Source organism: Larus michahellis, chromosome Z (genome assembly GCF_964199755.1).
Source record: "Larus michahellis chromosome Z, bLarMic1.1, whole genome shotgun sequence".
Lineage (NCBI taxonomy): Eukaryota > Metazoa > Chordata > Aves > Charadriiformes > Laridae > Larus > Larus michahellis.
In genome coordinates, this window is record NC_133930.1 from 15,080,377 (window position 1) to 15,152,465 (window position 72,089).

Genomic DNA, 72,089 nt, shown 5'->3' on the forward strand with positions numbered 1-72,089 from the left:
ACCGATGTTCCACACATACAGTGAACAGTACAAAAACCCATTACAATCCCCAAATTGTCACATATGACAGGCATGGCTCAAAAATAAGAAGCAGCAGCACCGATCATTTGCTTTGGAAAGAAATTGCTTGGCATTAACACCCTACATCTCTGAACACTGATCCGACTGCAGGATTGAAGCACTGAGTTAGGAGTAAGAGTATTTTGGACACAGTCCCTTCTGGTCACATCCCTTCTGCAAGTTGGGGTGGGATTTTTGTTTGGTTGGTAGGTTTTGTCTTTTAAAAAAAGCTGAACTTCCTATGAAAAAAGCAAAAAGCCAAAAGAACTCAAACGAAGTAGATGTTCAATACAGTAATAAGATCTTTCAGAAAATGATTGTTAGGAAATGCATAACTTTAAGTTTTCTAAGACATTTTTCAGAAACAATTTGACTGAAGAGGCTCACCAGGAAGCCAGAAGGCACTAGTACAAGAAGTCTGATCCTCTCTGAAGCCCAAAGTTTTAGTCTTACAATTGTTACCAATGCATTTAGAGGCCAAAGACCACCATGCTTTGAAAGTTAATTTGGTATGAAGACATTCTTAAAGACGCTTCACTGACTTAAGGTGGCACTTGAGCTTAGAAAGCAAGTCCGGTCTGTGACAGTCCTTGTCACTCTTTCTTACTGCTCCATGCACCCAGGGGTGTCTTCACACGGTCACTAAAGTAGCACACAACCTCTCGCTAGCCATCTTGTATTTGGATTCGCTTTCTTTTTATTTAGGATAGGCATTTGAAAGGAGTCCTCACTGGCAGCACTGAACAGGCTCAAAAGACACCGCAGAGGTGAAGCAGCTGAGCTTTCAAGTGCTGGAATGAAAACTGCTTACTGGTTCATAATCATTAAGCAACAGTAGATGATGCTACATAAGCCTGTGTCTCTCCCCTGTTTGCCCCACTCTTCTGCTACTGATACGAGATGATGTGTATGGTAAGCCATTGCTATTAACAGGACTCTTCTGCCCTACATCCTGAAAGTCAGAACACCAGTCAAATAAAATATATAGTCAAAGTTTGGGGGAAAAAAAAAGTGATGGATAATTAGATGAGAGTGCTTTGATAACATCGAGGCAGACCCTGTATTTGTGGACCTTTACCCTACCTAATCACTAAGAAACGAAGCAATTTAAAATGCTGTTGCCTTTACTGAATAGCAAAAGCAGCACAAAGGAAAACCTGAGTATGGGATGCTTGTGTTTAAGTGATTCACCGTGGGAGCCCTGCGAAGGGTGTTAGGCTGCTCCCTGCGAGCTCTGTGTGTTCTCTGCAGCTGCCCTGGCTTCCAGACGGACAAATTAAAAATTGTTAGTACTCTCAAACTTTAATTTGGTTTTGTTTCCTGCAATACTCAGCCACACGAAAGCACAGTTCTTCTTCATCATCAGCTGTTCTACTACAGAGGGGTTTCTTTGTTTGGATCACTATACAATGCTGTATGCTCCTCTGCACTGAAAAACCGTTCCACAAAAAACCCAAACCACTATCCATACACACTATCCATGACATCTTCTGCTTTCAAATAAAAGCATATGACAGCGCAATCTAAAATTCGTCTTAGGACATAAACACATTAACCCAAATCTGCACTAGTGAAAAGGAATCTGCTCTAAAATAGATATTGTGAGAAAGGGTTGTTCCTATTAGGATTTAGCCACTTCCCAGCTATCAAGCACGAAGGGCAGAACTGTTTCCTTTTATGTATTACTGTAGTGTTCTGAATAATAAGCAGTAATAGATTAGGCATGAAACTTTCTCTTGCGATGATGGCTGGTGACAGACAGACACCAGCTCCTTGCACCGCCTGTCTGTCTCTTCACGCGCAGCTCTGCTAATTCCAAGATTCAACCTCAAAAGCAGAATCCTCTCTGCACTTTCTGTTCTTTCATACACATCTTGCACTCTGTCAGGTCTGCAGGCAGATCTATTTTTACTGTTGTCACAGTTCACTCTTTCAGGAGGCACAGACAGACATACTGATGACAATTTGGATGCTGTTTAGTGTTTTGCCTTTTTGTCAGTTTTGAAATCCCTCTGCATTTTTATTTTATGGAGAACTCAGAGACATACCGACATCTGACACTGCACCATCTGTCACGGCACTTAGGTTTAACCTAATGCTTGGTTTTATTTTGATGGCCAGATCACAATGTTTGGAGATCAAATGCCTGTCAAGCTAGCCATCCTCCTTGTCTGCTCTCACACCTTTACAATGAGCAGCTGAGCCAATTCAGCCTCCTTATCTGCTTTGGGATCCTGTTTAGAAAACCACTCCCTCAACCTATTTATTCAAAAAACCACAAAGTAGCTACAGAAACTGAAATCTAAAAACAAAAAAAGATTTGTTTAGGACTTTATGGAGACCCTTTTTGATCAAGCTCTTCAACATTTTACCTCTCACCACTGTGTTTTACAGTAAGGAACAGGTAAGTTAGAAAGCACTTTCTCCTGTAAGCTAGTGATATTCATGTGTGCCACAGTCTGAAGTTTACACAGTGCCTAGAGATGCATATATGAAAACAAGCATTTTCAAAGATGATTGTTCTGAACACTCCATTAAGCACACAAATGTACATCATTTAAGCTTTCTTTGCATCACATGTCAGGTAAAGGAGAGGTAGTATTAGCGGCACTAAAATCTCCTTGGGTTTCTCCCTGCAGCTACAGAAATCCCACCTTGTACTCCCAGGTAGGATTTGTACAGAAGGTCCTGTTGGGTCGACACTGGAGAACAGCCAGGCAGCAGGTGGTGAAGCTATTACAACAAAGACCATCCAAAGAGCAATTTGCTCTCAAGGAGCTAGTACTGCTACCTCTAATTTTGCGTGCCAAACTGCTTGGCCAGCTAATGCTAGTAGACAGAGATTTCCCCATGGCTTACATTACTGTATAGTGCAAAGACTGGTGAACACTGGTGCGAATGGAGCACTGTACCACTTTGAAGCAGGAGATCTGGAGCTGAAGCTATGAAATACAAAATGCATTAGTGCAATACATTAGGAAAGATTAACTCTTTAACCAAAGAATAGAAAAAATATAGAGCATTCTAAATTAAAAAAAAAAAAGTTTTAAACTTTATGCAGTTCTTGTTGAGGTTTAAATCAGTGTTACACTTTTTTCCCCAAGTTTGTACCCCTGAGTCAAACATTGAATAAACATTGTACAGTAGGTACAGAAACTAGTGTCTAGTTAAAACGCAAGAGATTTGAATTGCTTCAGAAGTGTTAAACAGTAACAAAACCCTTCTGAAGGGGGGAAGAAAAAAAAAATAGCACTCTCATTTGTTCTTAGTTTATAACAAGGTGAAAGATCTCAAGAGTTTCCAACCACATCGTTTCCATGTGTTAGGCTGACGTTTGTGATAAATGAAACCTTCAATAAGGAAACCTGTTGGGGCCGTATCATTTGAGTATGCACAGTTGAGAACAACTACAACAAAGCAAAGCAATCTTTCCAAGTTATAAGTTGCATGAGACCATATTAGTCTTGGAGCACTATGTGAAGGTAGGCAGAGTTCTTCGACTATGAGTATCAGGAGCTCTAAACTCAATACCCCTTATATCCAATATATTTTACTAGAGTAATAACTAAATTGCTATAACTTTGGCCTCTAGGCCTCTATTAAAATGGAACATTAACACTTTTTCTAACTTAAACATGGTAACATTCAGCTAACTAGAACCTCTGCTGACTGTCTCCAAGAATAATTCATGCCTTTTGCACTTTTCTTCTTCCTTTCTTTACAACATCAGGAATAAGAGCTTATTTAGAAGGCAGGTTCAGGTGCAACAAGGGCTCACTGTTAATCATTTGGTTTGTTCTGAAAAAAGTGTGTAAAGGACCACCCTATGTTACTGGGTTTGGGAGAGTCTTCTTCGTCTTTTGGGGGAAGGAGAAACTGTCGGGAATTAATGGAGCATGGGCTCCCAAAAGATGCGTTTTCATTGCTGCCTTCGACTGATCCAGGAGAGTCTGGAGTGTCCATGTTCCAGGCATTTGTGTTTGCTTGAGGTCTGTAACCTGCAGTTTTATCCAATTCTTCCTCTGCAGGTGGACGAGACTCCATCTTCAGAGCACTGATAGGCAGCTGCATTTGTGGCTTATAGCCTGCTGTAGTCACTAAGTCTATTTCTGGCTCCTCCTCTGGTTTAATTTGAGGCTGATACATTGATTGGATGTCAATGTAAACCACCTGAGATGACCCCACAGGTTCATCCATAGGGGGATTTGAGATCTCCTCTTCAATGATAGGGGGGCAGTAGGACACAACCACATGGTTCTCTGTTTCTGAGTCAGAGCCATCTTCAGGCACAGTGGTGTCTGCTGCCGGGGACATCATCTCTGTGTCTTCAATCTTGGGAGCTGCTGACCGTGTTTCCACCACTTCAACAGCGTTGGGGGTGCATGGGTTCATTTCCAGTGTTTTAAGTGTCTTATTCCCCTGAAGCGAGAAAAAGGAGAAGGGGGAGAGACTAAGCCTGGAAATCCTGAAAGCAACAACTTGCACAAATTAAACCAGTATGTTGACTTGTGGCTTGCATTCATCCCACTGCCATTAGCACAATATAAAAAAAGAATGTTTTAGTTCTCACTTTCTGGCTCATCACATATTCCTGTTGCTGTTAAAAGTATTTTAGCCAACTTAAAGAGACTGCAAATCTTGCAGTAAGTGTTTGAGAACTTTTTCACCAAATCTCGACTTTGTGTAAACCATTCCAGAAAGCTGTTTAAATGTTACGCCCAGTTACAGCTACTATATCTACCAGGAGTCTGCGGATACACTTCTCCACACTTTCCACTTCTCCTCACTTTCCACTTCTCCTAACGCCATGACAAAGACAGGTACATTACTCCCACATAGTTTTCATGTACTGACACTTCTCATTAGTGCGGGAGAAGAGAAATGCAGCAGTTCCTTCCTACTTCACACATTACAAGTAACTACATTAACAACAAGAAAGCTCTAGATAGCACCTGACAAAAGTTACTCAGCAGCTTGTCCTGTTCCTCCCTGCCACAGAGCTTTTCTACAACAGAAGCAGAAGACTCAAAGTTTAAAAAAGAGTTCTTTACTCGCAATATCTTTCAGAAATTTAAAATACTAGATTTAAAATGAGGGTTACCTCACAGATGTTCTTCTGAAACTGCAGTGCCTTACTGTTCTCAGGATTCGGGATCTCTGGATAAAATGTTTCTTTAATCCTTTAAAGAGGAAAAAACAAACTTTTAAAAGTTACCAAGCCCTGAAACAGATTGCTAATATACAAAAGGGATCAGGAGGTTTTCCTTTAATTCAGAATACTGAAGACATCTGGCACAAAGATTTAGTGTGTTACACTTTCACTGGAAATGGAAAAAACAGCAAAACTTTTGTTTTTAAACTGGGGAACTTGATCTGCCACGTTTACGAAAAGTTGAAGATGGGATGTCTACCTGAGTGTTTGTGGATGGCTCACAAATTATAGTTTGTCGCCAATTTATTTCCATTTGGGAACTATTTATAAACAGTGCTCACTGGGAGACAGGCTCCTGCAAAACCTTTTTTGCATTCCTCACTCTGACCTCTCTCCAACTCAATTTCACCCTCACCTTCTACAATGTCTTTTTGCCACCAATCTTTAAACAAAGCCCACTGACATCTTTGGATACTTGGAGAAAACAAAGTGTAACTAAAATAATAGAAAACTCTAGCCCTGGAGCAAACACATCCAGGAAAAGATCAGAATTGAATGCAGGCATTTACCATTCCCTCTTTCGGTAGCAGAAGATGCTGGCCACCACTCCAAGCAGCACAACCACTGCCACAGGGATGAGAATTGCAATGATTAATCCTACAGCTGGAAGATGAAAAAAGAACAGACAGTAAATATATATCCAAAGTTACCAGCAAGTTTTACGCCTTTTCTAACATTCCCACAGATTAGAGACAATTTCGTTAAACTCGTCTAACAGTGGTCTGCAGTGACCCATAACATACTCCTCCCCTTTGCTGGAAGGGAAAAAGTCCATCCACAAACAGAGCTGATTCAGTGATAACTATAGGAATCAGTAGATACTCCTCTCTGATTGCTTAATTGTGAAAGGCTTCGGGTGCAACACAAGACTGATAGCCACTGTAATTCTGTTCTCAGTAAGCACTGGAATTGCCCTTTCAGGTTACTTGAGCTGGCCAAATCTCTGGTAATGCCTCTCATAGTCCAGCAACTCATTGCACAAACTGCACTGCCTTTTTATGGTTTACAATGCTTCTGATCCCCAGGGTTTAGCTCCGATACATTCCCACCGCCTTGGGAGTTTGATCTTTCATGTATTTCAGTTGCACCCCAGTGTTTAGTCTTTCATATGAAATACTTTCTTCTTTTTTTTTTTCTCATTCCCCAAAGTCAATCTTTTTTTTTTTTTTTTCTAACTGTCTTTCTGGGTTTGTTTCCGTCAGGGGATCGATAAAACTAAATTCAAAGCAGAGAGGCATCTGTTTATAATTTTTATAATTCTGAAACTGGTAAATATTCCCAGTATGTCTTTCTTCCCACCATGTATTACCAGATATTCATCATGGGAAACCTGACAAAAACAACTAGCTGCTTGCGAAGGCTCCACCATATTTAGTAGCAGTTTAGAAGTTATTTTTCTTGCATACATTACCATGAACTACAAGGTAGCTTTAATAGGAAAAGATCTTTTCCTCACCCTGAACTGTACCAATTTTGGTATTTAAAAATAACCAACTAACTAATTTAAAAATTAGACTGTAGGCCCAAACTACCTAAGGGGACCTGAAAAAAAAAAAAAAAAAAAGAAAAGCTCAGCCTTATGTATGTTGTACAGCCCCTGTGCTGAAGACTATTAATGAAGAGGGATATTCAACTTACAGTCCTCCTTTGTCACCACATAGAGGCTGTTTGGGGGGCTCAACCCACCAGCAGTGTAGGCTTGTAGGTCCAGTTGGTAACTTGTCTTGCCTTGAAGATCAAGTATTTTCAAAGACTTCTTTGTTAAGTCAGTGATATTCTTGACTTTAAGTTCTGGATTCCCTGATTGTTTGGAAGCAGTAAGAAAAGCACACCTTTGTAAGAAAGGATTCACAAAGACAGCCTCAGCTTCAGCAAGACTTTCATGAAGTCAGCACAGGAAACCTGAAGAACAATCTGTGTAAAGGAAAACTGAAATAAAGAATCCTAGCAGTGCTGTTTCCTTACACAGCACCAAACAGCGCAGGAGCGTGTTGTTGCTGCAGACTGGCTTCAGTTTCTTACACTCCTGCTTGTTCCCTTACGTTAATGTGAGTCAGGCTCCAGTTCTGTACAGAGATGTCCTTACGAGATGGGTACTGGAAGAATATACCCAATTAAATACAGCCATGTAACCTCCCCCATGTCCCGTCTACCCAGGGTAACTGTACGCAGGGCAGTGTGTCACATTGCCACTTAGTCACTGCATTGCTTTACGGCCTCAGTGGGACAGGGCTTTCTCTGACTTTTGCCTTCTATTAAAAAACAACTGTGCTAACCACACATGGAGCTGATTATTGCAAGTACCTTTGTCACATATCAGCAGCCAATTATGCCAGTGAGCAATGCAACTGAATTATGATTAAAGCATCTTTTTTTAAAGTGAAACTAAATTATTAAAAAAAAAAAAACAACAAAGAAACGGTTGAGCAAGGAAGTTGCAATCTATAGATTTCATTTACCTGATTCAGAAAGCCTTGGCTTTAAAGCATCTTTTTCACCTTTTGCAAAGGAAAGCCGATATCCCTCTAAAAACCCCTGACAATCTTCAATAGGAATGTCTTCCCATTTTACCAATATAGAATCTGAAGAAGTTTCTTCTACAGTAAAATTTGGTGCACGTTTTGGAGCTGTAGGGAGAATAATGACGGAAAAAGCTAGTAAGAAAACACCTTATCATTAAATGCTGAATCCATGTGTTTCATCAGTTTTATTTCAGGGCTAGCATTTTCAACTTTTTCATGAATACTTTTCCCTCACTGTCAAAGAACATGTGAAAAGACTTACCAGGTGATACTACAAAAATACAAGTATGCCAATCTCGTTATGAATTACTGCAGTATTATCTACTAACAGAGGCAGAAAGAAAAATCTCTCCCTGAGCAGTCTCACAGACCCATACATGTAAATACCCTTCTTCCTGCAACAAACCCCACAAGATTGCATAAACATACAGAGCATACAAATTACTTAGCTTTTAAAGGCTTTAACTCTGTGCCTTCATTGCTTGTCTTCAAATTAAACAAACTCCACATTCCTATCATGGAAATCTATCTCGGCTTAGCAGAAGTACTCTTAACAGACATCCCAAGTCCTTACTCCAATACCTGTACCCCACTGAAAGTGTTACAGCAGCTATTGTGTAAGGTCACGCGCATCAGGGCTTAGTCTGACATCTAGCATTGATCTACCAGTGATGAACTCATGTTTAAGAATGCACCTGTTTTTGCCGTGGTGGTTATCTGTCCAAAGGCAAATCTGAAGTTTCAGAATGAATCTATGCTCTTGTGCAAAGTGAACACATTTCTCAGTTCCTAATAAATTTCTTCTTACTCTTCAACGCATTTGTAGTCCCCCCCAAGTCTTAATCCTTTCACCTTGAAAGCTTCCCATCTGTTGAGAACGCATATGGAAAAGCCCGGGAAACTGTTCACGATTTTTACAGAGATACAAATGGCTGAAAGTTGAGTTTCTGGTAAAACTGACTTAATCTCACCTTCAACCATAGCAATGAAATAAACAATGGCTTTTCCAAGGGCTCAGATTATGTCAGCAGCTCAGTTTTCCAAGCAAACTATTTTAGCAGAAAACACGTTAAACTTTAAGGCGAAATGGGTGCTGCAGTTACAATACAATACAGTTGCAACGTTAAAGGGTAAGGCCATGTTCAGATACCTGGGAACAGAAAGCATCCAGACACTAATGCATCTCCAGGCAAGCAAAGTTCAGCCCTGGAACAAACTGCTGTTACCCAGACAGGGTTGGTACCGGAGGGAATACAATTGCAATTCCCAAAGTGGCTTGTAATCTAGGATCTAGAAGTGCTTTTAAACAGAAATGTTGTAGATGCTTTTTATATTTGCCAGGCTGTACCAAATGTGCTCAGAAATTTACTTTGACTTGACAAATCAAAAAGTTGCGTCCTCTCCTGCAGAAGGGACCGCAGCCCTGTGGTTCAAATTATGCCTGTGCCTTCAACTCTGAAGACCACTGTCTTCAGAGTAAATGACTGTGACAGCCTATACCACCACACAAGCCATATTGTACGCATATGCAATCACCCACCACACAGGGTTATCGCATGCTGGGGACTGTAAGCGGCTGGAGAACTGTATTACAATTATACACAGAGAACAAGCAGAAGTCAGTAGCGCTGTATGGGGATTCTGGTCTCTATCTTCTTCTGCCAATACTGAGCTAAAAATAGACACAGTCTAAATTAACTTTGTAAAGATCCTGAGCGATAAAGTGCACTTACGCAGCTCCTTCATATACCCAGTTATGTTTTTCAATAACTGATATCCACTGGATTTGCAGCCATATAGCGAAAAGTTGTATCTCACGCCAGGTCTAAACAGAGCTGCAAGAGAAAACCATGGTAAGAATATTTTGCTTACAAAGAGCGATGCTTTTAGCTTTCACATGATGCAGACTTACATGAATACGTACTAAAAAATTACAAAGTCTTAGACCACAGTGTTAGGTATAAATACTGTTCCTACTTGTAATTCCTATAAAAGCTATGCCATCAGATGTGGTTCAGAAGCAGCAAGCACACCTAGCTCCTGGAGAAATTTTGGTTCTAAACAAATAGGATTCAAAACAAGCTACTCAAATTGCATAAATTGCCCTTTCCATGGGGAAACACAACCTGATGTTACCAGAAACAATCCCCTTCCTTTCCTCCCACGGCAGCCATGTAGATCTTGCCTCTTCCTCAGAAATACAAATGCATTTTGAAATACCCAGGCTTATTATAGCAACAGTACAAAAGAAATTCAGAGAACTCTCAAAAGTGATAGTGAAGCCCTTTAGTGATGAACTCCAGGCCTGAACTGACTCTACAGAACACAGATAGTCATCAAATTTCCACTTCGCATCTCTTTGGTGAAGGCATATATGTTTGAACGAGTAAATAATTCACCACTTCCTGGTATTTCCTCAAGTCAGGGGTGTAAGTTACTTTCAAGATATTTTCTAAACAAGATGCCACCTTGAAACTCTACAGAAGTCAAGTGGGTTTTGCAAGAGTTCAGGCCCAGCCTGAGAGATTCTCCTGGCAGGAATAAGCACAGTGGTGTGTTTGCCAGCTTGAGCCCAGCCCCAGCAGCCTGGTAAGTCCCACAACGTGCTGCAAGAAGCATCCCAGGGGAGAGCTCAGGACTACAGCAGTGCACTGTTGGACAGACATAGTATTGTCTGCTTAGAAAAAGCAAGCTCTAGTCCGCACAAACAAAAACAACATGGGCACAGTGGTGTAATTATAGGGAGGAAAACACTTTGCTCCCCCCTTCCCCCGCCAGGTCCCACTCCTCTCCAACTTTCCTATGTACAAAGCTCCAAGTTGTTTTCTCTAATGGAGACTATATATACACTAAACTCTTCTAAAAGGCAAATATGTACCCTTTTAGACAGCAGAGAAAAATCCTACATATTTCTTGGGTCCTCTCTTTCCTCTTCTGCTCCTACTGGTCCCACCACAGCTGAGTTTCATTTTCCTGATCTGCCCACCAGCATCTAGAGACCTGGAATGTGCCCTATTCCAGGAAATTTCAATTGCTGACAGCAAGCCAACACATGGAGGTCACTCTTAAAAAAATTTGCCTCATGTAAAAACAACGGATTAGTCTTCCCCCATCCTGAGCAGCGCTGTTTACGTTTAGAATACAAATAAAACCCCAAACCCTAGATTAACCGTTATGCCTTAGGCTGAGTTAGGAAGTTGTTGAGTGTAGCTTGAAGAGGTAATTTCAAAACAGTTAATAAACATTGGATGATAACAGTTAAGTCAAGACTGATACTTGGATTTGGCAAGGCTGTGTAGGAAATTAAAATAAACACAGTACCAAGAAGGGGTTCATTTATATACACAAGCACACAGCAATGCAACGATCTTCAACCTACAGCTCTGGTGCTGCTCTCATTCCACTCGCTGCTCAGGTTCTTAACCATAAAGACTCACAAAAAATTATTTCTGACTTACCAGACTTTATCACTGCATCTGTTGTATTTGAAGGAAATTTCTGCCAGTCGACACTACAGGGTTCAGACCCAGATGAATGACACCATTTTACTATGTAGCCACAGGTCATGTTGGGGTAAGAATTCCAAGAAATATAAATTCCATTCCCCATTGCCACAGCCCGATCTGTTTTGACATTGTCTGCAACAAAGACGACACGAAAATCCATCAGAGAGCAGACACTTATCTGTAGTCCAGGCTGGAAGAAAGCCTTCCAGCCACAGCACAAAGGTTTTACAAACTGCAGTCATTTCTAAGAACCAGAGGCGCACTCCTGGTGCTGTGAAATTCGAAGCGGTGCACTCGGCTATGCTTTCTGAAGTGCTGGAAATCAGACGTAGCCTGCAGCAAATCCCTCAGCCAGCCTTAAGTAGGATGACAAGAAGTGTTGCAGCTCATGACTGGCTTAAAAAGCACTTTTTCAAGGTAAGGATTTACAGCAGATGTCAGGTTCAAATCTGACTTGACACCAATTTGGCAGGAGCCTCCAGCTATAAATTCCTGCTGTCATTTCATCAGTTTGCTTTGTGTTCCTTTCAAAGTGACTTGCCGTCACTCGCCCAACAGCCAACCATTTTTCACCCAGAATCAACAGCAAAAGTCATGTCCCCGGTGAACTTTATGGGGCTCCAATCTACCAAGGGTAAATTAAAAAAAAAAAAAAAAAAAAAAAAAAGCTTTGCGTTTAGTCTATTTTTCTTGTTCTTGATTATCAAAGGTTTAGCTGCCCTTGAAGCGACCAGGTCTGGGAACGACTTCTGATTCCTGCAGTTTCCCTCCATGGTTGTCCATCAGATGGGACCCTGCTGAGCTAAGGGATGTTTTCCAAAGGCCACCACAACAGCGGTGGCCCCACAACAGATTTGCAAAAACAATCTCAGGGTTTCAGTTTTTCTTTTTTCAGCGTTCTCATTTATGCTCCCTATTGAGTCTATTATTTCATGTTATTAAAGCCATAAACTATGGGAGGCTGAAGGGCAAGGGCAGTTTTTAAGAACCAGTGCTGTGAAAACTTTAGTCTCACAGATGTGCTGTGAATGTTGAAGGACTGTCTATTTCTAAATAGTCTCACACACAGCTAAGTGTACAATCCTATTCTAGCTTGCTCATGGCAACAGACAGACATGATTAAAAAAAGCAAGTCAACCCCAGAAGGCTCTCAATACTATTCCCTAAAAAGCTACTGCACATCCAGTGAAGCTACCCTTCTATGATGCTGGGAGAGAGCATATTTCTAATTAGATTGCTTTAATTTTCCTATTTACAGGAAAGACTTTTTACTGACAGTGCGCACATACTCTCTGAAGAATGCTTAAATACACCACACTCAATTTTATTTCCGGAGCCAGATGACTAGAAATGCACCCAGGCCAGTACTGCTCATTTTGGTGTATTTATAGCTGCAACCTAGACTAGCAGAAATAACTACTAGCACTTCAGTAGTACTGTGGTAGTGGAGCCTGTAACAGCCAGATTCTATGCCCGGACTCTCTGCAGAGCACTTTTCAGAGACAGTGACAAATTAATTAAGGCAGAGTACCCTTTGTTTGTGTTTTCAGTTTTCACAAAACCTCAGCAGATCTCAAGCTTCAGAGCCACTGCTCTCTTACGGCCATTAAGAGCACTTACAGACTGTACACAGGAAGCAGCCAGAAAAGATGTTTGGGCAGAAATGTCATCCAGTTCAGCGAATGAGTCATCTTTCATGACTCCAGCCAGTGACTCAGATAATTCCTATACCAACTTGGGAGCAAATTTTCAACGAGTACAAGATGGGTAACACCAAAGGGAACCTCAGACATCCAAGAGAAAGCTATAAATGAACGCAAAGCTCCAGCTGCCATCAGCTGTCCCACACCACAAACCTATTACAGAGACCTCCCCGACTCCCACTCTCATTCGTCCACTGCTGAAGGAGAGCTGGAAAGGCATGTTTGTTCACTCAACTGTCCCATACAATTACTTTTCCCTCCAAAGCGCAGACTGAGAATATACTTTTAGGTACTGGTGTTTCGGAGAAGCACAAGAAACACTAAAAGCAATGGTTTTCCTTCACACAGAAACAAAATTGATATTTCTCTCACTGTGAATCTCAGCCAAAGCACATTTGTTCCGATGTGAGATGGCACTGTCTTACCAGAACCTGAGTTGCAAGCGGGGAAACTGTGATACCTGTTCTCTGGGTGGGGAAGGAGAAGTAGCACCATATACGCTCCTGGCAAAGAAGCAGAGAGGGGCCTCGCTGTGTAAATCTGTCCTCCTTGTATGCACTGGCCAGATCTGCAGCTAAACATTTGGGCTTTGGGAGATCACACTCTTCCTGGTGTGCAGGGAAGCATGGACTCTCAATATCCACACACAATATTATCTTCTCCCCAAGCTCTGTGTTAGGAGCAGAAAATCATTATCTGGCTCGGCTATTTCCCTTTACAAAAGCCCACAGCGAGAGTGGCAGTGCTTTAATTGGGAAGCGAAAGTCCTACCTCCTTTTCAAACTGGCTTCTAGCACAGGGATGCCAACACTTCACCAACCAGCCCAATTAATATTCTCCTGCAGAGCTCACAGGAATTGAACTGACAATTCTCCCCTTAAAAAGCCACACACCTCCAAAACTTTGTTCTGATTCTGTTTAACATATAACACTTTTCAGCGTCTCAACAAGAACACAAGTTCCCTAAACATCACAGATCAAAACTAACACTACGGAGCCTCATCCTTGTTGTTCCTGGGAGGGCCTCAGAAAAGTCTAAATAGCTGCAGAGACTGCACGCTATCACCCTCCTTTTATGCAGAGCGCACAATTAATTGGTGAGACACTACCCTAAAAGCAAAGCAGAAATTTTTTTCTTCCCCCACCCAGGAGATTTGGGTGGGGAAACAAACCAGAAAACAAACACAAACAAAAAAAAGCAAGTATCTTATTTTTCCATAAACAAACTCGCCCAAGTATTCCTCAAGGTGATTAGCTCTCTGCTGTAAGCACTCACCGCTTGGAAGTTCCACACTCGTTATCCTTGAAGGAGGAGAGGAGCCTGCGTGATTTTTGGCTACAACGCTAATGACACAGTCATTTTTTCCAAGTTTTATCTCAGTACTGTTTGAGGGCTCAGTGACTTCTTTATACTCCAGCGGTGTCTCCAGCAGGTAACAGGACACTTCATGAGACACTATTTTTCCATTGGCTTCAGACAGGGACAAAGGCTATGAATGGACAAAGAGCACATTAAAACCCAAATGACATAAACAAAAGAAGACATAGGATAATACGACTTTAATGTCCTGATCTAGTCTGATGACTGTATAGAACTACGAGGCAGAAAAGAGAGTTACTCAAGTATTACTTTGAGAATTAACATGAGTTCTTAGGTTTTTAATTTTCAGCTGAGATGTATTAAAACTTTAATTCCTCATGTGAAATGTTTCTCAATGTAATGTTCATATTATAAAACTTTAATAATATTGTCATTTGGAGCAAAGTATTTGTCTCAATGGATGGTTCTATAAAAAGTTAAGCAGTTGGATGTATCGACTATACACTTCACTCACTTATAAATGTGTAAGGAAATAGTTTTCACAGAGTTACATTACTTAATATTTTAAAACTTTAAGTGTCCTACCTACCTTCCAGAAGATTTTTACACTTTTTCCAGAAGGACTTCTCTCTCTCCAGATATCTGGTCCTCTTGCAGGAGCTAAGAAAAATAAAAAAAGAGGTGTGGGGTTTTTTTTCCAAGTTGCACAGTAGACAATTTACCACCTACTAAAATGTTAGGTTTTCTGGATGCCTAATTTAAAAATATGTGGCTTCACAAGTTCAACATTTTATCATCAAAGAATTAAGTAAACTTACGGGCTTCCAGTGTTGTGTGCTCCTGTGTCCTGCTCCAGTCACTCCACCTCCAGAAGTGGTCAGCAGCCGAGCAGCGCACCCTGAACTGGTATTTGGTGTACGGGTGCAATGTGTGCAGCTGAGCCATGTAAGTTGAGAATTTTCCACCAGGCATGGAGACATTGTGCTGTTAAAAATTTACAGAAATGGACATGATACATACATATTTTTTGCTGCTAGATTATACTGAAAGTCAACGCCTAAAAAGGTGATATTTTTCCCCAAGAATACCAACAGCGTGAAAAAAAGCTGCAGTCAAACCCTACAAAGAAATTAATGGAAAAGAAAAATATTTCCTATGCAGTCACCCTAAACAAAAGACAGTTTTTCAGAGCTCTGCCAAAATAAAGTCATACACAGCACAGAAACTGAAATATGACAGTAGGTAGCACCTTCGAGATGTAAAGGACAAAAAGGAGAGAGAACACCGCTGAGCCTTCAACAGGATGAGCTCTGCACACAATGGCAGACTGCAGCTTCCCCTCTATCCTACCCAGTCCCCCTCTCTGCCACATGCCGCAAAACTTCTCCTCACGTGAGGCAAGCCAGGATTTCACCTCTGGTATTGAGAACCTGCACTTCCACTGTGCACGTGAACGTCACACTGGGTGGACAGAGGCCTTTTTACCTAAGACACGTGCACAGAAGCACGCTGAAGACTGTCTGTCTGAGCAAGATGTTTATCATGCTGTCTTCTTCCTAGGCAGTCCTTTCTCCTTCAAAAGACAGTATCCAAGTCTGACCCAGGTGATCCCTGTTCACAGCTCTTACGACAGGGCTAGTCTCTCCTATTATCCTTAAAATGGTGCAAGTCTAGGGAGTATTTCAGTTTCATGACTACTTAAAGAAACCCTAAGCCTGGGAATATTTTTTTACTGAATCTAATTATAACACATGTGCATCACAGCTGCCAAAAACTGGACTCCAAGTGACTTTAAGATGCAACTAATTGTGCATTTCTAAAGCCAAATGACAACTTGAAAAATATAAAAAGGGCCAACAATCTCTCACACGGATAGAAAAGCTTCTGAAAACATCCTCAAAATGCCATGTAAAACCCCATAACAATTTCACAGCTACTTTTGTTTATTACAGAGAACTCTTGGAGGTTTTTTATTAAGCAACCAGAGACAACATAACAAGGCTGCAAAAAAAAGCTTCTACCAAGCCGTCTGCTTGTTTCAAAATATCTGTAGCTGCAGGCTCTGACACAGGTGCCGTGAACCAAACGGCTGTGGCAGCGTAAGGCTGTCTCCCACTGCCCCTGATGACTGGCCTGGTAGCAGAGTTCCCGAGAAAGTGTGCGCCCCAGGCTTCAAGCAGCGTAACTCTGGGGACACAGAACTGTGCAAACCTACTTTTTCTTTTTAGCAGTTTAAACTAACTGAGCTGGGGGTGGGTGACACTCAGGTGTTTGTTTCCCCCGCTGACTGCTCCAGAAGCAGTAACTGCTGGGAGCAAAGACATGCAGACACCTGTGGGTGATGGTATCTCGGACTGTACACCAAAATTTAACACAGCTCATCTGTCAGAGCTGTTATGTACAGCTAAAAGCCAGTTCCTTCTCCTGTTAATTCTAAAGATACCTATGACTTTCATTGCAATACCTAATCTTTCTCTGGGTACTACTTAACACATGTCACTACAGAGAAAATATAAAAGCTTAAGGCTTCATCATTAAGTGCTTTGAAAGTATTTTAAAAATACTCTTACAGACCATGCGTTAACTACTACCCTATTATTTTAGAGGCAATGTATATAATGATTATCTTCATCCTTAGCAGCATCACTTCTGTGGCTTCAGTGGCTTTATTCAAGGCTGTGCCCAACAGGCAACTAAATGCAGTGGGTAAGAGAATACTGCTAAAAATCAAATAAGTGTTGTAAAAAGCAGCCTCTGGGGTTAATGTGTTCAAATTACAAATTCAAGCTCTTTGCAGCAAGACCTAGTAATTCAGCGTGTGCCTACCCAAGCTGGTCAGAGACATCCAAATGCCCAAACACAGGATTTGGGGGTAAATCTCAGGCCAAGCGAACATGCAGTTCTGCCATCAGGCTTCCCCAGTGACACAGATCACCCCACACTAAGTTAGGCAATACGGAAGAAGAGGATATATTCCTACCACCTACACTCAGTATCTGATGCTAGTGTCTAAATTAGTATCTTAAGCTCCTCTGACAGTCAGCAGAGTAAATATGCAGCTCCAGCCAGTGACGCAGAGCGCCAAAGCCAGGCAGCAGCTGGAAGCCCGAATGCTGGAAAATCTGAACCCCACCCAGAAATACCACCTTCTCCCCAGCTGCAAAAGTCTCCTCTGGGGGACTACCTACAGATACACCCAGTGAGAGAATCCATCACGGACATACAAGCAGGTTTAGTAGCTCTCTATTACAGCCACATGCATGTCAACTGCTGACAGCAAGTAAATGAACTGTTCTCCCAGGGGAAAAAAAAAAAAAGAAATTCAACTACAGACTGCAACGGGCAATCTGAAACAAACTCTGTAGAAGCCTGCAGGGCAGCAGCACATCCTGCAACAAACGTGTTAACACAGTTCGCACCAGGAAAGACAAAGCACAAGGACTGTCACCTAAACAGTCATCACAAAGCACTATGCACCCTCCCCAAGTACCAAATAAAATGCTGTGTAATTTGACTTTCCTCTAAATTGTTTAAAAGCAACCAAAAAAAAAGAAAGCAGGCAACAAAGGAGACGAGCAGAACTTTTTTTTGATTTTAGTAAATGAACTTCCAGTCATCACTACATCAATCATTTAATAAGATGATCAGAATGAAGCTCTAGGAGAAAAAAGGATTTGAAACATGATCAATTCAGTGAAAAATATTAACATTTGAGCAAAAAAAATATTCCGTTAAAAGCAACACTTACCATTTTTCGCTCAGAGTGACCACTGCTAATTTCAATTTGACACAGAAGCCTGATCTCAGCAAAGCTGCCATTTACAAACCAACGCAGATGGACGCTTGAGGAGCTGTTCCCAGAAACAGTTAACTTTTCTGGAGTTTTTGGATGAACTTAAAAAAATAAAGAAAAAAACCGTCACTTCTAGGAAAAAAGCTGTCGATTTTAGTTCAGAAAAATCTGATTTTAAAAGATCAAAGAGAATCAGAATGATAAATAAGTGATCCCATCTGCAGCGAGGACAGCCGGTGCCGGGAAGGCACCCACAGACAGTCTAATTCCTGACACTCTTCTCAGCTATCAAACACGGAAGCAGATTTACTTAAGACTGAGCATACTGACATGTGTGGTAACGAGTTGGAGACACAGAAAAACATTTTCCCTCCTATTCCCTACTTTATCAAAAAGCAAAACGCAAGCTATTTCAGAGGACCACTGTAACAGATGAAATTCACTCAACTTTGTTCACCTTCTGGGAACTTTTTAAGTTAGAACTTAGCCTGCAGAATAGGACAGGGTAGGGTAGGACTCCTGAACAACCCCTCTCCCCCCAAAACTCCCTTCATGGAATTTTGCAATAATATTTAGTACTACTATACATAGCTATCAGAGAAAAAAAAAACCTCTACTGTTGGAATCTATCCAGTTACCCTTAAAGAAATATGTACTCTATGTTGGGAATTAAGTGGACACTGAGGGAAAGAAAGGAAAGGAAACAAATAGGAAATAGCAGTCATACTGACTGGGTGCAAAACAGCCCAGTTTATAATTAACAGAAACAAATGATGCGTTTCTAGGACCTGCCAATTTATTCTGACAGTTCTAATCTCAGGTTAGTTGAACCGGGACATGGACAAAAATCATACACCATCTTCATGTTTAAATTAAGTTTTTCAGAGAGAATGGCAGAATCCTCTAACCATTAGGAACCCCTGAATCCTCAGCTGTGGTTGTGGAGGCAGATGGAAAAGGACGGGGAAGACAGCACTAGAAAGGCAGTCATCTTCACTCTGTCCTTGTTTAAACTGAAGGTCTGATTAAGTAAGTTATTTTTTTATGGTCCAAATCCCACTGTTGTAAAACCATATCATATTTTGCCCTATAAGGCAAACCCTGAAATACAGGATCACTTACAGTTCATAAAGTTACACTTAAATTTTAATTATAGATGTCTAATATATAAGTAATACATAAACAGCAGGTGGCTAATTATTAGATCGCAAGTAGCATTTATCCACACAGCGGTGTATCTGACCTGGTAGCACTGCTGTCAAGAACTGGCATCTCCCTGTACATCAAACTGTTGCCTCAGGGCATGTCCTAAGCTATTTTCTTTTCAAGTTCAAATTATCGGACATGGCAAAACACTGTCAACAATAAAGCAAAATAATGACAAACATACCATGTCAAAGTTCTTAAAACCCAAACCAAACAAATGGTTAGCATGCAGTAGCCATATCTTTTTGCTTTTCTAATTCTTAAGTCTTACCTCTTTGAGTTAAATCAACCAAAAGCGATGACTGTGTTTGCCCGATAGGATTGGAGACACCTAATATGAAATCGTAGTTGTTTTGATCAGCCAGTACTGGAAAACCACAGACACGCTCTCTGTTCATTTCATCAACTTCGCATGAAACATTTTTACCAGATACTCTACAAAGTGAAAAACAGAGGGGGAACAACTAAATTTTTGAGTAAGATAATTTCTAGCAACAGTCAGAAGTCTAGACTGAAAACACAGCAGAGAACGATGGGTTCACTGACATGTGGCTTACAGAATGATTTGATTGCAGAGGCATATCTAACACTACCACGCAGGTTAAAGTGGCATCAGTCATGACTTGCCCTGGTCTCACGTGAAACCCTCCTCTTCCACTAGCATAACATTTCCATCCTCTCACTTCTCAAAAGCCTGGAAAACAGGTAGGTCCTGTAAAACCACCTCACAAGTCACAACTAAGATTCTGATTTAAAGTATCTTTGTTCAGATCAGCATACATTTGCATTTAAAGAATGTTCTTAATTGCTTTCTGAACTAGGGAGATGCGCATACATTAGATCAGCCCTGCCAAATCTAAAGTAAAGTTTGTCACCTCGGATACACCCACTACTCCTAACTGTTTTTAAATCAAAAGCAAGAGAGGCAGTCTGGTAACAGCCAAGACCAGGTTACATCTTGAGGGGTAAAATCTAAAGTGTGTAACTGTATGTATGTACGTATACAGAACTTGCTTTAATTACAATCTCTGTAAACCTCTCATCCATCATTAAAGCACAAGTTTAATTTCTTCCTTCAGGCATTTTTATTGTTCCAGCTGAGCTCTGAGCTCTCTCCACAGCATACTCTCCATTTGAATACTTCAATGTGGGCCGGGAACAAGGATGAGAGTATGTACCCTGAAATGCATCACCTTAATCTCCTCACAGCTTTGGGCTCCGTGAAACAAGTCTGAACTATGTCCTTGTTTATGAGCTGCGTATGGGCAGCCAGTGACTGGAGCTCCTTTCCTCTGAATACCTGCTGTGGTTTGTCCACCTCTTCACACCCTACCCAATGACTTTTTTAGCACTAGCATCCTGGACGACATCTGTGACTGTAACTCAATCCTCATTGCCTCTGACTTGCTTCAAAGACACCATGAGACTCCATTTCCCATCAGTTTGTGTGACTCAGGCCTCTCCTGGCTCCTTTCCCTGACTGCTCCTTTGGCATTACAGGGAGCCTCCTCACCACGGGAATTTTGTTAACTCCTCACTAACTTCTAATCACAACCACCAAGGAATCCCATTTGCAAGTTCTATTCCAAAGCAACAATTCTTCACTTTTAAGGCTTTACATGGCCTATGATGTAAGACAAACTAGCAGGACACCAGTCTTCACTTTTCAGTCTTCACTCTTTACACTGTGTCCCGTAACATCCTCATAGGTATGCTTAGGAAGTGTACCCTCAGCAAGTTTGCTGATGACACAAAACCGGGAGGGGTGGCTGACACACCAGAAGGCTGTGCTGCCATGCAGTGAGACACAGACAGGCTGGAGAGTTGAGTGGAGAAGAACCAAATGAAGTTCAACAAGGGCAAGTGTAGAGTCCTGCATCTGGGGAGGAATAACCCCATGCACCAGTACAGGTTAGGGGTTGGCCTGCTGGAGAGCAGCTCTGCAGAGAGGGACATGGGAGTCCTGGTGGACAAGTTGACCATGAGCCAGCAATGTGTCCTTGTGGACGAGGCCAATGGTATCCTGGGGTGCGTTAAAAAAGTGTGGACAGCAGGTCGAGGGAGGTCATCCTCCCCCTCTACTCTGCCCTGGTGAGGCCACATCTGGGAGTACTGTGTCCAGTTCTGGGATTCCCAGTTCAAGAAAGGCAGGGAACTACTGGAGAGACTCCAGTGGAGGACTATGAAGATGATGAAGGGACTGGAGCACCTCTCTTATGAGGAAAGGCTGAGAGACCTGGGTTTGTTTAGCCTGGAGAAGAGAAGACTGAGAGGGGATCTCATCAATGCTTATAAATATCTAAAGGGCAGTTGTCAAAAGGATGGGGCCAGACTCTTTTCAGTGGTGCCCAGCGATAGGACAAGTGGCAACAGGCACAAACTGGAACAAAGGAAATTCCGTCTGAACATGACAAAAAACTTCTTTACTTTGAGGGTGGCAGAGCACTGGAACAGGCTGCCCAGAGAGGTGGTGGAGTCTCCTTCCCTGGAGATATTCAGAACCCGCCTGGTTGCGTTCCTGTCCAGCTTTTGCTTTGGCAGGGGGGTTTGACTAGATGATCTCCGAAGGTCCCTTCCAACCCCTACCATTCTGTGATTCTGTGATTCGCTTCTTTCTGTGGATTTGTTATTTGTCCTTTTCAATGCTTTCCAGGTAACATGCATTTTGCCTGTTCTACACTATCTACCTCTCAGTGCTGGGAGGAGAACCACGTACTGCTATATTCCTGAGTAGCATTTGGGTGATGCCCCATGGCCTGCTTTACAATTGTTCCTCAGTGACTTTCTGTTATCCTGCATAGCAGAAACTCAGTAAATGTTTGATAGTTGATCTGACACAGGTTGCATTTCGCATTTAGAAAAAAATATTAAAAATTAGTGAATGATTCTCACTATCTTCCTGTATTTTCATATTAGTCTTATCTACACGTTGGCAGCAGCCTGACACACTACATGCTTTATTTTCTCATGAGTTCATAACGACACAAGTTTTTGGAAAAAGTCATCCTTAATTCCCATTGCAATTTTGCAGAGCTAGACAAGAGTTCTCCGAGTTCAGTTTAGTTTCTACTTCCACAAACTCTTGAAAAGTATTTTAGGCTCTAAACAATGGAGACTATCTCAATTAAAAAACGCATTGTGCAGTAAGTCACAGGCAGCAATGGATACATTCCACTTCTACCTTTTTAATCCTTTTAGTGCTGAATTGTTTTACCTTTCAAATAAACTGTAATTCGTTCCTCGTTTTCCATATAGTCCGCTGGGTCTGCCTGGTTTCCAGGTGCATTTTATTATCAGGAAGTTGGATGTTTCACAGCTGAGGTTTTGGGGAACATCAGGGGCATCTGTACCATGAAAGGAAACCAGAACAGTTAGCCGATGTTTTGCCATCCTAGTGTGACGGTTGGTGTGCTAGCTTCCTGAGAGCATCACCATTTGTTTTTGCTGGGTATAGATTGCGTGCCTAACAAATACACGTTAACAGTTATGCTCCAACCATATAAATAATATGCTTTAAAATATCCCAATAAAAGAGATGGATAATTATTATCGGCCCCGTCTGACTAACACTTGACTCTAGGCTTCTAAGTGGGTGGGTAATCTGCTAAATCACATGCAAATATGTTCACAAGCTCCAGGCTCTGACCTGGAAGCACTTCACTGAAACTCTGCCAAGACTTTTCCAAAATTCTGAGCAGCAGTTTAGCCGCTGAGCAATGCAGGAATGCTGTTGGCTGTGCGTCACATTTTCTTACATGCCAGCCCCACCGCTGCTTTGAATTCTCCAAGCAAGTCATGTCAAGGAGATGTTCCCATTAGCATGAATTCCGCACTGAATTTGAAATTAAAGCAAGCCCTGAATGACTTGTCCTCTTCACCGTTGCTTTAGTAGTGCCCATCTTTTTCTTTTAAACCTTGTTCTTTGCTCCCATACTAGAGCAGTGTTAAACGCCTTCCTGGGGAAGACAGACAGTGCTCCCAACAGAGAGGGTAACCACGCTAATGCGAGACTATGCAGAGCGCTTATTTCAAGTCTCATACACTTTTCTCCAAAAGGCAGCACAATAATATCCACATAGCTGCCCCAGAGAATGGGCACTAACACAAGGGGCAACCACAGCAGGCTTAGTTCAGATTATGAGCAGTAGGCCAAAAGGAACACTAATTTTGCCAGGCCTAGGCTTAACCAAGGTTGGGTGCATGCACATTCACTTCCTCTACTTTTTATTCCCCAAATGTGTCTTATCAGCAAGAGCATCATGACAAGTCCTCTCCCTTCCAACTAAGCAGGTACCACAAGAAGAAACACTGGCAGGAAACAGACTTCACCACGTTCCAGCTCTTCAAAAACCACTGTATGGGAAAAACTTGTGGGATTATCACAGCCTCTGTTCATGAACAACTGACTTGTTTACCTGGAAGATTCTCCTACAGAAGCAAATACTACACAAATAATAAAAAACTACATCTCACTGAGAAGTCATAAAAGGTTGGATTCTGTTTGCCATTTGCTATCACACACTTAATACACAACATTAACGACAAGAGGCACAGGCTGGAGTTGGGAACACACTTTCAAAATAAGCCCAGTCTCCCCTCTCCGCTCCCTCAACCCCAAGGACCCTAAGTTCAAAGGCAGGCATTTCTAATGGGGAACAGAATTCTTATGGGCAGCTAGTGGAAGATGACAACTCTCAAAAGCCCTGTAGGGAAACACACAACGCTCTGAAGCGACCAATTAGGGGAAAGAAGAACCAAGTACTTTCAGTAGTTTGTTTTAAGAGGTATCTGTATCTGGAAGAGACTTCTGAGGCTGGCATGGTTACACAGAGAAGCTACACAGTGATACAGTATCTTTAAAGAAAATACTAAAAGAATGTTTAGATTTTCCAGGAAAGAGGAACTGTCAGCTGGGTTCTTTTGCTGGAATTAGCTCCCAGGGAGCTACTGCCCTGGATGAGCATCTGCTGCTGTTGCAAGTCTAACTGTTTCATTGTTTTCATTTGACGGGTTGGCAAATGAATGTTTTCCCTTTCAATTCCTTCTCTTACTCTTGCCTTGTAACAGACCAAACCAGAACAGATGTAAAACTAAAGTGATAGAGACTGAGGATGAATTTACATATGGCAATAAACTACTAAGTGTTCCAGATCATGAAGAAGTGCCTTAGAAAAAGAGACCAAGGAGAGAAGCAGTGGGCCAGGTTCTAAGAGAAGAGGGCTTACATGGGTACTTCCTCATCCTCCCAGCCTTGGTGTTTTCTCCAAGGGCTGGAGTTTCCGTAATGAAATCAAACAAGCACAATCCCAGTTCATCCTCAGAAACCAAAGGCCAGTGGAAAAAATGACAGAATAGCACTTGTTTCTTAGCAGAACCCTAAGAGTCTCAAAATTATTTTGATTTTCCTAGGGTTAGTAAACATAATGATACATACATCCTACAAACAAGACAGTTCCATCTATCAAGACAGTTCCATCTATCGCTGCTTCGGACCGTGAGCACACTACATTTGTCCCACTGGTATCTGAAGCACTGGCATTTAGGACTCTGATTGCACTGCTCCGACTGCTCAGATGTATCATTGGGTATACTTGTGATCCATAAGTCATCTGTATCTGCTGTCCTTCTTCATGGACACAACAAATTGTCACATCTGAGCCTACTGCCACCACGGTGTCCTGAGGAAACACTCCGCTCCCATTGGGATCAGTATCTTTTCCTAGCAGAGAAGGAAGAATGGAAAACACAAGCAAAAAGAAATTACATGAACAGTTTGCTATAAACATGGTGCTGATCAGCTAAATCATGTCTTAGGAGCACTCCAATGCATACAAATCAATGTTTACTAGGTTTCATTAACTAATGATTGCATTATTTCTCTCATCAAAACACCCCAAAAACAGCAGCCCATCACTGCCTAATGCTTTTCCTCTGATTTTGGCTTATTTTTCACAAAGCAATCAAAATCCACATGGTGGCAAGAGAACAAACATACCAGGGACCTCTTTTACTGGGCTCCAGTCGCTCCAATCCTTGGGGCCAACAAACTGTGTTACATTAATATAACAGCGAATCTTCACATAATGCGATGTACACTCCAAAGGCATATCTGATGTCCAGTTCCAAGAAAGAATGATGTCTTCATGAGTCAGTTTTGAATAGTAAGTTATCTACAATTCCCCCAAAAAAACAACCAAGAGAGAGTTTATGAACACCTGTTAGCAATGACCCATAATCTCCCAGGCACCAACACAATGGCAAATTAAGTGAAGTAAAACACAAAGTCCTGATAGATGGTTGGAGTATCCCACCTAATTTTCAGTTCAGTTGTGAATTTACTTGGACAAAAGCCTAAGATGCTAAACAGCCCACCAGACAGGTAGATTGCCAGCCAGAAATACCAGAGGGTAGACATCTGAGGGAGAGCAGAAGCTCACCAAGCATTTCTAGAGGTATCTATTGCATCCCAGTATCCTGGGCCTCTCGAGGCAGGGAAATGTTCCAACTTTTCCAAATGAAACTCTTCTAATATTAGTCCCAGGCTGCACATTTTATCTTTTCTCCATTCCTAAATATTATAGAACCGAGCTATAAATTGGCCTGGAATAACTGTGGGTGCAAAAAGAAAAAAGCAAACTGAACATTCAAAGACCACCAAGACTTGAGACACTGCTGGAGAAATAAAACAGAGAATGGTGTAAAATACCTGCCAAACTCATAAGCAAGTTCTAATAAAAAAACGCCCTGCATTAGATTTAAAAAGAAAAGAAAAAAGCTGTGACTGTGAATAAGTACTGACAGTATAGAGTCCAGTGTCCTCATAACTTTGAAACTTAACGAGAAGTTACCTACCAGAAGCATGACTATACTTAGGTTCTGCAAAGATCTACAACCTTCATTATTGTTAGCTTTCTTCAAATGACCTCCCAGAATATTACCAAAGTCAAAATTTGTATATTTTTTATAAATATATGTGTGTATATATATATAAAATTGTATATATTTATATATATATGGATATATAAAAATTGTATATATATTTTTTTATATATATGTTGGGTTTTTTTCATAAACAAAGTGAAGCACTTACTTGTGTGACTTTTTCCGCTGCTTCTTTACGAAGTACCTGAATCTGCCAAAAGGCATCCAGTCCATATGGGAAGACTGATCCATTATCACTCCACTTCAGATTTAATACGGAAGTTGAAAAGTCAGGTGTTAAACTAAGAATGTGTGGAGCGAGAGGAACGAATGCTTGAAAAAGAGAGAGGGGAAAAAAAGCCGTATTAAAGTCATCAGTCAGCAATACCAGCCCTACAGGTGTTTTAACAGCCACATCTCTGCTCTCAATTGGCTAGTTGCCATACAAACATGTAACTACCTCTGTAATTAGAAGAAGATGGGCTCTGTCATTACTTGAGCATGAAAGTTCCCAGGAAAGCACAGGTGCTGGTGAATCACCAGGTAGCATTTTCTTCTAACATATCAACATGCAGATGTGTGAGTAACTGTTCATGAATATGACTCTTCATAATGCATACTAAGGAAGACATCTAGGGAGGATGATGGAAAATCTCCCAAAGGAGGAAGTGGGTTTTAGAGACCAGCAGGGAAGAGGGGACTTGCAACAAAAGCTAGGGTAGGGAGAAACGAAAGCATAAGCACAAGGTGGAAGAAGCTCACATGAGGTTCTGAAGAGGATCATGGAAGCTACAAGAAATATTACAGGCATGACATGGTGACGGGGACAGGACAGGGAGATTAAGCAGAAGCATCTCTTCTATGAATGGCTGATGGTGAAGCAAGAGGCTGAGAAGCAGGCAAGGGTTATGGCAGTTCAAGCGTTATGGCAGTTCACTGGGCCTGGTGCAGGATGAATCATGTTTTTAAAACGTGTGATTTATCCAACTTCAGTCTTGGCCAAGGTTCTGAGAGTCTCCAAAGTGTTCATCACAGTCAGTGCGCCACCCGGGATAACGTGTGACAAGCCTGAGGGACCTGCCAGTGGTCAGCAAGATGCTGACCCAGTGGGAGATGGGAGATGGGAGAACCCAGTGTGTTGCCCGCATATTTTTGAGTTGTGTTTGTTAAAGTTCTTGAGCTGCTCTTAGCTGAAAACTGAGCCATGGATAAGAAGTGCTACTGACTTTAGATTTTGACTGCACTAAAGGAATAAGCAGGCAAACCAAAATCAAAGACTAAATTATGAGCAAGTGTAGCAGATGGTGTCAATGCTATCTTCAGCTTACAACTTCCTCCTAATTTATCTATGACTCCCATATGACGCAGCCTACCTCCTGAGCATAAAGGTATTTACTCAGTTTCATATATATTTAAACAGATTGGGTAAATATGATCTTGGCACTTTATGCCCCATGCAGGTACTTCAGTATGTAGATTAGAAACTTGTTTACAGCTCCTTCCTAATTTGCAATTACAGAAAAAAAAGGGCAAAGTATGATTAGGGGGATATAACAGTGTTGTACTTCATTCTCCTCCTCACATTCTGCCCTTGATTTCTCTGCTATGATCTATTGATAAGAGGGGTCTTCTTTCCCCTGAAGGGGGAGAGAAAGCAACCTATTACGTATGGTAGATTCATATGGACTCAGCACGTCAACGTTTTACATACAGAAACACTGCCAAAGAAAACTGCAAGCATATACACTTATGGGGCATTGTTAATCATAGTATAAAGGCCTTATGTACACACATAAAACCTGATACTTACAGATGTCTGTCTTGTGAATTTCAAACTGTTTGGTAGTAAAAGCAGTTCCAGAAATGCTGTTTGTGGTTATTGTCACCGTGGTGGAGCTCTCTGGGACTGGAATCTCGACCCTTTTCTCCTTAGTTTTAAAACACACTGGAGGGGGGAGGTCACTGAAAAGACAGAGAGGATTAAGCAGGTATTTCAGCTGATAGGAAGCTAAGGCACATTAAGTCCTTTTCCTAGGACACTAATAAAACAAAAATTCCCTGTAATATAACAGAGAATTCCATATCAAGCCTGCGAAGGAGTAAGACTTGCATGGGCTTTGGTTAGTATCAGATTTAACAGGCATTCCCTGTGCACTAGTTGTATAATGCAGCTACCTAGTCGTTAAGAGAACGCCTCAAAGTGAAAACCTGACTTTTTAACCAAAAGGCACATTTCTGAAACCTGCAGTCACCTGTATTAGCAAATTAGTACTTCAAAATAAGCAAAATAAAATCCCCCCAAACCCAACAGTACCACCCCCTCCCTTTAGGTTTCCTGACTCCCTCTCCCATTTCTTCTCAAATTGATGGTATATGGGTGCAAAAAGCAGTTTTACCCATCCGTGTCCCCATCTCAGAACAAGTATTTTAGCTGCCTTCTGCTGCTCAGCTTGTAATGAAAGAGCAGAGGGCAGGGGAGAGGACTGCTAGGATGCCAGATGGAAATACAGTCTGTGCGTAATACTTGTGCAGTGCTCAGCACAATGTGATCTAGCCTTTGCCTGGAGGTCATAGATACATACAGGAAACAATAATGGATGGGTCAAGTCCCTCTGCTCATTATCATGGATATGCAACTAGAGAGGCAAAAAGTTTGGAAAAATCCAGACCTTCCTCTTGGGGGAATGATGGGAGGAAGGAAAGCAAAGAGAACAATGCCAGGCTTCCTGCTGAGGGACTGTTACTCACTCATCAACTGGAACAAGACCCTGGAGCTCCCATTGGCTGGAGTCAAGAGCTTGGGTTGAACTTTTAAGATTCATGCTAGACCCTGGGCTAGTGAAGGCCAGCTGAGACTTGAGTGCTCCGAAAGGATATTCCTCTTCTGTACTGAGATATTATTAGAGGATGTTTGGGCAACTGAAAAACGAAATCTCTTTCCCTCAGGGAGGTCTATACTAAATCAGCCCTCAGCCTCTCTGCTTCAGGGACCCAAGCCTCTTCTGCTTTGCTAAGGAGAAACAGCAGCAGCTACATGACTGTTCTTGTTTAGAGGGCCGTACCTCATGAACTTTACACTCCTGAACTCTGGCCGCGATGTCACATATACGGGGTTGTTTTTTTTGTATAGAAATGATAGCTGGCAATGCAGGAGGAATAACTAGACACAGAAAATCAAGCATGTAGGTGGAAGAAGTGCAGCCAAGCCCTGGGACCCCAAGGACAAGTCTGGGCTGCCTGCAGAATTTACAGGAAAAAAGACAGTACAAATATCTGGATTGGGGGCAGGATCAAGATGCAAAAAGGATTTGAACTCATCCCTAGCACATGATAAGTATTTGGCAGACCCACAGCATGGGGAATTGCACATGTAGTTCTCATTAGTGAAAAACACACTGAAGATTTAAGTTTTTTTAACGTTTCTCAAAAATTTCAACTCAGATTCACTTAGGAAAAGCTATTGTAATTGTGGAATAATTTTTACATTTCCTCTAATACAATGCTCTCCAGAGAGCTTAAAATTTATAAAAGTTATAAGACAGGCACCAAGAGATTTTTCATGTTTTTCCACACGTGAATCTCAACACTTATGTCATATATTCTACCGCTTTGGCCCATAACATCAGGATTTGCTTCTTCCAACTATCATTTCCTTTTGGATTGAACCTGGTATGAAGATGTCCCTCATGAAAACTCTGAGCAAGGGCTAGGCAGACACACAGAGAAGTCTGAGTAAACGAGAGCATCTTCCAGTGCTTTGAAGAGAGTAAGCAGGAGATTTTGGCAGGAGAATTGTTAGCATGAAACATGACATTGCCAGAAACCCGGCCATTGCCTGAGTTAACAGTGCTTGGACGGAGCACCACCCAAGGAAAACTGATGGGGAGACGCTGGGAAACAACCGCATCACAAATTCCACAGGCAGTGACTGAGGAATAACTATACTTTCATCACAGTTTGGTATTTTTCAACCAGGTATACAGGGGACTTACTTGGTAGTGTAGCAAAAGTCAGTTTGTCCATGTCTTCTTTTAGAAGAGACATCCCAAGTACAGGCCATTTGACGTAAATTGTGCGTTACACATTTCAAGTTCTGAGGGTGCCCCAGAGAACCTGAAATCATATAAGAAGTACAGTCACAAGCTGCAGGTCAAAAATGACCAACGGTAAGAAGACTGCTATTCTTTACGCCATTCTTTTTAAATTTTTATCGCATGCATGTCCGGCCAGTATTTTAAAACTGTTGAATGATTTGTGTGCCTGATTACAGACAGCCACAGACTGCCAGATTTCTAAAAGTACCTAAAATCTGGGTATATACTCGTGTGCAATGACACAGGCAGCTGTTTCTTTCTACAATAACTGTTGCCAGCCTAGCCTAATAAGCAGGCTTTGGGCCAATGGCAAAACCGCAAGCTTTGATGATAAACTTAATGAGTTTTTTGCTCTCCTCCATCGTCCCTCATGGAGGGCAATTAATGACAGAAGGGCAATTAATGATAATGTGTGAAATTGTCGCAGACAGCCAACATATACAGAAAGAGGGTCTCAATGTGGACATTTACACCAATTGCATATGTAGACTATAACAGTTGGATTACGGAGAATTTAACCCCCAATTTTACACTGGTTTACAAGATGCCACTGGTTGCTAGAAAGCAGAGACCAGGTCTGGTGGTACCTCCATCCCTAGCATAGTGTGGGAACACAGAGGTGATGCCTTTTGAATATACATATAGTAGGAAAGCAATGTAATTAAATGGTGTCAGCATAGAAATTACAAAAAAAAAGTAAGTAAGTAGTGAATGACATTGCAATAAACTCACCTATCTCTTGGCTATATATTAAGCTTCTTAAACATAAAATAGCTAGGGCTAAAAGGCAGCGGAGGCTTGAATTCTTCCACATTCTTCTACTGTGTGTTTTCAGAACAGCAGCTTCAAGCAGAACATCATCCTCCAACAACCTGGTCAGTTCTAAAATTAAAAAAAAAAAAACAATCAAAAGAAACCAAAAAAACCTTTTAAATTCCAGAGCAGGTACTCCAGAAATGCCACTTTTTGTTCCATCTATTTTTCTTCTTCAGTGCTGCTCCAAGGCATAGCAACTCCATACTCTTTGTTGTCTGGCAAGCAAACCTTTTTACTGCCCCAGTCTCTCCTTCCTGCGTATGTTTTCAGCAAGGCATTTCAAACGCAGCCTCAAGAATCACAGACATGTAAAACTCAACTGTCCACAGGCCCCTTTCAGTACTATCAGAAGTCAGAACAGAATAGACATGCAAGGGTATTCCTCTAGATTCAACTTAGATGAAATGTCACATTCACAAAGGGTCTTCTATACCATGAATGTAAATGTCCTCTGCTTTGGATATGGGTTTATGGGACAGGAAAACCCATCTGTTTTCCTCTCCCCTCTGCTCGCTTGTCATGTTGCTGCTATTCAAAGTTAAGGGATGCCCAAGACACTGCAGAACCAGATCTGATCACCCAGGATCACTGGTCCAATCCAGTGCTAATAATGTCTGGAAGAAAAAAGGGGAAAAAATATGAGAGCTATTTCTCTACCAAAAGATACTTGTTGCTGTAAATGCTGCCCTTAAGGTAAAAATTATCTAGAATATTATGTTTAATGCGCTCTTTGAAGAATAATGGGCTGCATGTTTTCCAAAGAGAAGTTCAACTGTTCAGCAGGATCTGGGGAACACATTCAGTTCCACCCACACATCAGTCACCATCAGTTTTTGTTCTCAAAAAGAAAACCGCAGGAAAGCTTACCCTAAACCCCACCCAGTCCCTGGTGCATTGTTTCCCTGCCACCTGAAAGATGTGAAGACCTGAGCACCCTCCCAGAGACCATAACTCCCAGGCAGCAAGGGGCCTTCTCTCAGTGACCAACAGCAGGAGCTGGGACAGTTTCACAAAAGAACATAGCTCAGACAGACTCTCCTACAGAGCAGTTTTCCAAAACTCACATTTTGTCCAGGATACCTCTTTTACAAGTCCCCAGTGGAAAGGCTCCTGACTTTGCCTTGAAGTCTCTTCCAAATCTAGAGGTACAGAATACCAGGCTTTGCCTAAAAGCTTCTGTAATTTTCAAATAAACCTCTCTGCGCCACTAGGACTATGCTCCTTCGTCTCTGCAATACCACTCTATATTTTTTATTACCTCTTTTTTAAAGGAATTCTTTGAAAAGAATTTGAAAAGACAGCTGTGGATGCCCGAAATGCTCTTCTGTCTCTCACCAATCTGCACTGTGTGAGAAGAAACATGTCAGCACTATGTCAAACAGCGCTGCTCACAAGAGGCCGCTTCTCCTCTTTCTCTTGGTCCGCAACAACCAGACTGAGGAAAAGGCCCAGGCACCACAGAAGCTGAGAGGGATGCTACAGTAAAGGCCAGTGTTACATCTGTAGGGAAGAAGCATCCTTAAAACTTAACGAATAATTTATTTTCACCATGTTCTCAAGCAACATGAAGACCTTGCTAAAACCATACTAATTTAAGCTATACTACCCCCAGACACATTCAATTCTTCTTTTTACATAATCCTAAACTGTAACATCCATACCATGAAACTTGTTAAAGGCCAAATTAAGAATGAAGTTTGACAAATCCATGTTCAGGTAAAGAATCAAGAACCCACCAGAACATAAAATGTAATAATCTCTGTGCCAGACGTCCCCCACTGCATTTTGGTGTCTATCAGGGTCTTCATATCGTAGTTGTCCATGTTACTAATGAAAATACGGGATGTTACCTCCCAGTTTAAACTTTGCTCACAAACCTCTCATTTCATCAAAGATGTGAAGACTACTGAGACAGACCTGGGAGTTACATGAATAAAATGCCTGATTTCTATTTGCGATGTACTTGTAAATTATATCTGCTTGTTTGTGAGTACTTCTTCAAAGGCCATTTCTGGTTTGCAGAAAAGCCCAACATCAAAAATTCAAGTTTTACATCAAAATGAGTTGACAGTCCCCTATCAGCTAGCCGCAGCCAAGGAAAGAATTAAAAAAAGGGAAAGCGCTGATGCAGCTTGAAGGAGAGTGTCCTGGTTTCAGCTGGAATAGAATTAAGTTTCTTCCTTGTGGCTGGTATAGTGCTGCGTTTTGGACTTAGGATGTTGTTGATAACACACTGATGTTTTAGTTATGCTGAGCAGCGCTCACATTACATCAAGGACTCTTCAGCTCCTCACACTGCCCTGCCTGCGAGCAGGCTGGGGTGCGCAAGAATCTGGGAGGGGAGGCAGCCTCGACAGCTGACCCCGACTGGCCAAAAGGATATTGCATACCATATGGCATCATGCTGAACGATAAAACTGGGGGCAGTTGGCTGGGGGTGGCAGCCGCTGCTTGGGCACTGGCTGGGCATCGGTCAGCACGTAGTGAGCAATTGCACTGTACATCACTTGTTTTCTATATTCTTTTATTGTTATTATTATTTTCCGTTCCTTTTCTGTCCTATTAAATTGTCTTTATCTCAACCCATGAGTTTTACCTTTTTTCCAGTTCTCTCCCCCATCCCACTGAGGGAGGATGAGCGAATGGCTGTGTGCTGTTTAGCTGCCTGCCGGCTTAAACCGCAACAGAGAGAAAACAGCATTGTGAAGTTAATTAAATGCCAAGCCTCTCACTTTCTAAACACGTTATCTGTACAGGATTGTGCAAAACCTGTTTGGTCATGCCAGGTTTACGAGGCAGATTCAGCAACTACACGTGTGTGTGTGTGATTCAAGAAAATCTTGATTTTCTGCACACTCTTTCAATCTATAGCTTACTGAGTAGTCCTCCTACTGCAGAATTTTTAAGAGTAACGTCACAGCAGCGAATTACAAGAAATTTGAGTCATATCAAATTCTCCTAACTCAACCACAGTTTTAATTTCTGTTTCAGAGTCAGGCACTGAGGGGAACCTATGTACTTTCATGCAGAGCATGATGAGTGTCTTGTAAACCACAGTCTTTCGTAAGAAGCATAGAATCCCTGGCTCTTGTCTTCTCATACACATTTTATAGCTTGCTGAAAAGTTGGCAATTCAAAGCCTCATGTCGCATAATTAAATGCCATTAGTCAGGAGAAAAGATCCCGGCTTATAGGCCTGTTTTAATTATAAAGTTACAAAATAATTGAAGTGATTTAAAAATAGGAATTCACTTTCTTTGGATAAAAGCTGCCTTCCATCAGTTCAAGACTAATTCAAAAAAGGCATGGAAGTTTTCCCTTACCCTGGAGAGATATGAAAAGCATGTTATCCTCTAGGCAGATGTACTCTGAAGATGGACAGGACAATGTAAGAGTCGGAGACATTTATTTAGGACAAGAGAGCTCAATGTTGTTAAAGGAAGGCAAAACCTTGACCAGGGCTGGCTGGAGTGCAACAGGAGCAGTTGCTACTAAGTGTAAATGTCTTTACATTATAAATCTTTATTTTTAAAAAATGAGATGAAGGCGGTCAGCCCATTCACTACACCAGAAAAGGCATCTGCAACTAAACCATTTTTAACAGACATCCATCTTAAAAAACCATCAGCAACAGCACATCCCATAACAACCTCATTTCCTTGGGCGATCTATTCGTGTCACTTCACTGGCACTATCCTTAGTGCTCCCAATGTGCTACACAACGATCTCTTGCTCCATTTTAAGCACATTACTTTGTCCTATCTCCAGCAGACAAAGAACAGTTTATCCTCTGCCTTCCAGCAACCTCTTACATAGAAGATGACTGATACCAGGTCCCTACTAGCTCTTCCCTTAAAAACTCCATTTTTTTTCACCATTTTTCAGTCTCAATTTCTAGATTTTTGATCATTCCTGGAACAAATATTTCTCTGTGGACCAAGTCTGCTTTGAAATATTTCTGACCCCTGAGGCCTGAGCACTATCAAACGCAATGAAGGAACTTTTCTAAGGCAAACCGATGCATAGCATGTGTTTACACAGCCCATGCCATATTTGCTTTCCTCTCAACATTCAGATCTTGTTGACTCAATTTCAGCGTGTGATCCAGCCCTGGATACTACTGTATAAAGCTGCCACATAGCTGTTTATCTAGTACTTCAGACTCCAATCTCATCCTCAAATGGACTGGAAACCTCCTGACTTAGCGTGAGTATATTTGCACAGCAAATTCATCTTAAAGGCCTTGCCTGGAAAGGTCTTTCACTTTTGAAATTTTAAAATAAAGAAAAAGCCTCCCATAAATCTATGCTAAGGAACAACATTGTGTGTGTATCCAAAAAGTATTCACATGGAAATTCATGCCATACGAACAGCAGAGGCATGGCAGGCTTCAATATATAATTGCCCATATTTAAGAGCAGCTTCTATAACCAGGATCCCACAACAGATGTTGGAAGCTACAGTACGTGGAGATGTTCTGACTTCTGGTCAGGGCTTTATGGTGTGCAGAGGAACTGCCCCTTGTGCCTGTGGTCAGAAAGAAGTAATTTGAGATTGCTTTTTATGCAGATAATCTAAGAAAGGAACAATTAGACTCAGATTCTCAATCACTGAAGGCAACAGATGGTGGCCCTTATTTAAAACAGCTCAATATGAACTGTGGACTTTTAGATGACTTTTAAAGATGTTTTGATGCATACAGTGCACCTACTGGTGATCAGGTAGATAAGAGAGGAAAAGTACTCCAAGTCAACAATGTGCACCTGGGAAAACATCTTGGACAGCTTTCCTTCAAAAGGTGGTCAGCTGTAAAGAAGGTATGACGTGCTAAGACATTACCAGCCTCTTTAGACCTAACCTCTTAAAGAGAAAAACAGAAGAGAATTGGTATCTCTCCTACTGCCTACGTTTCATATTATATATTTCTTGGCTTAACTAGTTCCGCGTATCTTTTTTAAGGCATATCTGACCAAATGCTCGATCTCTTTAAAGGAAAAAAAAAAAGTATTGTCTTAGTCAGTTGTAACAGCTCACTTCTCTAAGCATGTAAGTTCTTCAAAGCTGTGTCCTGCTTTTGAGTTTTCTCAAATGTATTTCATTGTCAAGTGCCTGGAAACCACTTCAAAAACAAACAAACAAAACAGATAAAAAAATAAAAAAAATCTTTCTGGCCTGCTTTCTGCCTGCAGTCTGATCTGCCAGTCACAACCCTCCAGATTTGTTTTTTTAAAAAATAATCTATGAATTGAAGATCAGTGGTCACACTTTTTATGGCTATTTTTGTGCTCCACGACCAGATACCTAAAAAGAAATAGTTAAAAAGTCAGCTTATACAAAAGGTTTAGATAAATGGAGAATACTGGATGAAACCAGTAAAAAGATTATATTTCACAGATTTAAAAACAATAGAAGAAATCTGTTTGTCAGTGAATTTTCTCAGGTTACAATTTATTTGTTTTTTCTTCACAGTTAAAGGTATCATCATAGTAATTTACCACCAAATGGAACATTAAAAGCTCTCAAGGAAAATGATTATATAGCACACCACCAAAAAATTGCAGAGACTGATGGCAGGCCGCATGTTTGGCAATACTGAACAGCCATCACCCCAAATACATCCAGGCAGAAATGCAGGTAAGTATGTGCCTAAATCAAAGCCTTATTGCTAGAAAAAAGAATATTCTGCTAAGCAGGTGGAGAATGCTCATTTTACTTCTCTCGGAGCAAATATACTAGTTTAACCTTCAAAGTGAAAGAAAACACACCTATATCCAGATAGAAATGCATATATCAAATTACACATCCTACTATTGCCAACAGAAAGCTTCCAAAAAAATTCCCCTATCTAAAAGACCACGCCAGAAGTACACATTTCTGGGAAACCAAGCAAATTGCCAATACAGCTGACAGTAAAGACAATGAACACAGAAACAGAAGATGAACTGGCTTTCTTTAGTAGAGCTTTGCTGATCCCACAGCCTTCAGTCTTTGAATTTAAAGCTAGCTGAGTAATAAAAAAAATGCAAGTAGAATTAATAAGATTTATTTGAGAGGGTTTGGCTGATTTTCACTAAAGTACATTCTTCCACCTCCTTAAAAAATTCCCAAAGTTGAGACAAAAACCTCTCTTTAGTAATCTAAATGCAGACTTTCCCTCTCTGTTTTATAACATGGCAGCATTCCACGTTATAAAAGATTCGCAGGACATGAATCACTAAAACTCGTTTATAAATGAAGGCTGAATCCCGTTTGGGAATCTGGCTTTCCCTAGTTCTGAGGAATTAATTTAAGAATCTGCTATTTCTCTTTCCGAAAGCTGATAAAATAATACAAGTTGCCTATCTGCACCAAATGCACTCTCCTAATCTGCAGGAGCGGAAAAGGAAACAAAGACAGTGTTAAGATATTATACAGTAAATGTGCAGGAGTGCACAAGGCCAATTTTCAGTCCTTTGAGACAAACTTTGTTTTGCTGTCTTTTTTTCCTGTCAAGCACAAGGAGAAAAATTCCCTCCTCACTGCTTCCTCCAGCTGCCAAACAGCAGCATCACTTCGGAGATGCTGGGAAGCCACCACCGCCACCTCGCAGCCACCCCAGGCTGCTTCTGCTCTGCAACGTGAAGTTGAGACGTCAGGATGAAACACGCAAGCTCAATGCAAGGATCGACACTTTCACAAATTCATTTTCAAAGCTCCTGGTCACGAGCACCATCTACAAAGGCACGCGTTTTGGAAAGAAGTGCTACCAACAACAGAAAAAGGTGCACCCCAGCTGGAGTAAACATTTCACCTGTCTCAGAGTCTAAGGCCAATGTGTAACTGCACCTGCTTTCCAGTATTTCCAGTTCTTTCTTCTTCCAATCCCAGGACTGTTAAACAGTATGGAAATACAAATAATCAAGCTGCAGACTGGGAGAGCTGGTGGATACTCCCAGGTAGCAATTAGCATGAGAAGCACCCTCACCTGGCAAGGAGATGAGAGAGAACTCTGCATGGGATTTCCTGACCTGGGGAGGGTGACGCATGAAGACTACACACAGGACAGGGATCAGAAAGGTTGAAGTCATTTGCTGAAGAAATCCACGAACAAGCACTACAACTCCAGGGTGATTCTGCAACAGCGTTTAGTGCCCATTGGACAGCACAGTACACATACAGACACACAAACTGAGACCCTGGCGACTTGCCTTCAGAAAGGAAAATATACAGAAGAAGCAGATGTCAAATAGTTTAATCATAGCAATGGATACAATTGTGAGAAGGATTTGGAAAGTACAATGAAAGAATCCTTCGAGTTACTCACGTCAACCAAAAAAAACGCCACCAAACAACAGCAAGCCAGGTGGCTTATAGAGAAAACTGGGAAGAATATCCCTGCTGGGAGAGCTGGGCTGGAGAGAAAAAAGCAGCACAGTGATACTGAAGAGGCAGAGCAGTCAGGCAGAGCAGTGGACTGAAAGGGCAGGACAAAGCAAAGAGACGCTGTAGGAATCGATGGCTTATTTTTACCACAATTAGAACTGAACTTATTAGATTACATTTTTTGGGTTTTTTCAAGCTAAATATACATTTTGCAGACTTTGCCTTTTGTTCTCACTGAGTTATGCCTGTTTTCAATTGATCCGTATGCTAATTTGGAAACTGTTAGTCCTACTGGAGCCGTTTGCCACGCATTGCCCAGCGTACACCACGCAAGAGTGGTTCCCAAGCCAGACGTTGCACTTGATGTTCCTAGCGTGAGATTTTCAGAACAACAAAGACATTTCAAAAGAAAACTGGATGTCTAACTCCTCAGTTTGGAAGTCCTTGCCCGTATCAGTTAGCCACCAAGCACGTGGTTAAACACAAGAACATCCATCACTACTCACAACGCAGCACTGCTCTCCAGATGGTAACAACAGAAAACAAACTCTTCTGACAAACACAGTGAAACCTAATACTACCAAAAATAGACTAAATATGTTTTGGGATATCTGGAAGCCTGTTCAGGATTTATTGTTGTTACATATTAGGCAAATGTTGTTATAGATTACAGCCTAACCCTTATTAGACATCAGAGAAGGCACACTAGAGGCCTGGATTGCAGTCCAGTAAAGGTTGACTTCACGCTGCAGCTATTTCCTCAGTTGGGTCTCTCCATCCATCTGCAGAGTTTCATCAAGCTCATAAGGACATAGTATGCTGAGACCTGACCTCCTCCTTCTGAGTGAACTGAACCTGGGCAGCTTGTTCAAAGGTTATTGCAGGGGTAAGAGGACAGGCAAAGCATTATCAGATAAGCCCGACTTCCTTAGGAAGTCAGCTCAAATTAACAAGCACAGATTCTTCTCCCGTAGAGGTGCAGATGGAAAACACCTAATCATCTGAACAAAGAACAAAGCAAAGGGGTGAAGGTTAAGGGACACTACTGGCCAAAAGAGAAATTTTGATCTCCTAGGCTATTGTGCTGTGCAGGAGAAGGAAACGCCGCGGAGTCATTTACACACTCACATTTTAACCCATTCAAAAATTTTCTTAATACTTACTACAACTGGAAAATTAATACGGCAGTAAGTTGAAGGACTCAACTTAATGTATTTGCGTAAATCTGATACAGCTACACACATTTCCTGATATGCTTGAATTTGGTGACCTCATGGTCAGCACACTTCCTTGAATTCTTGTGCTTTGCAACGCAGCATGGAACAAGTATGCTGAGCAAAGGCATACAGGTCCGATTACTTTGCGTATACAAAAATCACCTCTTGTCATGAATGCTATGGCCACCCACTATGCCTTTTCAATACTTAATAAAGTTACATAGCACAGAAACAAACGTGCCCATGTTTTTTGCACTGCAAACCTTGAATCAAATGAAAATGCAGGGAGAAGGTTACCCATTTCTCCAGTGCTTGCTACATTTTGCTAATACTTAACTGAAATAAAACACAAACCAAATATTCCAAAGCACATTTCATTTTCTGGGGGTACTGTCAGTCTCTGTGTAGTTCTCAAGACAGCACATCTTCAGAGGAAAATAACATTTTCCCACCTTGTCAATCACGCTTTACTCAATGTAAGGTTCAAGGGCCAGACTATGTCACTTAGGCTTCACAAAGAGGGCTGCAGAAAAAAAATTCCGGTTCTTCAGAAGAGTCATGTTATCTACATAATTCTGTCCCTAATAGTTCTCTTCAGCTCGCATGTCCTTATGAACTAATAAACGTTAAAGAAGTTGACCTTATTAATGAAAGAGTTTATTTTCCTTATTCTGGCAATGTCCAAAAACTTATTTTGAACTATATGACCTTTAATCTTCTTTCCATCACAGGAAAAGCCTATTTAGTTTTATAAGAGAACACTGATAATTACTGAAGCAATTCCAAGTGTGTTTTTTTTTAAACCGGCAATGACCTGAAGGTTGGAATCCTTCATTGTTTATAATGAAACCTGTGGTATTCAAATTATTTTTAAGGTACAATGAACTGAATCCAAAGAAAGTCTGTCTTCATGTGTACAAACAGCATATAAATAGATCAAACACTGAAATGCGGCTTTCACATTAAATAATATATTGAGAATAATGAGCAACAGTTATGCAATATCCTTTTAGAGTGAATGTAAGGAATGAGAGTCACTTACGAGAAATAAATTGATTTTTTAGTAATCGAGGGAATGAGCAATTCCTGACACTACAGATCTATATTTTCTGAGAAATTCCCATTGTATTCATCTTTCTTGAGACTTCAATAGCTCTCATGCGCTGCTGTATTTCCACTCTTAGTAAGTACCAGAAGTGTCACACATGAAGATGTACTGCAGCACGTTGTCGTGTGTAGGCTACCCTTCCACTGGGGTGAGAAAATGCCTTCCTCTCTGCTCCACTCCCCAGTGGGCACTCAAGTGCTGCCATTCTCCTCCCAACCTCTCCAAAGAAGGAAGGTCTACAATATAGCATGACATTATTAGAACAAGTCTGTCCGTGCGTAATTACATAGCAGTTGGCGTTTATTTCTTCCACATACTGTTTTAGTTATATCTTACTCCCCTCCAGCTTTTCATTTATGCATATACATGCATATCCTCCTTTTAAGGCTGCAAAGTATAGGAATTAATCTTAAGTACTCAGAAATGCAAATATTGACTTCTACAGTTGATATGCATCAGAGCTGGTCTCTTTCCTAATTAACTTTCACAGACGCAAGAGAGACCACTGCCAGGATGTAAAGAATAAATATTAACTCTTGCACTTGTGCCTACATGTACACGGACACGCTACTGGAAACCACGACTTTCTCTCTCTCCCACACGCATGCGTACTCATGGAACCAGTACCCTCTCATTCTCTTGCTAAGCTAATACCACTCCTTGTCCTCTCACTACTCTCTGCTCCTCTCACAGAGGTCTCCAGGTGCCTGCAATGGACTTGCAGTCCACTCATGGATCGGTTCTCATAGCAGGACAGCTAGCAAATCAGTGCCCAACATGAATGGATTCATTCACGTTATCCTTTCTATCCCTCTAATAGACTTTGACGCCTCCAAAATACAGATAGCCTCAGCTGAGTTTTAGTGTATTCCTCTTATCCCCAGCTCTACAAACATGCTGCACTTCCTTAACTGTATTGCAATAACTGAAATAAATCACGTACTGCAATGCCAAAGGCATTGTTGTAAAACAAGTTGTTGTACAATTAAATTAACACCTGGTTTATATTTCAAATAATTTAGGCTACCTATTCAGTTTAGGGGGAACAAAATATATAAAAAAGTTCAAATTTTGTTTTCAGTTTCTGCGAAATGATTTCATTTCTGATTCAAACATAGATTGAGATCTCTCAGTCCACAACATTGAAAAAGATACTAAAAAAATCCCAAATTTATTCAGAATACCGCAAATGGGAAGTTTACATCTTGCTTACATTCTTGATTTTGCTTGATGTAAATAAACTAGCAGCTCTTTAGCTGTTTCACAGAGGGTCTCAGAAAGGAAAATACTGCTGTAAAGTACTTTGCAGGGGGATAAAACACTTGAGCAAACTGCACCATTAAAATAACGCTCAGCAAATGGAACAAAGCAATGAAGAGCTGAACATTTTGAAATAATACACTAGATGGCTAGGACCCATATGTATCATTTTTATTGCTGTAAAGTAAAAGAATGCTTTTCTGTCATTCCTTTTAGAACTTAGCAAAAGCAGTGAATTGAGTCCCTGTATACAACCCACCAGCAAGTGCTGAGACAGCAGCGTCTGTAAGGCTAATGATGCTGCACCTCATTTAAAACTGAAAGGAGCTCATAGAAAATTGAGACTGCTACTAATAGGAGGTAGAGTGAGTCAGTTCCACAAGTCTCTCCTGACCTGATTCACACTTAGAATAAGAATACAAAACAGAAATTTTCATAGCCACAACTGCACTTCGTCTCACATCTTCACATCATTTTCATGTGACCATCACTACATCATCTGTAACTTGGAACTGCCTCTTCTCCCTCAACCCTCCCTTAAAAGCAAGACTCTTCTCCTGAAGATATCTTTTTTTTTTTTTTTTGCTTTCTCTTCTCAAGGGTGACTATAAAAAAGTGCTGTGGAGAGAGAAAAACAACCTTGGATTTTATGCACACATATCATTCCAACTTTGCTATCTCTGTTTAACAGGGTTCTTCCTTCCTGCTATTATTAGTAAATCTCACGGTTTACTTCTCTCGGTATTGAGCTGGCAGATGATGTACAAAAGAAGAAGGATTTCTTACTTATTAGCTTCTGTCACCAATCAATCCTGTACACCTACACAGTGGCATGGAAAAATCTCTTCCTGTGGAAGGCTGTTCATCAATTTTTCATGCATTGCTGCTGATATGTTTAACTTTTTTGTTTCGCAACTCAGCAATGAAGCAGCTATTGTTTCCAAACTGCTGAGCAAGTCCGACTGTGGGAACGAGAGACGTGCGACAATTCTCAATGGTCTCTCTGGTGGCTGCAGACCGAGGTGCCCAGGCACGGGGGGAGAAGGCGGGGGCGAGGGGAAACCCAACTGCAGAGAAGGGAGAGTTAACTGGACAACTAACCGTTTGGTGTAGTTTATATGAATGACTTGTTCTGCTTCAGTTTATTTGTAGTTTCTATTCCAGTATTTTATTCCTTAGGAAAATTTCTGCTCTTTATGCATCTAATCAGGTCCATACAGTGCATGACTTACAAGGCCAAGCACGTTCTTACAAGCTTACCTCTCTAAACCGAGGGACCAGCAAAACCTCTAATGTAAATTTCATGGTATGAAACACCAACACCTCACTTTTTCTTCTGTTTGTGAAATCCTCTTCTACAAAAGCTTGTGCCAATCACACCATGGAGCAAGTCATTAGAACCCACATAGCATCTAAAAATAGCACCACCTCAGACATTTTTGAGAGTAATCTGCTTTTTCCCATTTCTGCAATTTTGCATATTAAAGAGCTACACACTGGACCTATACAAGGATCATATTTGCAAGACATATTTAGATGACAATGCATATGCCTCAGGGACATAAATATTTGAGTTTAGAAAGTAGATACAGAAAGTCTTTGTGAGCTATGGTAGGAGAGATTAAAAAGGTCAGAGGTACATATATGTATTAGGAATGCAAGTGACAAGTATCTTTTTTTCCAAATAAGAAACTTTTATAAAAAAACCCAACAATCCGCTATCACTAAAGATGGTAAAAATTAATGCATATTACTTCAAAAGAAGAGATCAACTGGAGACAATTATTACCAATACGTGTTAAATTCTTATTAAAGCGATCATTTCATCAAATATTTGGGTTTAGACTGCAGCATCTTATTCATCTTCATTCTCAAATCCCACGAAACATGCAGCTAAATGCTATCAAAAATCACCTGTGCCCTCTGACCAGAAGGTATTTCAAAGTGCTGCTCGTGACTAAATGCTGATTTATACAAGATAATAAGCCTCAGTAACCACGTATATACACATATTGCTCTCGAATTTGCAAAACACGTAAGTATATGACTAATTCTATCTTATGAATAAAGGTATCCATAAACTTACACTTGCACTGTTGGCAGGAGCCCAGCTGCAGGAGCCTGTGACAGGCTCGGTCCTTAGCCTTCAGTATGGGACAGCCAAATGCTGAGGTGGGCAGTCACGTTGGGTACCTGAAGTTAAAAGATTCATATATAATCCGTTGGGAAGAATGCTACACTGTGTTTAAGTGTGCAGACAGGAAAATTAACACTATTTTGCTGAAAGCCTGTTAGTGACCTAATTCTACGGTCAGCCATTGTAACGCTGAGTGCTCGCTCCCATTTCTGCCTGCAGTAATCACCGCCCAGACTCCAACTCCGAGTTACCTGCTGATTAGCAAGCATGCACACAGCAGGGCAACGGGATAACAGACAAGAATCTAACGTTTTCAAGGATACATTCTTTGCATATTAACACCAGCTGCACCACTCGTTAGTTGAAATATGGGGACGAGACCAGAAAACGTTCAATTTTCAAAGTATTAGTTACCACAGCTCAAGCAAATAAGGACATAAAAGTCACTGAAAATAAAAGTCCTCACAATTTATTCTGTACAGATGAGGCTACCTTACAAAGGTGCTCAAGCCAACAGCACACGAGAAAAACTAGCCATTCATTAGCAGTGGAAATGATTTAATCCAGTACAAAGTCGATTTATACACAGGATCAAACGATTACTTAGAGCAGTTTGGGTCTGAGAGATCGTCTGTTGTTGCAAAGCCTAAAACAATGCAACTATTTAGTTCAACGAGGTTACTTGATCACAGTTCTCAATTACCTACACAGAGAAAGGATTTAAAGATAACCCACAATATATTGAGATATAAGAGTCAATGCAATGTAGCAGACCTCCACTGAAAAGTGCCCATTGTGAAAAGTAGAGCTAATTAAGTATTAGCAAAGCTCTTCATGGATGGGGTGAACTGATTGAAATAAAAAATAAGATTGGATGCATTCCTAAAAAAATTCTAAATATGGGCTCAACACAAGTCTTCCCAGATTAAAGTCTTTGGTTCATATTGCACCAGCGTCAGACTAGATTAGCATAAATCTTCCACAGATCTCACATAAATTAGTGTTTTAATGGTGAAGGAAGACAATATACAGGGGGCAAACTACAGATTTTGAGGTAAGATTTAAAACGAGGATCACACGACAGGTTGCTGGATTTACATCCAGACCAATCCTGCCATTTGAAACATGAGGCAACACTTGGTCAAAAATATCTTCTTTCGAAAACCTCCTAGCATTTTGGAAAAGAAACAGGCAAATCGCATTTCATTTGGAGGAGAAGGCTATTCTATATTGGGAATTGTGACGATGCTGTTCTAGCAGATGAATTATGAGTTACGTGCCTGGAGACCTGTACACCAAAGACTTCTCATAGCCATGACCCTTGGAGGAGTATGGAGCAGGGGTAAGGAGGGGAAAAGGAAGAGGAACACGTAGACTCTAGGGAACAGATATTATTATCCTCAGAACCATAAGAAACCCTAGAAGAAGTAAAGGAGTTTGATGTTTATGTCCACCTTAGACACAAAGTACTTGTTGCACATAAGACAATACTGAAGTCTACAATACAAATAAATCACTTTTTGTTTTGCTTTTTCTCCCTCTTCTCCTCTCTCTCTCTGTCTAGTATTAAACATTAAAAGCTTATCTCCTTGGTTTTAGCTCTAGAGTAGCTGTAAAACCTCAGAGGTCAAACATCTCTTTTGCCGCTTTTAGCTCCAGAGTAGCTGTAAAAGCTCAGGGGTCAAACATGTCTTTTGCCGCAAGTGTGGAACTTGATCCAAAACATGAAATATTGTGAAAATTAGTTGTAGTTGGAATACTTATAACTTACTTTCACCTTTGGGCTTCAGAGTCTGCAGACGCCCCACCTATGATACTGGCCACTATAATTTTCTTCTGAAGTTCATTTGATTTAAGCAGCATTTTTGCCCTGCAGTAATATTAAGACCAATTATTTGAGAAAGATATTCTGAAGCTCTGTCCCCACTGATTTTATAGTTAAGAGAGGCCATTAGATCACCTAGTTCAAGAAGGGCAAATCCATGGTCAGCCATACAAACAGGGTTACACGTTTGTACAGATCACATGATGAGCAGCATGGCTGCCTTGGCACAAGAGCTTCTGGGTGACCACATTAAGTCCTGTTTGGAAGGGAGAGGGGCTGCCAGGCTAAGACAGATACCACCAGACAGCCCCAAAGGGCAGCTGCCTCCCCAGGCCCGACCTATGCTGAGCAGAGCCATGCCTCAACTCCCACTTGTCCAAATCTCCCTCTCCAAGGTATGTGGGATGGGATGTGCAACTCTCAAACATGCGAGTAATTCAAAATGCAGCTTGTAAAGTTACAGAAAGCACGAATATCAGAGATGCTCAAACCACCCAGTGGACTGCAAAGGGGAGTTATCTTCACCCTCAGCCTAAATGCTGCAAGACACAGTGTCAGGTTAATGGCTGGACTCGATGATCTGAAAGGTCCCTTCCAACCTTGACGATTCTACGATTCTATAATAAGACAGGCTCGCCTTCGCACTGTTTGAGACCACCATGCCCAAGTCTGGACTCGACCACTTTACAGCAAGTGCCCCAGGTCACCATCTGGCTCCAAGCAAGCTTTTTCCGTGCTTCTACATTCAAAGTCCTTGAAATTAAAAGAAAGTAGTTTTGAAAGCTTTAGGCTGGAATGTGTGGCACAAAGTGGGGGGATAGAGCTGGCTTGCTCTGCTCACCATGCTACTCAAGCTTGCCATAAGCCATATACACACCATCCAGAATAAACATTTAACCATGTTACGTAGTCAACTGAGCCTGCATTTCCTCTTAGAGTAGGAAGTAATTGATTTATTTGGAGAGTAAAACTAGTTTAGATGGATGGCTGAGGCCCAGAAGTAAAACATGGACCATTTCTGAGCCAGACTGACAGTGTAAACCACCTTCAACCACCCCTGTTACTTGTAGTTTCATTATACCTTTAAGCAACTTGTGCAATAATGACAAAATTATGCAAGCATAAGAAGCATTCCAGCATACTTTTCAGTGTTTATCATCCAAAGAAATGGTACACATACATTGCTTTATTTAAGTTCCATAATTATGCACTACGAACTACCATGTTACCTTGATATGAAGCTATCTACGTTCAGTCAATACTAAGAAGCTATTATGAGTGCAGCTATAGGTACACAACAAGCACAAATATATACCTCTATTTTGGCTGTGATCAAAATGCAGTAAGATATATTGGCAGGGAACGCTGGTATAATGTTGCTCATCAATATAGAAGCATACCAAAAAAAAAAATTAAACCCCGCAGTAATTCCCTAGCCAATATTACTCTATCAGTGAAAATATTTGGATGGTGAAGAAAAAGCTGCAGCATAAAAGCAACCCAAAGAAAGCACTACTTTATCTACTTTAGACTTCAGGAAATTTCGGAAGGCTAAGGCGGGCTGAAAGGCTGCGCTTTTTTGTTTTGCAGGAAGCTGCCCCTAAAATGCTGGGTTTACAGGCGAGGAAGGAGACTGCTCCCTGACAAAACATGGCCCAGGAGAGGTGGAAGCTCTCCTGCTCCCAGGTGCTCCCCGAACACCAAGCTGGCAACGCAGGCTGCCCATCCCCTGTGCTGCGGGTCTGATTTTTGGCAGGGTAGGAAGTGAGACAGAATTCTGGAGCAGGGAATTGCTACAGTGCTGTCCTTGTTTCCATGACACGTGCTTTTATAACTTGTGCTCCCTGAGGTAAAAGGCATAATTTGGACTCAACAGCTGACAACTCAGCAGTTCTCTGCCTGTGGGATAAGGGAAAGCTGCTTCTGTTGTAGCAACAGTCTTTGACCTCACTCCAGTGCCAGCTCCAGACCGCGCATGGCAAGGAGGGGGGACATGCCCTTCAGAACCTTACACACTGACCAACATTCATACCGACGGGTTAGGAGTTATTTTTAGTTTAAGCACTTTCTGCTTGCAGCGAAACCTGCTACTAGGAGTGATTCCAAGAGGCGGCAGCAGGGAAAGGCAGACAGCAGCAAAGTGGCAAAGGCCCCCACTGAGAGTTTCTGGCACTTGGAGGAAGTGCAAGGACCATATAGACGCACAGCGGGAGGGCTCCCACAGCCTGCAAATTTAGGGATTGCAAATTTTCCAGGGGAAGGAGGACAGCAGTGACCACCAAAAAACTGATGGTGCACATGAAAAACACTCCCTGGTGTCAGATCAGAACCTCAAGATATCATTCACTCTAATCACCATCTGCTGGTTTCTAAGTCAATAAGGCAGGCAATGACCACGGGAACCTCTGCATTTGCTGGTGATCGGTATTCTAGCTGTCCCTCGATCCCCCACAGGCAGGTAAGAAAACAGCTCTGGCCATCTAGGAATTTATATGGCTCCCATCTTTGCCCTGCTAACGACTCTGGAAGAGATCCACAAGATTCTGGAAGATGATCCCTGGAGGCATTTAAGCACCTGAACTTTTGCTGCTTAAACCTAAATGAAACATGTTCCAAAACCCCATTTGGCTGCAGCTAAGTATTAGTGGGGGGAAAAAAAAAAAAGAAAAATGAGAGAGGTGATGATAAATTCTGTAGGCATCAGCATGCACAGATGCAGTGTCTCATCTTTGACAGGGCCGCAACACTTGCCTGATGCTCAGACACTGAAGATTCACAAAGATTCACATTATTCCCTGCCTGTGTCTGCTGATAAAATGTGTGCAGAACCACAGAATCACGTTCCCCAGAAAAAGCAGAAGCCATCGCTTTTGTCTAAAGGCAGAGCCAGAAAAAGAGAGCAGCAGTGGTACTCCCTTTTCTAAGGCAGCTCAGCCACTGCCGTACTCACTGGGGTGTGGGGAACACTTTCACCACCCCAGAGACTACTCGAAGTGACAGACAAGTCAGGATGGAGACTTTTCCAGCCTTTCTCTAGATAGCATTTCTCTCTGCAACTTAAGTAACCACTGACTCGGAGCAGGACTCCGTGTCCTTGTGAGAGGGCACTCGCTGGAACCAAGGGATCATGAGCTCCAGGTCCTGCTCCCAAGGATTATTTATATCTTATATATTAAACTGTTTATATTAAACTGCTTATGGAATGAAATATATCAACCATCTTTGGGGCTAGAGCACAATCACCTCTCAAGCCTTATCTAGGAGTAATTTATTTTTCTTATTTTTAGACAGAAATTTGATGCCTAACAGTCAAAAAGGTCATAACTAAATCTCAGGGGAAAAGATGGACCAAAACACGAATCATTACAACTAATTCTAGCTAGTTATGGTAACAGGAGTAAAAATGATTTTCATTTTTACAGTCTCCCTGCATGCAAATCAATGACTAACTCAGAGCAACATGTCCCCTCTCAAAGAGCCACCAGTATCTCATTTGAGCTCTCAGTCCTTCCACCTATATATCTTTAAACCTCCCTCATGGACGGGGTTGATGGTTGGACTAGATGATTTGGTTGATGGTTGGACTAGATGATCTGAAAGATCCCTTCCAAACTAGGCAGTTCCATGATTCTATGATTCTAAGATTCGCATTAGACCTTTTCTTCGACTGCTAATCGACAACCCTTCACTTGAATCATCTCTGTATTTCAACATCAGTCTGAATCTAAGATCCCGGTGTTTCTATTACAACTGTGTCCTAGATCAATATGTATTATTGAAAATGGAGCAAAACTATAAGAAGTTTGCTGATTTCTTTTTTCTGTTTTCCTTTCGTTTATCCAAAAGCTGCCTTTCAACAGCTCAAATAAAACATAAGCTGTCATTTAAAACTCTATCAGTTCATTTTTGTTTTCACTCAACAAACATATCAACACAACAGGATCTGCTAAGTTTAATATCCTCTGCATTCCTCTGAGCACTAGGCACACGGTATAAGTGGAAAAGAACCTCATTTACCTGTTCACATCATCTATTGGGTCATTAGCAGTAAAACATAATCTGTCTGCATCAGCCTTGTGATGCACTCCTGAGCACTCTGCAAGATAGAGTCAGTATTTATAAATATCTAGAGTGTTTAAAGACTGACAGACACTTTCTGATTGAGGTGCTGTTTTCATCTTTCAGGTGGAATTCTTACTAACATACCGAGTTTAAACACGTCTTCTCAGAAGGCACAAAACCCACTGTCAGTCATCCACTGGATTAAACAGTCTAAAATTCATTCTCTAAGAGAGTTGTTTCTAATAGTTTTACAGGCTCTGTTCAGCATTACCTATGGATATTAATAAATTCAGACTTTTTTTGAACACTTACTAAAGCCCTGAGCTGCACAACGTTGAAACAGAAGTGACCTTTTCGCCATAGACCGTAACTCATCAAGCACTTGAAAATTAAAGCCCCATGAATTCCCTGCTAAAGTAGCAGCAGCTACTTTGCCACCTATGAAAATCAGTTTCTCTCTCTTTCTTGGAGAGCATCTCCACCCATGTGGCTGTTCCCACGTATTCCTGACTTGCCTTCGGCAAGTCTGTGAGCATGCCCTCACCCAAAGGTTAAGTCTCTCTCTTTCCTCAGCTCACCTGTAAAGGGATTTTGCACAATCTAACACATAGATAGTGCTTGACACTGGTTTCTTTAAGTGACTGAAGCAATATGTTTGGAGAGTGCACAATGGAAACTGTTATCATTGAATAGTGCTGATAAAAGTTTGAATAGGTGAAACACTGATAAGATGAAAGGATGAGAAGACTTAGTAAACGGAAAGCAAAATCAAACAACCGGGCTGCCTAAAAGCTATACTCCAAACCATCTCCAAGTTAGTGATTTTTAAGCTTTCCATTTGTGGACTTCTGCAACATTTCCCAATGTAGATACATAGCCCTGCAGCCTACTGACACTAGACTTTTTTTCCTTAGTACCCTCAGCAGACCTCTCAGAAATAATCTGCAGAGCCCTATCCAACTCATGCCGAGCAATACCAGCCAACTGCAGATGTGGCACTACTCCTTCCGTGGATCCACTCCCGGCATTTGCTTCTGTCTCTTCCACATCCTCATCCTTCCCCTCATCAAACATAGTTTTTGTTTTGATCTTGATTCATACTGGGGCCAAATCCAGGAGGCTTCTATGCACATGGTTACCTTTATCACCAAAAATGTACAGAAATCAAAGCTTATCTTTATCACCAAAACGATACCGCATACAATGGTTGAGAAGTCAAGGACAAGCACAGACTTTTTGCAGATCAAGTTATTCATGCATTCTTCCCTACAGAATATTCAAAGCTTTATATATAAAGTACATGTGCACTGATGGATTTACATTAAACAACATGCTGTCTCAGCTGGCATTGCCACACGCTGATTTGAGAGGGAACATGGCATGACATGGACTTTTTAATCTTCCCCTCAGCTACTAAAGCTGCTAAGTCTGATTAACAGTCTGGATTCATGCTGTGGAGTTGAACTAAGGGTTTAAGAAGAATTTAAAGAATTCTTTTACAGTAAGGAAAAAAGGCAGAATGGACTTCCAGGTGAGATGTCAAAGGCATGTCACATTCCCTTAGGTAACGAGCTGGGTTTCAAATACAGCAGAAAGCTACCCAATGTCCATGCTTCCCTGAAAGGAATTTGACAGGACATGGCCAGCTTCTTTATGGAATATGAACATTTCACTATTTTTGCAATGGAAATTTTAAGTGTGAAAGTCTGTGGGCAAGAATCAAAGTGACAATTCCTACACAGCAGCTCACAGCCTAAGTCTCCCTGGCACTGGGCGATTACAATATCTATCCCGTTCGCTTTACTCCTGTTTACAGCAAAGTTTCCAGGCATCCACCACTGATTACAATTAAAAAACAAACAAACCACGTATATCACCAATTCCTACTGAATCAACACACTGCATGCCAGCACAATATGCCTAGTTCAAATCTACTTACACACGTTGAATTTTAACAAGGGAATGACGTTCTTTCCAGAACTACCTCAGAGGCTTACAGAGATCTTTTTTAAACACAATCTCTAAACACATTAGAAATTCAATCACTCAAAACAGACACAGCAAGCTGCCACTGCGCCGGTGTCCCTGTACGGCCAGTGTGCGGCGAGCCGCGCAGCGCGTCTGGATGCTCCCCAAGAGCAGAACGGGCTCTGGATTGCCCTCCCAAGCTCCCCCCCTTCCCCACCCCCCTTTTTTTTTTTTTTTGGAAGGAGCTGCTTATTAAAAAATAAAATAAAATAAAATATTAAAGCGCAAAAAGAGGCATAAATATTATTTACCCGCCGTTCAGTCCTTCAACCAACCAACCAACCAACCAACCTGCCGGCCAGCAGAACGAGCTGTTGACAAAACGCAGCCTCTATGTACGCGGCAGGCTGCGGGCAGCGGCAGAGAGGAGCCGCCGGTCTCTCCTCGATCCCCCCGAGGGACGCTCCGCGCCCGCACCGGCCCCGACCCCCGCCGCGCCCCGCAGCCGCCGCCACCTGTCCCGCACCCCCGGCCCCGCTCCGAGCCGCAGCGCCCGCTCCCGCAGACGAGCAGGGAAGCAGCCGGGGGGCTTGGATCCCGCGGCCCCGCCGGATCCAGGCTGGGCTGTCAACCCCCGCCTCGCCTTCGCCCCTCCTCGCCGGCACCTCCCCGGGGCGGGCGGAGAGAGGGAGGGATGGAGGGGGCATCCATCTCTCACCGCGCCCCTCGGGCCGCCCCCTCCCAGGTGCGAGCGGAGCCCCCACCCCCACCCCCCCAACCGCGGGGCCGCCGCCGGGAGAAGCCGCCGCGGGGCCCGGCACTCACCCTCCGCCGCCCGGCCGTGCCCTGCGGCAGCCTCATGCCGCGGGGGCTGCGCGGGGCTGCCCGCGGCGCCGTCCCGGTCGGCCCAGCTCCGGCGGGCAGCAGTGCGCAGCGCCGACAGGAAGGAGGGATGGAGCCGGGGCGGGAAGGAGGGAGGGAAGGAGGGAGGGAAGGATGGAGGAGAGGGGCTGGCGGGATGCCTGCGGGAGGAGCCTGCGCCGCGCACCGCCCGGCGCCGCCGCCACCACCCCCGACCCTGCCCCCGGGGCACCGCCGCCGCCCGGCACGGCCCCGCTGCTCGGGCCGACCCGCTCGCTATTCCCGGTTTTGTCGGGCCGAAGCTGTCCAGGATTTCAGGCTGACGTCCGCTGTGTGGCCGGGGTGTAGTCGGGGGCGAAGCTTCGGTGGCCGGTGGTTTCCTCGGGTCCCCGGTGGGCTGTTACGAGCGTGCTGCGGGGGCGGATGAAGTCACGGGTCTGATCATTCCAGGTTCCCTCCGTGACACGGTCAGATGCCCTTCTTAGAGCAGTATCTTGAGTGTCGCCAATGCTGCCAGCCCGCCAGGGTTTGAAGCAGTGGGCCTTGCCCTCCAAACCCAAAAGATTCTTGGTTCAGTCTTTGTATTTGCCTCGAGTTTTTGAGGTCTGGGACTTGACCTCCAACATTTCTTTGAAGCCACAACAGCTACGTGCCAGCCCCTCTTTTAAATTAAACTTGAAATGCTCACAATCCCGCAGTCTCAAGAGTCAAGCAATTAAAAAAATATATACCACAGGGCCCGTAAAATCAGAAGAGCTGGCAAGCCTGTGGCTCCTCTCTTGTTCCCCAGTAAACCACAGTAGGACATGCAGAAAAAGTAACTGCTTGGTTTTCCTTGCATTTTTCTATCTACATATTCCTACAGAGGTTTTCCAAGTTGTAGATTGTTTTTCTCAGAACCCGGATGATAAAGAACTGCAAATACTTGTATGGAGGTCCTGGGCCAGCCTTGTGTCCCACCTTGGCTAAGTAGATGATTTCAGGTCCCCAAAGTCAGGTTTCCTGCCATCCTGCACATTCCCTGCTCAGGCTAAGTGAACACAGGCTATTTCGTAGAGAAGAAATCTTCCACCATTTCCTCCCCTTTCCAGGGGTTATTTCTTTGTGCAAAGAGAATTGCAGCTTCAGTAGGCCAGCAAGACGTGCATGAACCTTGTGGTTAGGTCATGCATCTGAACGTGAGTTCAAATCTCTTCTGTCTCAAGAGCACTCTTGACTTCGGGCCTTGTATCCTGAGACAGTTGTCTATCCGTTGACCTGTGTCACCTTCTCAAGAAGAAGGATTGAGTCTCCTTATACACATACCATTCTTGGGAAAGAAGGGACTTTTTTTAAAACAGCGTTTGGAGAGAAGCCCTGGGCTGTGAATCCCAAGCAGAAGATGATGTCTTCTCCTGATGCGCATTGAAACATTCATAACTTCGAGGATGGACAGACTTTAAGAGAATTCTCTTACGGGTATTCAATTTAGTAGGTTTAAGCAGTTACCCTTCCAGCATATGAGTCAGCTCTTCGCAGTCACAAATCTCTCCCCACTGGGAGGGTCTGCTGGATGGCTAATTATGTGGTCTAGACCTCACTCCAGGCACACCAAAAAGTTTGGTATGTCAGTTGCCTAAGACCATTTTTGCATTTAGTTCCCTGTTCCCATTCTAGCCCAGAAGCCCTCCTGCCCTCTTTCCATGGAACAGCAGCCAAATCACAATGAAACTAGGAATATCCATAGCACCAGAAAGCTTGGGGAGAAGGTGGCCATTTCATTGTACTTGACCCATCCAAGGGAGGACTGCCTCTGCCTTCCTCTGTTTCCAGATCTCTTTAATTGAAGCCTGGTGCCCTCCATAGGGTCTGCATCCAAGGCTCAGAAGGATGCAGCTTGCCCCTGCGCCATGGATGACAGACCCACAATTGCAGGTTTCCATCCACAAAAACGACATAAGAACTTTCTTTCAAAGGCATTGAAAAATGTTAAATGAAATTGTACCACCTTTCTTTTCTGCAGCTCATGTTATTTCACATTTAGTAAAGGCTCACAGGCATCCCACTTGTCAGGAAGTCCTGTACCATGTACATGGTACCATGTGTACCATGAGTAATCGTGGAAGATCTGGCTCGTTGTCTATATGGTGAAATCAAGCAATAGCAATTTTTACTATTTTCTCTTTTTAATTAGCAAGACAGATTCCATGTAATTCACAGACACTCCATACAGGAACCGGGGAAAGAGATGTGGCGTTTTTTTTTTCCTTTTAAGTAGAAAAATGTGATTGTGAAATTAGAAGAAGCTGCCAGGAGAAATCAGAGGTAGGGGTAGTTCCTGAAGTTATTTTAAGGCTTTGATATTGTATTAATGACTCAGTTTTTAATGACTCAGTTGGAAGTTAAGAGACTTTCTAGATGTGATGCTATTTAAGACAAGTCTGTATACTATAAGATTCAAGGTGATAAAGCTACAGATGGTTGGTATCAGTTGTCTCTTTTTTATAGTGAAATATGCTGATTTTAATATAAATATCCCCTAGACAAATGACTGTTCAAATTACCCCACAAGTTCTGATCTGCAGCAAATACACTGTCTATGCATCCTGTCTCATCATCAGACCTTCCCTATAAAATATCATAGCTGCTATATTTTATAATGAAACTTATATGCATGTAGTACCTACGTGCAGGCCATTCATTTTGTTTCCTGCCTTATCTCTGGTTTCCAGAAAACTGAAGGACAGATGCTGGAGCAGACACTGTGTCTTTATATCCTCAGTGTAGGATTTTAACTTAAGTTTTAACATTGATTTTAACAGCAGCAGGGCTGTGCCTTTCAACATTTAATACTTTGGACAGTGAGAGAAGAAGGTTTAAGTCTCTCCACGTAGTAGGCTGGTTTCAGTTTATCTTAGTTTATCTCAGTGCTAAGTATTACTTAGAACAACGTATCTGCTGCCTAGGTCAGAAAAAACTTCTGGGGGCATGTAAATTCCAAATGAAAGTGAGAAACCTAGCTAGGACGTTTTCAGTAATAAGTTTCCTGGAGCCATTTAGTCTTGTATTTAAGGGTGTGTTGGTTATTTATGGCAGAGAAAAGGAACGGATGTGTTGATGTTCTAGAACTTTTCCTTTGTGCATTGTTTCCCATTTCACAGTTGTATTTGGCACCCACTTTCCCCCAGCCAATAAAGAGTATTAAAGAACTTCCTTTGCTGAGAAGTTGTGTGCACATTTTACAAACCCTACATTTTAACCAGAAGCGAGAGAGGTAGTACTTCTACCAGCATTTACAAACACCAGAGATTCTAAATATATAATATTGCCAGCAAAGGTCTGCCACTGATTCTTTTTTGTGGACTATCTGTCCCTGTTTTCTTTTAAAAAATGATTGTATAATACAACCAACAAAGCAAATCTGAGTCTGACTGAATGTATTCAGGAAAGCCAATAACAAAACTCACGCTGGCTGTGATAAGAGCAGGAGTAGCCTCAGCTCATGCCAAGAATAACCTCGAGTACGGTGGATAGTGCATGTGTTTTGCTGCACTCACAAAGCAACAGCTCTTTCCTATGAGGTCTCAGTGGAAGCATCCCTGTGTTGTCAAGCTGGCGCAGAGCTATTCTTGGAAATGAGTACACTGACCCCAGAGAAATAAATTCTTTGTAATTAATATTTTTCAAATACAGGGAATTTTCTTTATCATTAGGGACCTATGCTTGTAAACCCAGTGACATGTTGGCGATATATTGCTGAAGGGCTTGAAAAAGTTCCCTGGTCTCCTCTGTCTGGAGGAAAACCGTACGGTCTATTGTGGTTTTTGTGTTTGCAGAGAGAAGCAATGAAGGACTTTGATCTACTGACCTGCTCTAACTTAGATAGTGCCATGAATTTAAAAAGAAATGGAAAGAAAAACACTACTTGCCAAAAACAATTAAATTGAAGGCATTTACATTCCTTTCTGTGGAAAAAATTCTACCTCAGATGCCTGAAAAATACGTGGTGTGAAAATACTGCATCCACTGCCAGTAATAAGACCCTTATGGTCAGCAGTGAAGGTAAAGCTTCTCCCATGCCGTACAGAGGTGCTAGCACGTGGATCTCATTGCCACACACTGTCAAATGTCAGGGTCTTTATGTCCAAGTGGTCTGACCAGGGTCATTTCTGTGTAGGACAGAGGACAAGGGGCAACAACGGTTGAGTACTCCCGAAGCATGTTCAGTCAGTCTTGACTGGCAACAACAAACAATTTATTTTAACATGTCTTTTATATCTTCCTGAGTCAAGCAGTTGTTATGCAAGGATTTTGCCTCAGACCTTTTCTCGCCTTATCCTCCAGGAACCTGTGGAAAAGTTTCTGCCTGTTGCCTTATTCCCTCATTTTGCTCTTTATGGCTACTGTCTGTCTTCCTCTTGGGAGGATGTTGTCTGAGCCTATGTTATCAGAGCATGGTTTTGAGGGTGACAAGTTGCCTATGCTATGGCTTTATCAGAGTAAGGGGACTGAACTTTTGGTCTTGTCTTGTGGTCTTGGTGTAAACATCACAGTCCTCACCGTTCCTTGATTTGACTGCTGTTGTTTACATCCATCATGTCGATTAATGCTCATTCTTTCCCCCCTTGCGCTAGTGCATCTTCTGATGCGTCCACATGCAGGCATTTCCACGTCTACTTCATTCAGATGAGTCTTAGTACTTCAGTTACATGTGTCTACAGTGGCTACAGTGAACTCAGGCCTGAGAAGGGACTTACTGCTGAAGTTCCTCTGCTAAAACAACCTACGTGCTGTAACTGATTAACAGTTGCCAGCCTGCTTCCCAGTCTAAGCATTTTTGCCATCCTGCAGTTGATTATACTGGCAGTGTAAAGTTCAGCACACGCTTAATCATTGTGTTGGATGCATCCCATTGCTGAGTCCCATACAGTAGCATGAGAGGTCAGTCTTCAGGTCAGTGAAATAAGATACAGCATAGTTCTTGGAAAGAAATGAAGCTAAATATAAATTTCTGAAAGAACACCAACAAATGGTAACAATCTTACTAACTGTGAAAGGGTTGGTGGAACCAATCCTAGAACTAAGGCTGATTTATGGATATGAAATTGAAGAGGCTTACTTTGCACAGTAGTGGAAGGGCCTAATTACATCATGAAAAAGGATTTATGAGAGTCAGAAGATAATTTAGATTTGTAATAGCCAGAGAAACATGGAAATCTGCAAATAAAATATACTGAGAACATCTCAGACTTTCATACACTTTTAATATTGCAGGTCCCTCCATTGTCTCCCCAGCATCGGTGTATCCCATGCAAACATACTGCCTTGCTCATATTTAGGAATTGTCGCTGTGGTTTTGGCTCTGTTTCCAATGTAGTGCCATTCCTGGCAGTCATACCTTTCTGCTCACCAATTTATCAGCTAGATATTGCCATGCTTTCTCTATTTCTATGACATCCCACAAAGAAATGTCCCTTGTACTACAAGGCTTAGTAAGTTGATGCTTCAGATTTTGTGTGCTTCAGTCCATGGCCTGAACATGTCTGACGAATGTCGCATGAATTTGAAGCAAACTAAGCTGTTATGAACGTTACATGCACTCCAGAGCTGATCTCTGCTTCAACAGGAGCCATTCGACCAGAAAACGTAACTCAGCTGAGCTGTCAGCTTCAGTGAATCCTGAATTAAGTGTCTAGAATTTTCAAAATTCTCCCTGCACAAAGTTTCCAGGCAGCAAGACCCTTTCCCCCTGCTGAACCACAGGGAAAGAAATGTGCCTTCTCCCATACTATCCTTGGACTGAGCTGCAAGCCCAGTCACTGCCTGGAACCAAATTTCTGTGCATCTGCATAAAAGTAGCAAGATAAAGACAGCTCATCCAGAGAGGAGGTGGAGATCCATAACAAATGCTTTTCAGGAGTTCTGTATTTACATGGTTCGTGGCATTCCTTCTGTCAGTCTTTCCATGTCATTTTTCAGATATGGGTTTCAATACTGCTTAACACAGTGCATCAAAGCTTGGGATATTATAGTATTGAATAATGTGCAAATAAGATACCTCAAGGTGTGGCCTTGGGGGACACAATGGCAAAATCCATTTATTAGAAGAAACCTTATCCTTTCTGGGTCTGACTTTACAAATATTACTGTTTGGTGTGTCTCAGCCACCCTGGTTAACCACACTTCTCTTGCAGGCTAATAAAAGATCAGTATTTGCACACAAACAGAAATTCTAACTCTAGTAAAGAAGGTAATCCCAGCATATTTGAAAGTCAGGTTGGAAGATGTTTTCATAAAAGCAGGCGGCTGTTTGCATTAGGTCAAATTTGCGTCAAAATCTGTATCCATTCCAGGAGTTTCCATCAAGGTGGACCTATTTTTGTCCTCTGTTTTTATTTTTATACAAAAACATCTCTACCAATGACGTACAATCCAACCTAGTACCCACTTAATTACATATCTGTGTACATCCTCACATCCTCCCTTCTGGTTTAACAAGGACCTTTGCTTTCACTAGTTTGCAGATTGACGGCAATCTCAATCTGCCTTTGCACATCCCTAGTGAAGCCAAAGGAGCTGCCCGCCCAGGGAATGCAAGATTAAGCTTCTTCAGGCAGAAAACTATTTTCTGTAAAACGCTTCTTAGAACATGTGTGGACAGCACTGGAGACACCAGAAATGTACGTACATGCTGAAAATTGTGCGACTGATTATGCTCTGTTTTATTCCCCATGCTTGCCAAGCTGGATGTCTAGGCCACTTCTTTCCCCACTTGGGTCACCTGAGATGCAGAGAACAACCACCCCTGTGTCATAGAACTCCATTTATCAGCACTGAGCTAAAACTGATTCACATTACACTCGTCTCTGTTCAGTGCTCCCTGCTCTGAAGCACAGCGCACTGGGGAGGCCGCAAAGCACGTTCTTGAGACAGGTACTGTGAGTGCATGAGGCACAGGCTGAGTTAACGCGTGTATTGGCCTAGATTAGGGTTTGACAGGTACTTTTTCTGCCACCAGTATGAATTTGAGCTTCCATTGTGTCGGATCTATGCATCTATGATCCTCTGCTGCACTGTGTTAACATAAATTTTTGCATATGTCCACACAGTCAGACACATCAAGAAAACAATTTTATTTTTTTTTTTTAATTAGCCTTCCCTCAAGGTATTTTTAACTGAATAGTTCCCCTGCTGTGAATTACACTGAACACAAACATCAAGTCATTGGAAGGCTGGTAGGAGGTAGGAATAAACAGCCAAGGGCAAAGTTTGAAGGGCTGTAAGGTTGGAATAGACAGCCAAGGGCAAAAGTTGAAGGAGCAGTCCTGCCGTGTGTCAAACCACAGTCCTGGGCTCCAGGCTATCCTTATTCTGGGACAGGTGGTGAGTTCAGCCTTCAGCTATGTGCCTTAGCCACTAGACTGGAGTATTTCAGGCATGGCCAGGGACCTAAGCCCACTCGCAATAGCTGGAACGGACTGACAGTAGAAACCTGAGGAAAACAGGGAACTTGCCTTTTGTCCATTGTCTGAAGCAACATCATGACAGTTGGGGGAACAGAGTTGTGTCCCTAATTGCAAAGATCATCTGAACTTTGCTCGTTGTGAGCCCACATCTCAGCACAAGAGCTATGCTTATCCTCCACAAACCTCTATAACCAATTCATTTGGGTACCCACTGGAACATGAAAACTACCTTGCCTGGGAGGAGTACCTGGCTTTCAGGAGAACTTATATCCAGGAAGCCTTTATTAGGCTCCTGATTCCAATTTTAGAGGTACTTCAGTGAAGGCCCAGTAAACGTGTTTGGTTTTGATACGCTGGCCGTTGCTAACTCCAAGTGCCAAATGCCTCCTGAGCCTGTACCTTTTCCCTGTTATATGCATAGCATTGCTGTGGAATGCAGCCTGGACCTGAACACGCATAAGTTATGGGCACTGCAGCACGCGGTGTTTTAATGTTCCTCATATTTTGGTTAGGCTGCTAGTTCTCCTTCATTTAAAGGACAGTTGAGAACTCAAAAAAGGAAAGCCCAGACACACTCTTCGCTGAACCTAAAATATGTAATTACAAATCCATACAGGCATCTAGCGAACAGAGGAAAAGGCTCACAGGAAGCAACCTGCTGAGCACAGGGCACTTGTTCCAGCAAAATGGAAATTCCTGTTGTCTCATTTCTTTTCTCAGTTTTGCTTTCCTACACAGCTCTGTAAGCTGAGGTTTTGTTGTTTTGCCTCTTTTGATGTGCACCAACAGGCTGCAATTCCACCATGACTTGTTCCAGACCCCTGGCCTTACTCGTAGTCTTCATTCTCATGCCTGTAATTAGCAAGACTCCGAAAGTCTTCACCTTTAAGATGCAGAATACACAGACCAAATGAAGTCACATTTAGATGGAGTCTCTCCTGGCTTTGGAGATGACAGCGCTAACATCAATCTTTTGTGTTACATCTTGTGCTACCTACTCACAATCCTCAGGCCTCCCCAACTGGCACTTGTGGCCTGAAACCCTCTCTTGGATTTAAAGAACAGAGGACTTTTCTCTCTGAAGTCACAGGGGAGAGACAACAGATGCCACCAGCTACAGAGGTCGTTAAAGGCTTGTTTGGGAGGTGGAAGTGCTTGGGTGCAATGGGCAAAGGTGCCCCAGAGGATGTCTCCCATGTCCACAGGGTGCTCTGACCACCTCATTAGGCTAGAGGGCACTGTCCACTCTGCTTTTAAAGCATGGACATCCCGTAAAAAACAAAAGTGAAGCTACAGAGGCAGAAAAGGCCCGAGCAGAAATGAAGGTGATTCTGCATACCATAGTGCCTGGGTAGGGAGGGGGAAGTGCAGACTTCTGGTCCCCACTCCAGGACATGCATTTTTTTGTGTATTCAGGTGCAGAAGCCACGGGTTTTTCACACAGAACAGTTAGGCTTGCTGAGGAAGTTGGGAAAAAACTCATATTTACCCATGACAGACACACTATGATTCACCCTGTCCCTTATTACAGGCAGCGACCTTGACCCATCTTGTGCAATCCTGCCACTTTCCCGGACTTCAGAGGAACACAATGCTTTATTCCAGAATGGTCTGATTCCTCCCACAGAGAAATCCATGCAAGAGAGCCCCGAAAGAAAGACTTGCTGAAATTTTCAGTCCTTCTACAGTTTAATGTAAACTGTGCCAGTAACAGGTTTTTCTTTAGAGTCCAAGTGGTAAAAACTTCCCCCAAACCTTCCACACCTGGAGGAGGCAGGAGCTACGGTAGCCATTGGTATGTGCCAACCAAAGCGCAGCAGCAGTGAGAGAAGGTGATTCTCAGGAAGTAATGGCTGATTATACTGTTTTGAGATAGCAGCACAGAGCAGCACTGTCCTGCGGAGATATCAAAGCAGGCATCTTGTAGCTCCCATGCCCACAACTCCAGAGTGAGACTCTGGAAGCCTATATGCCCCACAGATGACAGAGGTTGCATAAGTCATTGGGGTTTTTTGCAAGAAGTTGTTGCCAGAGACATGCGGGCTGTCTGTTATTATTGCATATGGATGCGAAGCCTGTCCTGGTAGTGCAGCTGGCTCTGGCTCCAGAAAGAGGGAGTGTACCAAAGGCTTCGGGGAGAATTTGTACCAGTTCACCTGTGGGATGGGCTCCCACAGCCAGTAAGAGGAAGAACAAGAATAAGGTCTCCTTGCAACGGGACCTACTCAGCACAGTGTCAGACTGACCCAGAAACAAACATTTCAGTTCAAGGAGAGAAAGTCTGGGGGATAGCGTTACTTCAAACACCAAAAAAATGTCTTGCGCAGCTCTGCAAATGCGCTTGCCTCTGTCTCTCCATGTTTTGGTCGTTTTTTTCCATTTTTGTTCTCCTTTCTGCCCCTTCCCCGCCCCCCCCCCCCCCCCATTGCTCTTTCCTTGTATTATTCTGAAGCTGGTTAAAAGGCTACTCCTGCACTTTCCTACCGAGGGCTACAGTCTGTGGCCCCAAGTGCTGTAGAAATTTCCAGAGAGCTAGCCCTCATTTCATACTGCAGCAGTCACTGACCAAATGTGATGCTACTCCTACCTTTTGAGATAAACCACAAGCTGCAGAACCAATCCAGTAAATATCCTCCAAGAGATGCCTTCAATTTTCTCCTCTAATTGCAGCGCTGTGCAGAGAAATAACTTTCACAGGAAATCTCTGTACTGCAAACAAACGGGAAGCATGAAAGATTAGAGAGAAAAGGTTATCTTTGTGTTTAGCTAGTCATTTGCAGCTTCCAGCAGTTTGGAAAGATAAAGCAATGCAACTGTTAAATTTTATTAAGGGACAGAAAACATCTCCGTATTTATTAGCATGAATGTTTAATATCAAACCTGGCTAGGCAAAGTGAATAAGAATCCCTTGTCTTCAATGTGTGCAGGAGCAGATCAAGTCTATGCAAACCTTTGCTATCAGTTTTAGTGAGAAAATAATTGAACTCTCTACCATATGACCTTTGCCCTCACAAAGCTTTTCCTGAAAAAGATGAATGGGGCAGAGAGGATGACTTTAGTGACATTATCATTACAAAGATTGATACTTTATCACTATGACTCATTCTTCACCCATAATTTTATTCCTAAAAGCCAATTAATGGTGTTTAAAAGTTGTGTGTTAATGTCCGCTCTTGCAAAAAAATGTAATTAATACATAATTTGTGATTTTGCAATTTTACTTTTAAAAATAACGCAACATTGAATAATCTTTTCAAGATTCAAGATCAATGCATTTTGCTTTTTCTTGAGGAAGGATTTTATGCATTAAATCCTCTTTTTTTAGGCAAATGAGAAACAACATTGGGCAGCTCCTGAATAATCTTATAACATTAATTGCTAAGCAGCCTGTGTACAATCACTGTCTGTATTGTACATGTTACTTTAATTACAAAAGTTAGCTTTCCTTTAGTTACAGGCTGCAACATTTTCTCTATTCTTCTGCTTTATTATTATAGAAGTATTCAGTTTGGATTTACAAAACTCAGAAAGAGAGGCAAAAATTAGCTCTATCAAGGGAATATATTTCACAAAATTTTACCTTTCCAGTCTATGTTTTTTGCAGCCTTCAAAATCTATTTGAGCCTAATCAGTTTAGAAGAATGGACTTACAGCAGCGAAAGTACCAAAATTACTTAGATAATGAAGAATCTGTGATAGTCCATAAGCAGAAGAGGACCTCCATTAAATATTTTTATATGACTCATTCATCCAGCAAAACCTGGGGTGCTGGTGGGTTGTGAAAAGCAAGAGAAGATGTGCAAATGAAATGCGGGGCAGAAGAGGCAGTATTGCTTGGAAGGCTCATATGAAACTACCCAAAATGATAGGATACATGCATCTTAGAAATATCCTAGATTAAAAAGTGCAGCTACTGAATACTGAACAGTTGCTCAGCATCCAAAGTGATGTTTTGCTTTTATCCTGAATGGTTACTACTACAGCCTAAAGAGCAGGCAACCAACCTGAAAACAAATACACAAACAGTGTCCAGTTTTCATCTCCAAGTAAGTATTGTGTAAGTATGCAGTTTGAAGAGATTTAGGAGTTTTTTAATTCTTCACTCAATCAATTTAGAAGTGTCAGTGTATATGGCATGAGAAATAAATTTCACAGGTGATTTCTACATTGGAAACCAATAGAAAGCGTGGAGCTCTAGTGGTTAAGGCATAAAGGTGGAGGATTATTCTGAGGAAAATGGACAGGACTTTGCAAACCCAGTGGTTCCCAAATTTTGGCATAAAATATTGCAGTGTTTTTGTCACTGAGCATAGCCTAACAGCATAGTCACTGTAAAGACAAGGAGATGAATTTTAAAGGTGATGGGCATCTACCATTCATATTTGTTTCTGCAAGCACAAACCAACAATTCTGAATGGAGATACTCCTTCTGAAATGATATGGAAATGCCAGCATAAGAAAACAAAGTGAGAAGAAACAGGGAACAAAAGAGGAGCAAATATACACAAATATCCTTGTCGCCAACATCTGAATACAACCACTTTCCTGTTAGAACAAGGGAAATACATTTAAAAATAATTTTAAAAAATAATTTAATGTCCATATTCTGTTACAGAAACTGTGCAGATCTTGATTTACCTCTGTAAACATCAGTGCAGAATGAGGGCTAAAAATCCTTTATAAGAATGAGCTGAGGTGCTTTGGTCAGTTAAAACTTTTTCAGCCATAATCGTGCCCTTTAAGTCTTCTGTTTGTGAATTTTTAAGAACACTTTACCATTAACTTCTCCTGAGAGACATAATTTGATCACGATAGACTTTAGCTTTCAGCATTCAGTGATGTCCATATGCTTTTCATTGGAGTGAAGAAAAGAATTACACTGGTGGTTTTCATAGATGAAGGCTTAGACTAAGATAGGAAGTTTTGAATCATTTTAGATTTAATGACACAGACAGATGCCAGCTTGAATGTCTGAAAAGCCACATGTGGAGTTATGCAAAAAGATGAACTGTGGCCTTATAAAGATACTCATACATGAAGATTATCAGCAAGATTGTTACAGTCAAAGGTTTATTAAATGATGTTGATGCTATTTCTTTTGTTTCAAAAATAGAAGTGTAGAGCACATTTTGTAAAAGCCTATCAACTGACATAGAAATCACTATGATGACATGACCCTGAACTTCTAACGGGGAGAAAAATGTTTTCTGAAGTCCAAAGACCTTAAGTTGTTCAAAGTTCATTTGTTTGAGAGGTGATGCCTGCAGCAACAGATCTAACGCAGAGGGAACCTCCCGAGGAAGCCTGAGTATATTCAAAAGCTTCCGAATGATTCCAGTAAAAGTCCTTGTACAGAAAGTTCCAGCTCACTTCTTGTTTACTTAGTTAGCTTCTGCAGAAGAGTCACATAGGATTTCCCTAACAAATCACATGTTCTCATACTGCAGCATCCTTGAGCCAAATGCATAGAAAACCTTGGGTAACCTTTTTTTCCTCAATATACATAGGGAGAAATAATCTGTTTTCAACATTTTTGGCCCCTGCATTACATAGATAATAGCCAAATAATGACCTATTTCAGCATACTTCCTATTTCAGCATATTTCCTCCTGTGCTCTAAACAGCGTCTGTATCATTTTCTATCAGTCTTAACACACACTACTTTATAAACAAGAGGGTCATACATACATGCAGTAACATTACATGAGTGAAGGTTTACTATTTTGAGTACTAGTTTGCAGGAAATTACTCTGTTCCAGATGCTATGTTCCCATGCCTACTGAGATAAACAGACCTGAGGCTAGAAGAAGCTTTGAATGAGTTTTTGGAAAGCCTGTCTTCCAATATCTACCTCTTCCTTAGGCGCTTCAATGTCACAGATTGCCTCACCCTTGAGCACTTGGCTTTCATAACTGATTCTCTGACCTCCGAGTCCAAGGAACTGCCTTAGGTTAGTGTTCTCATTACAAAAGATGCCTAAAGACAGACAATACAAAACATGAGCACAGATTTGTCCAGATTCCTACTAAAACAGCGGAGATGATGAGAATGACATTTTAAATGTGTTAAGTTGGATACTTGTCAAGAGAAGGGGAGATATGAATTCTGACCCTTGCTCCAAGGACTGTGTATGCACTGAATCCAGTTACTGTTTCACATAAATAGCCTTTTAAGCAGGACCAGAACCCAGGTTAACATTAGTCCATGGAAGTGCCTCAATTACTGCATTAAGGATTCAGGCTCCTGCTGTCTTTTTCCTGCTTGATGAGACTTGAAGTCTTTCCACAAAGTGACTTGGCTTTCACAGAAGGAGTGAAAAATACGTCAGTTGCCCCTGCCACACACACTGCTTAAGGAATTACCTGCCTCATGTATGCAGTTTCCTTTAGCCAAATGTGTAGGGCACTTTAGGTAACTGTTTTTCAGTGTACTTATAGGTAATGCCATAGGTACCTATGACATTGAAAATATAATAGATACTCTGAATAATCCCAATAAAAAATGCTGAAATATAAGTTCCAGTTCACACTGTCTTAGTGAGTTGCTGAGAAAAATTTATACAGGCTTTTCACTTACGAAGTAATATCTGTGAAAGATTTTCATTCCCCTTTTGAGGAGAGGGGATAGTGCACTCACGGCTCAGGCAAATAGGTGAGAATGTGATGAGAATTGCCACTGATGTGTTAGGGGCACCAGATTTTTAATGACACAGTTTAGTCATTTTCACTGCTGTCATCATCACAAAACTGTTCGTATCACCACATGTAAAGCAAAATCTGCTTAAACGTAATTTATTCTTTTTAGGAGACTATTATATTAAGTTTTTTTGTTTTTTCATTTCATGCAGAGTAACTCAGAAAATATTTTATGTTTACAATGGCTTTCTCACCAGCCTGCTTCCACAGAAGGCAATAAAAATCTTTGCATTGACACCAGATTGATACTGATAGAATATATCTTTAAGAATAGCAAGAGTACTCTTCCGGATTTCATGTTAGTACTAAAGGCTTTGTTGAAATCCTTGTCACAGAAAACCTCCCTTTCAATCCAGTAAGCTTTGGATAAGTTGCTTGTACTCTGAGGCCAGAAATTTTTCTTCACTAACATAGATTCATTAATTTTGATAAGTACCTGCAAAGTAGGTATGATGTGTTCTTTGTAGGTAAGAAAAGTTTCACAAGGAGAAATTTTAGTGATTCATTGAAGATAACAGTCTTAGATAGCAAGTCTGTGGCCACACCAGAGCTCAGGGTTGTCTGGCAAAAACTAGGCACCTAATTTTTATGAAATTAATGAAATCATTTCTCCTCCATCATACTGTATCTTGAAATACATGCAGAAGACAAGCTCTGAACTTTTACAGCAACTGTGCTGAAAAATTTTCCTTCTCCTCAACTAACATTTTTCAGGCCAGACCCATAGTTCAGACACCCATTTCCAAGGTGACCTGCATGCAAGCTTTTCAGTAGTACATATCCTTCCCACATTTGTTGTGATTACAGCACTGAAGAGTTAATGTCTTCAGTAACTTTTTCATTTTTGCAAAGCATAAACTTTGCAAAAGTACAGTGTTTTGTTTAAATCATGTGTTTAGTTCCCCTAAACCAACAGAAATTAAAGGTTTTGGAAACCATATCAAGCTCACTGTATAGACTGTGCACAAACTTTGTGGTTACTTTTGCCTCCCCAGTGACTCACGCTGAGTTGTTTTTGTATTCTTAAAATACAGATTTAGCTTCAAATTCCATTCAGCTTGTATGGTCACACTTGAGGCACTCTGTCTTCAGATCTGGAAGATATTTGTAAAATAATTTCTCTTCTCTATGTGCCACAAACTCTTCCCAGAAGGCACTAGTGTATCTTTTATTTCTGTTTTCAATTGTAGATAGAACTTAGACAGAAGAAAACTGCTAGTTAAAAATAATTTTGTGTAAAATCACTTACAGGAGGGAACTATCCTTCTCTAGATTTCCAAGCCCAGAGGTGACACTTTCTTCATGGTTCCACGAGATCATACAGAATAAAGAGTTTGGGAACCGCTGGTGGTTAGCTGCGTCGGAGTGGACATAGACAGTTTCTGCACACCTGCATTAGACATACTGGGAAGCAACCTCAGGCATGAGCATCCAAAACTTACACATGCGCTTCAAGGGAAAAAAACAAACCTATTTGTCCTGATTTCACCAATATGTCCTTGTTGGATCAGGAAAACTACAATGTAGGTGCTTCTGTAACAGTTCAAATTGCTACAGAGATATCATTTGGCTCCTGGGAGAGCATTTTAAATGCAAGAACCAGGAGCATTATTATTCACTGCTGTGTATTCCAGGGCAGCAGTAGGTGCACTTTCAAATACTTAGACAAAAAGATAGAGTCTCCAGAAAATAAGTGGGAAAGATTTTTCTTTCATAATGGCAATTAAATCTGTCTCAAAATCCACAGCCTGCTTGATAATTCTGGGCAGATTAGCTCCGCGCACAGCCTCTGCAGCATATTACAAGTGAGCAGTAAGCTCCATCTCAATTTTTGCTATTACTTTCGATCTTGCGTGTGGTCAGCACAGCAGTACAGCGTGCATAATAGGCACCTACACCCCAGCTCACTTCCACCTCAAAGGCACTGGCATTAGTGGCAGCTGGACATTCCCCCCGCCTTTTTGGACTCAGGGAATAAGTTCAAGCTGAAGTAGAACCTCTTAAAATATAAGGCTCATCTTTTGTTTATTTTGAGATCTAGATGAGTAAACTCAGGAACGATGTAAATGGTGATATGGCTTACAACTTGGTTTGCTCACCATTTGGCAGACCATAATCGCAATGTACTTGTCTGTTACACGGCTGCCTCTTGTTGCATGTGGCTACCCCTGCAAAGCGTGAGTCTCCCCTGGTGGTCCATTTCATTCCCACATACTTGCTTCCTTCCCCCCTTCATGGTTTTAGAGATCATAATGACTCATGGCTCCTCAGCTTGCCCCAGACTCTTTCTGTTAGGGCATGCTTTTTGTGTAGCTGGTCACATATATTAAAACACCATTTCAATTTACTGTTTCCACTTCACTTTGATTGATCAGCCTCTAGCAGCAGTGGAAGAGCTTTCCCCAGATGCTTCTTGGTCTGTCTTGTGTCATTTTAACTGCACACTTTGCCCACTGGAGCTATGGGAATTAAATCACAATTCATGTTCTTTATTGACACCCCATCATTCCTAATTAAACCTTACCCACACATCCTTGAGCAGTATTTTATTTATGAAGTTATTAATTTCTTTCTTTGTCTTTTTAGAAAAAGTGACCAAGTGACACTTCTACATAAAACAAAATACATTAAAATGGTCTGGTATATCCTAAACTCTGGTCTTCTGATTTTAAAATAAAGGAGTATACATTCCTAAGCCATTTACCTCCTCAGATTGGCATTGATATCAGTGTTCTGACCGATATTCTGATTGCCAATGCTCTGAGATACTTCAGCTACCAAAGTTTTAGTACCTACAGTTATCAGCTGCTAGAGAACCTTGTCTAAAATCCTCTTGTCAGATTAAAGCAAATAGTTGGTTTTATCTTTATCTGTCTCAAGTCCCATTTTTCTTTCTGCTTCCTTGAAGTCTCCAATTATCCTTTGTATCATAGTTTCTTCTGTAGGCACCAAAATTATTAGTAACTTAAGAAGGACTGATAAAGATCAGTCAATTTCAGTCCCTCCAGATAATTTTATAATTGTATCATGACTCCCAGGACACCTTAAGACATGAAGGAGTCAGTCTTTCTGTCTACTCCCACTCTTATTTTCCAGAAACCACATTGTTAATTCAGCTGTTATCTCTTCTGTGTAAGAGATAGGTACATAAAATGTCACAAATGTGAATTTATAGACTGTAATGAGCAGGAAGTTTTGTGATACTTATTAATGTCTGTTTCAACACTTTTTAAAAAATGCTGGAAAAACACTATTTTCAGTCCAACAAAGTCAGTTTGCATAGTCTTTGAGCTATCTTATCCCACCATCCCACAAAGTCCTTTCCATCATCTCTCTGGTTTCAATAATTCAGTAATTCTAAAATTCCCAATATTTTGTTCTTTGATGTTGCTGAGAGTTCAAACTGCCTCTTAAATCTCTTATAAATTTAAATTTGTGATCTCCTTTAAAGTTAAAACCTCTTATGAAATAATCTTACAAACAGTTCAGCTATCTGTAACATGTCTACATAAAGGAAGGCATTAAAGAGCTCCCTCCCTCCCTCTGTCCCTAACTGCATCCTTGCATTCTGTCCTTTATCATACTCATGGTTCACCTTCTTGTCTTCATGCAATATGTGCATTTTCTTCTTGCTCCCTTTGATCCACCAAATCCTGCAAACATTTCATGGTCTACAATCCTTTAGGGTTTTTTTTTTTTTTGGCCGTATCACGCTTACCATGAGACCAGCTTGGAAGTTATATTCTCACTGTTGCTTGTCTGCCTGCAGCTACATTCCCATGAGCTGTCCAATGATCCCTTGTTCCTTATATTTGGAATTCTTCTAAATTATCTTATTTGGTTCAGTCTGTCTTGAAATCTCCTGAAGCCTGTTTTTAATTGCTACCTATTCCAGCCTGCTTTTCAGATATCTCCAGGATGTTGTGTTATATCTGTAACTTGTTTAGTGAATTTTCTTATCACTTTCGTGCTATTGCTCTATGATCAGCTCTTACGCTTCCAATCTTTGGCTTGCATCTTGAGTCAAAATATGCAATCTGATTACCAGAAACCACCTCTGTAGATAAGCGGATATGCCTGAGAACATTTTTATTAAGAAACTTTCTGTGCTATTCAACTGTATCCTTAACTGTGACAATTAATCTCTTGTCATTGTTGTTACATGATAAACATTAGATCCCTCTCACTGTCTTCCACGTCTTCCTTTTCTACTTTTGTATTGCAGCCATCCACCACTATTTTGGAGTTGTGATTTGCAAGTTTCTTGAAGACTGTATCAGAGTCAACACAGAATTGATGTTTTACGTTTTTAGTTATTTCTTTGCTGGGAGCACATTTATTTATTCCTGATGTACTGATGTTCCAGTAGTTTGAGATACAGCCAGTTTCCTTGATTTTGCCTTCAAAGCTTATAAAAGTTGAGAACATAATTTCAGTGGGTTGATAATATATTAGTGGAGAAATAGAAAGACGTGATCTGCTTCTCCCTGACCTTCTGGCACCCTGCTGCTACAATAAGCAGTGACATGCCTTCCTAAGAAGATGTAGCTTTGGACATCTTTCCCTCCATTTGGTATAGCCCTTAAGGACCACCTGGGAATGGTACCTCTCTTTCCATGGCCATGGCACGGCTCACCATAAAGTTTATTTCCATAAACTGTTGATGGTCTTGTCCGAGTAAACCACCATGGATTTCATAAACTTCATTAGCAAGGCTATCATGTGCATGTCATTCTATATTTGGTGCGCTATAGTTTGGAGTACTCCTGGTCTGGGTAACAACATCTTCTATGTCTCGTAAGGATTACCACGCAGCAGAGAGTATTTCTTGCAGCAAACAGTAAGTCTAAGCTTCAAAGGCACCTAAAGAACAAAGGCCTGAACTCACACAGAATTTGAGTACCTGAGTCCTTGCACTTCTTTGAAACTTACAGCCCAAACACAGCACTGAATGCAGCTGTCAGAGACTTTGAGATATCTTGCAGAAGATATACT

At 41.7% G+C, this 72,089-nt stretch overlaps 1 protein-coding gene across 6 annotated transcripts; it reads right to left on the reverse strand.

The window, feature by feature from the left end:
* Positions 1 to 748: 748 nt before the first annotated feature.
* LOC141735914 (leukemia inhibitory factor receptor-like) lies at positions 749 to 53,053 on the reverse strand. Of its 6 annotated transcripts, none has more exons than XM_074569382.1 (21): positions 52,919 to 53,044; positions 44,188 to 44,294; positions 31,071 to 31,220; positions 30,237 to 30,357; positions 28,055 to 28,206; positions 26,414 to 26,577; positions 25,319 to 25,493; positions 24,758 to 25,042; positions 22,538 to 22,667; positions 19,595 to 19,758; positions 18,073 to 18,218; positions 15,143 to 15,308; positions 14,914 to 14,984; positions 14,280 to 14,493; positions 11,253 to 11,432; positions 9,528 to 9,629; positions 7,732 to 7,899; positions 6,911 to 7,072; positions 5,782 to 5,875; positions 5,162 to 5,240; positions 749 to 4,479 (listed from the first exon to the last, which is right to left on the reverse strand). In XM_074569382.1, exons 3-21 carry the CDS (start codon positions 31,150 to 31,152, stop codon positions 3,841 to 3,843), a joined length of 3,294 nt encoding a protein of 1,097 aa, XP_074425483.1. In that variant the 5' UTR covers positions 31,153 to 31,220; positions 44,188 to 44,294; positions 52,919 to 53,044; the 3' UTR covers positions 749 to 3,840. The 6 variants fall into 6 exon arrangements, with proteins under 6 accessions (XP_074425483.1, XP_074425486.1, XP_074425485.1 ...); XM_074569385.1 differs by lacking the exon at positions 52,919 to 53,044 and adding an exon at positions 52,620 to 52,638; XM_074569384.1 differs by lacking the exon at positions 52,919 to 53,044 and adding an exon at positions 52,445 to 52,507.
* Between the last annotated feature and the right edge of the window lie 19,036 nt (positions 53,054 to 72,089).

Bases quoted from the DNA above. Each gene is read 5' to 3' on its own strand.
- LOC141735914 (XM_074569387.1), bottom strand. From the start codon at position 31,152: ATGTGGAAGAATTCAAGCCTCCGCTGCCTTTTAGCCCTAGCTATTTTA. The intron at 7,900-9,527 runs GTAAGTGCACTT...TTCTCCCTACAG, and splicing joins TGGGTATATGAAGGAGCTGC to CTCCAAAACGTGCACCAAAT. The intron at 5,241-5,781 runs GTAAATGCCTGC...TCCTCTTTAAAG, and splicing joins TGCTACCGAAAGAGGGAATG to GATTAAAGAAACATTTTATC.